This window comes from Eubalaena glacialis, chromosome 10 (assembly GCF_028564815.1).
Source record: "Eubalaena glacialis isolate mEubGla1 chromosome 10, mEubGla1.1.hap2.+ XY, whole genome shotgun sequence".
NCBI classification, from domain to species: domain Eukaryota; kingdom Metazoa; phylum Chordata; class Mammalia; order Artiodactyla; family Balaenidae; genus Eubalaena; species Eubalaena glacialis.
In genome coordinates this window covers 49,288,878-49,360,564 of record NC_083725.1, presented here as the reverse complement: position 1 = coordinate 49,360,564, position 71,687 = coordinate 49,288,878, and the positions used below count along the sequence as shown (strand labels likewise).

Genomic DNA, 71,687 nt, shown 5'->3' with positions numbered 1-71,687 from the left:
AGTTTTTGATGGGACACATAGAACTAGACCATCAGTCAATGCTGCTTCATTTTGAGGTTGAGTCCGAAGGGGAAAGCATATTTCTGGATCTTGAAAAATGCTCATGTGAAGTTAGGATTTCACATTATTAAACAATCTCCTGTTTATTCCTCCACTCTTGTTTCTTATTTAAAAAAGAATATGTAAAAGAGATTAAGGCAAGAACTATTTACATTTGAGATGGAGTTAACATTTTTTTAATCTTTACTTTTTATTTTGGTGATTAATTTTAAAAAATTTTATCAAGTTTATCTTTTCATGTTCAGGTTTCAAAGAAATAGTTTCACTCAAAATAGTTTCCTTTAGTGAGATGATAACAAACTGAGTTTACTAGTAGTGGAAAAGAACATTTTGGAGTCTATGATTGGTCTGCAGACAATGGAATTATATCAGAGCCGACTGAATAAAGTTATTCCCTCAATCATATCCATAATATAAATCTTCACTAATTTTTTTTAACTTTTTATTTTATTTTGGAATATAGTTGATTAACAATGTTGTGTTAATTTCAGGTGTACAGCGAAGTGATTCAGTTATACTTATACATGTATCCACTCTTTTTCAAATTCTTTTCTCATTCAGGTCATTACATAGTATTGAGCACAGTTCCCGGTGCTATATAGTAGGTCTTTGTTGGTTATCCATTTTAAATATAGCAGTGTGTACATGTCAAGCCCAAACTCCCTATCCCTCCTCTCCACCCTTCCCTCCCGGTAACCATAAGTTCGTTCTCTAACTCTGTTTCTATTTTGTAAATGAGTTCATTTGTGTCCTTTTTTTTAAAGTGGTATCATACAATATTTATCTTTGTCTGATTTACTTCACTCGGTATGACAATCTCTAGGTCCATCCATGTTGTTGCAAATAGCATTATTTCATTCTTTTTAATGGTTGAGTAATATTCCATTGTATATATGTACCACATCTTCTTTATCCTTTCTTCTGTCAATGGACAATATAGGTTGCTTCCATGTCTCAGCTACTGAAATCGCATTTCCTCTTGCGAGAAACTACTGAATCTAAGATTCGGTGCCTGAATGAACTGGAAAGCTGGGAGATATTTTTTAAAATTTTAGTTGCTTAGAGTTCAGGTGACAATTGTTGGTGGTGAGTGACATATATGAGAGGTTTTACCGTTGTAGTAGTTAATACTTATGTTTTATATGATAATGATTCATGTGTATCTCAGCAACTTCAGCTATATCCAGAACAGACCTTGGGATTTGGGAGTTTGAGGCTTATTAATTTAAAACCATAGCATCTGAGGAACATGCCATCTAGAACCTAAATTTTACAATAATGACATTTCATCCAGTCGTGAAAAAAAAATTATTTCACAAATATGTTGCTTACATGGAATCCAAAGACTCGCACAGAACAGGCCCCGTTAAGAAATGGGAAATCGGACATCTGATACCATTGTAATAGCCAGTCCGTCCAACAGGGGGCGAGGGGGAAGGAGGTGAGTTTACTAAATACAGGAAAAGAAAAGCCCTGGCGGTGAGCAAGCATCTCCAGTTTTAGGAAAAAGCTAAAAGTATCAGATTCAGGCATAGTTGGATTTGGAAAATTTGGAGCGAAAATATTCAAAGAAACGTTTATACTTACTACCAAATTATGGTGTTAAAAATCAATGGCTCCTTCACCAAGTAGGGAAGGGAGTGGGGGGATGAATTGGGAGATTGGGATTGACATATACACACTATTAAGTATAAAATAGATAACTACTGAGCCTGCGCGTCTGGAGCCTGTGCTCCGCAACAAGAGAGGCCGCGATAGTGAGAGGCCCGCGCACCGTGATGAAGAGTGGCCCCCACTTGCCACAACTAGAGAAAGCCCTCGCAAAAAAAAAAAAAAAAAAAAAAAAAAAGATAACTAATAAGAACCTGCTGTATAAAATAAATAAATAAAATAAAATTCAAAAAAAAAAATCAATGGTTCCCTATATGATAAAAACTCTGAAACCTGGGAACCATTCAGGACCTGCTGGAGCAGGAGTGCGGAGTGGTCATTGAAGGCGTCAACACCCCCTACCTGTACTTCGGCATGTGGAAGACCGCCTTCGCCTGGCACACGGAGGACACGGACCTTTACAGCATCAACTACCTGCACTTCGGGGAGCCCAAGACTTGGTACGCGGTGCCCCCGGAGCACGGCCGGCGCCTGGAACGCCTGGCCAGCCAGCTTTTCCCGGGCAGCGCGCGGGGCTGTGAGGCCTTCCTGCGGCACAAGGTGGCTCTCATCTCGCCCACGGTCCTCAAGGACAACGGCATCCCCTTCGGTCGGGTCACTCAGGAGGCTGGAGAGTTCATCGTGACGTTTCCCTATGGCTACCACTCTGGCTTCAACCATGGCTTCAACTGCGCGGAAGCCATCAATTTCGCCTCCCCGCGCTGGATCGATTGTGGCAAAGTGGCCTGGGAATAGGGCTCTGCATGACCTTTGGAAAAATCTGGGTCAGAATAAGGGAGATTTCAGGTGAGCACCCTTAGGAGATTAAAAATGGGTGGTTGGGTGGGGACTCTGAAGGGGATCTATAATTACCAGCTGGGAAGGGAGTTGGAGGTTAGCATAGTAACATTAAGGCCAGAGCTTTGTAAGTTACTGAAATTGTGTGTGTGTGCATGTGTGTGTGTGTAGCCTTCTGTTTTCCTGAAGCAATATGGAATGAAGACTTTGTTTTCTTGGAGCAGCAAGGAAGTAGGGAGGTGGGGAGACTTTATCTTCCTTTCCAGCCAGGCTTGGAGATGGAAGAATAAGATGAATGTGGCCATGAAGAGGTGAGGAAGATGGGCCGTGTCTCTGGGATGCACTGCAGAGAAGAAAGGAGACTTGGGGAGGTCTGCATTGTCACTAGACTGTGAGGCCACCTTCCCTGGCCCCTCTCCAGGGCTGCAGAAGCTTTCCTTCCTCATCATGGCAGAGAGGGTGACTCCCAGGAGAACCTGACTCTGTCCATTATGAAATTTTGTCCTTGGTATGGGAAATTCCAGAAAGGCTATTACTCTGGATAGTAATAATGATTCTCTAGTCAGTACTCCTTCCCTGTCACCTTCCCTGCAGCCTCTTATTTTCTTTTAATGGTGAAGTAAATAAGTGTTATGCTGTTGATGTGGTTTTGTGTTTTCCCTCCATCCACAAACTCAGTCCATCCATGGACCCACTCTGTATGCATATGTGCAAAGTTGAATCTGAAGCATGTTGTCTTTCGTAAAGCAAACTTTTCCGTAGTCACTGCTTGGACCTTTCCAGCAGTTACTTAGAGGGGAGAACTGGACTTAGAGTCAGCAGAAATGGCATTTAAACCTGCGCTTTGCTACTTTCTAGTCGTGGGACCTTCAGCAAAAAAATCATTGATTTTCTCTGAGCCAGAATTACAGTGCGAGAGTTTTGTGAAGATACTGGGGATGTAAATGTGACAGGCATGTAGGAGGTGCTCAGTTAATTTGATGTGCATTCATACACTCTGCTGTCCTCTAGGGCCAGCCCAAGGCCAAGGACATCCGCTCATATTCTTTCTCTGATGCTCAGTTCTACTGTTGTTTTCCTCACCACCCCCTCAGGCTTACACGTTACTTTTATTTTACTTAATAGACTTAATTTTTTCAGAGTAGTTCACAACAAAATTAAGTGGAAAATACAGAGGATTCCCACATACTCCTTCCCAGGCTCCTCCACCAGCATCCACACCAGAAAGGAACATTTGTTACAATCGATGAACCTGCACTGACACCTCATTATCACCCAGAGTCCGTAGTTGAATTTATGGTTCACTCTTGGTGTTGTACAGTCTATGGATTTCACCAATGTATAATGACGTGTATCTACACTTATAATACCGTACAGAATAGTTTCATTGCCTAAAATTCCTCTGTGCTCTGCCTATTCATATCCCCCTCCCTGCCCCCCTTCCCCCGACAACCACTGATCATTTTACTGCTTCCATAGTTTTGTCTTTTCCAAATGACTTCTTTCACGTAGTAATATGCCTTTAAGTTTCCTCCACTTTAGTGGCTTTATAGCTCATTTCCTTCTATTGCTGAATAATATTCCATTGTATGATGTACCACCCTTTATTTATCCACTCACGTGCTGAAGGACATCTTGGCTGCTTCCAAGTTTTTCTGCAATTATGAATAAAACTACTATAAACATTTGTGTGCAGGTTTTGGTGTGGATGTAAGTTTTCAGCTCATCTGAGTAAATACCAAAGAGTGCAATTGCTGGATTGTATGGTGAGACTATATTTAGTTTTGTAAGAAACTGCCAATTATTTTTACCGGTAGAAAACTGATTTTTTTTTTTTTCTCATGATCTAACGCATGTTTGCCCAAAAGGTCACACATACCCATTTGCAAATTCCACTCCTTGTCATATTTGTCGTTGTTGCAGTGTTACAAAGGCAAGGTAAAGATTTCACAATCAGTCAAGAGCCAGAGGACCCAGCCTTTATTCAGACTCCTACACCAACTTGTTTAGTAGTCTTTCAACAAATCAGGTTTCGATGGCTCTCCACTTGCCAGTTTAGGCAAAATGAGCTCTTAGCCACATTGCACCTCTGTGAGAGTTTACACATAACAAGTTCAGATCCGGGCAAACATAATTTGTGCTAAATAAATATTACCTATTATCATTATTACTTAGGAGCCCAAAGTTGTAAGATGGACATTAGAACCTGTACTTAAACGTAACTTGTAGAGGTTGGAGTTCAGTTCTTGGGACTCCTCTAAGCTTTATAAAAAGCATCAGTTATGGATTTGTCTGACTACCTGGCCACAATGAATTATTCATAGAGATTAACCATTACACCAATTCAGTTTCTGTGTGTGTAAGGATTCCTTTCCAGATATATAGAAATAACTTCACCATGATATTTATGTCATTAGATTGCGACCATATATGGGTTTTGAAGTTGCTTTTCCCCCCAATGTTTGTGTTACCTTTCATCACTTTACATAGGAAACCACAAACAGTTGCTAGGAATTGGCTACCGAGATAAGTGGAATGGACGCTGATCTGAGTTGAACAGATCCTGGTGAGGAACAGCCCTTGCCCATCCCGCTCTGCTCACCAGCCTCTCAAACTGAAATGCCTCACAAGCTCCTTGTCATTGACCTGCAGTGATTACAGGGTAATAGTGAGACCCTTCTCACTGTTCCTCAGCAAGTGGTGGGTGCTAGGGGGATAAGCAATTTCAGGGAGGACAGAGGAAGGGCAGAACTGAGCCCTGTTGGGCATGGGTAACATGTTGGAGGTGCCACTCTATGAAAATGCAACATTTGTGTGGCCGGGTTTCTGGATTTTTCTAGGATCCTGGCATCCAGTATCCTCGTGCCCTAAATGTTCAGGTCCCTCTACCTAAAAAAGAGCTACATCCAGGCCTGTAGACCTCAGAGAGCATCTTTTCTTTGTCCCATCTCTCAGAGAGCCTCTTCTCAAAAGATTCACATGGTGTCTATATATTTCAGGGCCCGTTCACTCACTCACTTATTCATTCATTCAGCACATGTTTGCTAAGCACTTACTGTGTACCAGCCACTGTTTTTGGAATTGGGGACAAAACAGTGAAAAAGGCAAAGTTTCAGTTCTCCTGGAGCTTATATTCTCATTATAAAAAGAGACATAACAAGTCAAGCAGTCATAAGGGCTAGGAGAAAAAATAAAGTAGAGTAAGGGGTTAGAGAGTGACAGGACTGCTATGTCGGAGAGGGTGGCCTCTTGGGAGTGTGGTCTTCGAGTGCGCCCTGTGGACAAGGGAGTGAGAGCATCATTCTAGGCAGAGGGACAACACATGCAAATACCTGCGATGGGGGCGCCCTTAAGGTGCTCACAGATTAGCAAAGTGGCTGGAGAGCAGGAGAGAGGCGGCGGGAGCTGAGGCGGGGGGAAGGCACTAAATGTCATAACTCAGTTAATGCAAACTCCTCCCACTGAGTGATTGGGGCCATTGGTGTTTTAGGTGAGCTGGGGATGGAGGAATTTGGGGGCCACAGAGTCTTTGAAAGCACTGATAATTCACAGCCATCCCTGGAAATGGCTCTATCTTTCCTCCCAGAGGCAAATCCTGAGAGCAGAAGGTCTGTAGGTTCTGGTTTCCTGCTGTATCAGCTGACATGTCACGTTTCTGACTCATATTGAATTAGGTGGGATTTGAACAGACCCAGCAGATCACTGGCATTCACTAAGTTGACAACAGCCATTCCAGCTACTTATGAGCAACTCCAAATCAATGCAGTCAATATTTTGGAATTGTGCTGAGGCCCATATTCAAACAATGTGGAGGGCAGTGAAGGAAGCTCTTCAGGAGACTTCAGGAGAAATTCTCTGGAAAAACAGCTACCAGGTGAGAGATCAGGTGTGAGAGTTGAACGGGCTATAGATTTAGAATTTGTGGCTATGCATGGGAAATCCTGGCTTCAGATAAGGATAATTTTTAGGCAAGAGCTAGGATTAAGAATTTGCAAAGAAAGAGCTCAGGATCCATTCCCTGGGAATGTCAAGGGTCTATTGCATAAGTTTCTTTTTCCTGAGAAACTCCTTAGTAACCAGGTGACCTAAACTCACCTCCTTGTGGTATATCACCTTGACTGTACTTACACACGACCCTCTAGGACCCTGAGTACTTAATTAACCTATGGTTTAGCTCATGGATTGAACCAGATTAATACAGTTGATAATTATCTTTCTTGGCTTTCTCTGTTTAGTGAGGACTCAATGAATATTGTTGATTGAGTGAATGACTTGAAACCACTAATAGAAATGAAAAAAAGAGCTAGTATCATAAGAAACACCTAAAATAAATAAACAATTCCTATTATAGCATAATTGCTTTCATGTTTATTGTCTTTTAAAATAAGATATCCAGTTCTAAGCTGGGGGTTGAAATAACTTACAGAGCCAGAGAATAATCTCTATTTCTCTTATTCCAATATGAGACCTTCATTCATTGACTCAACAAATATTGTTAAGCCCCCTCACCGTGCCAGTCTAGTACTACATGCTAAGGGAACATAATATGAAGTTTATGATCTGCTTGGAGACAGACAGGCAATTAGGCAGTTTCACCATGCCACAGCTTCTTCCCAGCTACCATAATCATAGCCAGGCTCTCCCCCAGACTGCTGGTTTTAGAGCCTCTGAAGAAAGGTATCTTTTACTGGGAACAGTCAGTCTCAAGTTCAGGGCCAAAACCTCTTGGGGCTCTCAGATGTGTTTCAGTCTGTTCTTCGGCTCATGGCAGCTCTCTTGTTCACTTTTCTCAATCGTACTTCACAAACGGGCACAGGTAACCTTATTGGGAGAATGATGGCTGCTCCAGGCATTCCTTTCTTACCACTGCTGCAGGGGGACGGAACTGGCTTTGAATGCCCCCACTGGCTGCTTCACTCTGGGAAGTGAGTGTGGCTTACTGTCAAATCCCTCCCTTCCTCCACCCATGACATTGACATTCCTTGGCTCCTTTAGGGAGCCGGGGCATTTCAATTCCATTTCCTGCGTTCCATTCCGTTTTCCCACTATCTGCCCCCTTGCTATGGACCGAATGTGTCCTCCTAAAATTCATATGTTGACACCTTATTCTCCAATTAGGGATTTGCAGGTGGGGCCATTGGGAAGTCTTTAGATCATGAGGGTGGAGCCCTCATGAATGAGATTAATGCCCTTCTAAAAAGAGAGATGATTATTCTCTTCACCATGTGAGGATGCAGCAAGAAGGTGGCTGTCTGTAAACCAGGAAGAGAACCCTCACCAAGAACCTGACCATGCTGGCACCCTAGTCTTGGACTTCCTGCCTCCAGAACTGTGAAAAAAAAATGTTGTTCAATCCCCTCAGTTTATGGTACCTTGTGATAGCAGCCCAAATGGATAAAGACACCCCCGTAACTGCTTGTCTACAGTTCACACTGGCTACTCTAGGAGAAAGGTAAACACAAGTAGGCTAGAGACAGGAAACGTGGTTACCATAGTATGAGTGTCTACAATGTTCCAAGAACCCTGACTCCCAATTTGTATACATCGTTCGCTTTTCTTTCCAAGAGCTCAGTCTGTAGAGTCGGGCAGATGGAGATTGGAAGCCCAGCTCTGCCTTTTGCTAGGGTGACGGGCAAGTGACTCAGCACTCCGAGGCCCCTGATCCTGAGAGAGCCAGCGGGGCCCAGCACACACCCTGCGTCCAAACACCAGGGCTGCGCTCATAAAACCGGGTGACCTCGGCGGGCTGCTTCTGGACATGATAATAACAGGACTCACCACAATCGGATGGTTGTGAAGCTCAACTGACTTAATATAAGTAAGAGACTTAGAGTAGTAACCAGCTTGAGGTAAAAACAAGCTATTATTTCACATCTAGTTGAAGATTTTTTTTAAAAAGTGTGATTTCAGCACAGTGTTCGACGAGAAGCACACAACAAAGTATAGCTATTATTGAAGTTATTATTATTACTTATTTTGCATTACTTTAATAATATTATTCATTACTATTATTACTTTCAGACATAGAGGTGACAGACTTGGGGTTGTCCCTGCTAAAGCAGTTGAAAGGAGAATGACAAAAGAAAAGGCTACAGCTTCTTCTTCTTCTGTTTTTTAAATTTTTATTTTATATTGGAGTATAAGTGATTAACAATGTTGTGTTAGTTTCAGGTGTACAGCAAAGTGATTCAGTTATACATATACCTGTATCTATTCTTTTTCAAATTCTTTTCCCATTTAGGTTGTTAGGTAATATTGAGCAGAGTTCCCTGTGCTATGCAGTAGGTCCTTCTTGGTTATCCATTTTAAATATAGCAGTGTGTACCTGTTAGTCCCAAACTCCCTAACTATCCCTTCCCACCTTCCCGCCGGTAACCGTAAGTTTGTTCTCTAAGTCTGTGAGTCTGTTTCTGTTTTGTAAATATGTTCATATGCATCATTTTTTTTTTAGATTCCACATATAAGCGATATCATACAATACTTGTCTTTGTCTGACTTACTTCACTCAGTATGATAATCTCTAGGTCCATCCATGTTGCTGCAAATGACATTATTTCATTCTTTTTAATGGCTGAGTAATATTCCACTGTATATATGTACCACATCTTCTTTAGGCATTCCCCTGTCCATGGACATTTAGGTTGCTTCCATGTCTTGGCTATTGTAAACAATGTTGCAATGAACATTGGGGTGCATGTATCCTTTCAGACCATGTTTTTCTCCAGTTATATGCCCAGGACTGTGATTGTGGGATCATATGGTAACTCTATTTTTAGTTTTTTAAGGAACCTCCATACTGTTCTCCACAGTGGCTATACCAATTTACTTGCCCACCAACAGCGTAGGAGAATTCCCTTTTCTCCACACCCTCTCCAGCATTTATTAATTGTGGATTTTTTGATGATAGCCTTTCTGACTGGTGTGATGTAATATCTCACTGCAGTTTTGATTTGCATTTCTCTAATAATTAGCGATGTTGAACATCTTTTCCTGTGCCTCTTGGAAAAGGCTGTAGCTTCTTATCACTCAAAGCGTGGCCAGGATCCACAGCACGGACATCGCCTTTGACTTTGGTGAAGTTCAGGAGCTCAGACTTCGGCCCCAGACCTACCACTCAGAATCTGCATTTTAAACTAGATCCCAGGTGAGTCAGGGGCATGTTCAAGGTGGAGAGGCACCGCTCCAGTGCGCTGGTCCTCAACCCACTGGAATCACATTTGAAACACACTGATGTCTAGACCCTCCCCCCATCCTCCCACCACCCCAAAATTCTGGCTCCATTGGCTGCATTACGAATGTTAAAACTGCTGTGCAGTCATGGTTGACACCCACCCATCTAACTTTTGGTCCATGGGGAGTTAGGCTGCAGGGATGGATGGGAGTTTAGTTTAGATTCTTCAGCAAGTGCCAGTAAGAGGGTTTGTTTTTCTTCGCATCAGGCCCAGTGGAATGATGGAGGGACATGGAGAGAACACATTCTTCTCTCCCGCCCCCGCCATTCCCCGTCTTCATTCCAACTATGGACACGTGACAAGGCTCTGTGCAGGCTTCTTGGCCAATGTTTCTGTTTCTCTGGTTGCGGGTCACAGTGTCCAGGCTAGGCTGGCTGGCAGTCTCTCTGTCAGTCCCGTGTACCTGGGGCTTGGCTTTTTGGCGGTGGGAGTTTGTATTTCCTTGAAATGGGGTTCATCTCCTTCCTTCATCCACTCCTGCCCACTGCTCACAGCACCCAGAGCCTGCTGACCTTTCCTGTGAGACCCTTGACCCCTGGTAGAAAATTCCCTTTCCCACCCGGCTCAGGCCGGTTATCTAAGTGACTGTTGCTGTGAGGAGGACGGCTCATGCCCCATCGTAAGGCCAAGGACTCTCCTGAGGGCCAGTCTTCTATTGTTTTGTGGGAATGAGGGTCATGGGGTTGTCATTTTCTGAATTTTTCAGAGAAGCTAACAACTTGGGGTTTTATGGAAAAAAAAATGTAAATGTTGACAGCTAGTTAACAAAAAACTTCCAAGTCCTGATAGGCAAATAAAACATTTCCAGAGCTCTGACTTGCCCCCTGTTCTAAACAGCCCATTTGGATTGCAAAGATTCCACAAGCCATGGAGGCTAATCCAAATGATCTCGCTGGACCTTTGGAGCTGCTAGAAAAGGGGAGACACCCGGAGCCCCCTAAGCCACGTGGCCAAGGGTTTTTAATCCAATGACTTGTTAGTTTGGTAGCCCCTCTGCTGAAGGTACACCTTCCATAGGCCTAAGCATGGCTGTTTCTGACACTCACCACCTAAGACCTCTGTATGTCCTCCTAGGGGGACAGGGGACCTCTCTGCCTGACCTGGGGCCAGATATGGTAGGAGTTGTGCAGGGCAGTCGTATTTCCCTAGGACAGCAGAACGGAAGGAAAGAAAGGGCGGTTTACACTCTCCAATCTTCTCCCTCCCCTCTTTTCTGCCCTCCCTGAATGACAGACAGCCCCAGCGTTTGACAGAGCCCCTTGTTTAACGCTGCCACGTCTCTGCTAGTGACCGAATGTTTCTCCCTCAATATCGTCTTTATACAAGATGACGTGACTTGTGTTTGTTGCTAATATTAGATCTGTAACAGATGCCCTCATTGTTGGGCCCTGGGTCCATGTGGAGCAGATTAATAAAAAGACAAAGGCCTCAAATACTCAGTGACTTTAAGAGCAGAATTTGCTTCAAGGGACAGGGGCCTTACACTGTGTTGGGCAAGGTGAGGGGACAGGCCTGTGAGAGACCAGGAATTGAGACCACAGTCTAAATGCCATTGGAATTGTAGGCAGAGCTCTTGGGGTAAACGGGCAGGGAGCATAAAGCATCAAGAAGAGGCATCTTCATGTGGAGACAAACAGTAATGTGGTTAAAATGACAGGTCATCTAGTCACCACTGATGGACAAAATTAGGAGACAGGGGAACCGGGTAGCAAGTCTAGGAAGACAGTAGATAGTTCAGTGAACATGGCCAATGTCGTGGTTCTTTTGGCTCCTTTCCATTTTTCTCAATAAAGCCTTTTTAGACAGATCAGAAGAGGGTGGTCACCTACCATGTACCTCCTGGGTCTTAGCATGGACCACTGGGACTTTCTTTGCCCCTCCCTCATCTTCTTTTTGCACGATAATTTGTGTTTGTGTTTTATCTTTAATTTATTTTATTGAAGTATAGTGGATTTATCAATACAATGTTGCGTTAATTTCTGCTGTACAGAAAGGTGATTCAGTTATATATATATATATATATACATTCTTTTTCATGTTCTTTTCCATTATGGTTTATCCCAGGATATTGAATATAGATCCCTGTGCTATACAGTAGGACCCTGTTGTTGATCCATTCTATACATAATAGTTAGCATCTGCTAATCCCAAACTCCCAATCCATCCCTCCCTCACCCTGTGTTGTGTTTTTCAATATCTGCTGAACGTGTTTTGTTTTTTTCCAAATTTTTATTTAGTTGCCTGAACCTTGGGGAAGTTCCTGTTGCACAGCGAGGTGGAGATCGCGTCTGACTGTCTCGCCTGCTACGTGGACCCACACACAGCAGGCTTTGTCCTAATGAGCATTTTCTGCCCACAGTGATCCCAGCGCTAGTGCCTCGGAAGGCTACCTGAGACTTGGTCAAGGCCAGTGGATCAAGGGTTTTTTTGGTCTCTGGAGGGTTGAGCTGCAAAGGTTCTGTGCTATCTTGATTTGGAATTGGATTGTCCAGGTGAATCCTGCAGCTAACCTGTTTATAATCTGTTTAATCTTTCTGAAAAGAAAACCAGAGCCCTAAAAATACCTGTCTTGTACATTCCAGATTTTTGTAATTGCATTTTTTCCCCCTAAAGGAAAGACTGGCCACCTACCTACAGTGAAACTATATGGAAGAAACAAACTAACATTTGTTCAGTTTTGCTATAGGTTAAGTGCTTCACATTGTTTAGTTCATTTCATTCTCATGTCAAAAATGTGAGGTATGTATTATTATTCCCATTTTACAAATGAGGGATTTAAGGCTCAGAGAGCTCAAAAAGCTGATAAATGGCAGTGCTTAGATTTAAATCAAAGTCTCCTGATACCCAGACCTCAGCTTTTTCCATTTATCTGCACTTCTGGAGTTCTTTTGCAATTGCCAGATGCTGTTCTATTCAGACTAAGACAGACACATATAGACAGAGATAGGACTGAAGGTTTTCCTTAATATATTTTGCAGTGATAAAAGTAAACAGCAATTATTTTAAATTCATAAGTAGTTATAATGGAATAGATACTTAGGCAAATAGATTTCTGAAATAAATGTTTAAAGTTCCGTGTTGAAAATCAAGATGACCTGGTAGAAAGCTGAGATTGTGAGTTCCAGGACAGCTGAGACCATGTTTCATACACTCTGTGTCTCCAGCAATTAGCACTGAGCCTAGCCCACAGTGGGGAGGAAGGCACTCAGTGTTTGCTGAATGAATAAATAAGTGTCTCCTCTATCCACATCAATATTTGGAAAAGAAGAGACCATCTACTTAAGTTAAATGGTCCTCCTTCACCCACTGAACAGACTGTTGTCTTCAACATTACTGCCATAGACTGAATGTTTGTCTCCCTCCAAAGTTCATGCGTTGAAACTTAAGTGATGGTATTTGGAAGTGGAGCTTTTGGGAGGTGATTAGGTCATGAGAGTAGAGCCCTCATGAAAGGGATTAGTGCCTCTAGAAAGACACCACAGAGAGGGCCTCCAGAAGAGTGAGAAATAAATGCTTGTTTCTAAGCCATTATGATATTTTGTTATATCATCCTGAAAGGACTATGAAAATACTAAATAATATTAACAGGGGTTAGGCAAGAGAGCCAAGCCAAGCGGTTTATCCATATCTGGAGAAGGTGGATTTTGGTCATCTTGCTTCATCAGAACCTCCATTTCCTGTTTGTATTATAAAATGACTTAGTGCCTTGGTGATCTATCAACAGCTAGTGAAAATGAAATACTCCTGTGAGTTTTTTAAAAAGGTATATTTACGAAAGCTACAGTGGTTTCCAAACTTCAACTGAATTTAATACTATTTGCTTTGAAAAAGAATTTCATTTTTTCTCTTGTAAGATAGTTTTTCTGTATAAAATTTTAAATACACAAAAATAAAACAAAATAATTTTACTTAACTATCGTGCAAAGGCAATTAGTGAGCTTTTCTCAGTCTTTTATTATCCTTTGCGTATGTTCACACACTGTGATCATACCATGCGTAAGTTTTTTATTCTACTTTTCTAATTACTCTTTCTACTATAAACATATTGATAGAACTTCATTTTCCCTTTTTTCTGGAAAGTAAAAAATAATTTCATAATACAAAGGCAATATATGTTTGTTTTAGTTAAATAAAACAATACAGATGAAAGATACACAGATTATTCAAAATGAAGAAAATTTAAAATGTGGAAGTTTAAAACAGAATGTTCCGCTTTCTCCCATTGACAGTCGAATACATTTTAAAAGGGAACACACAATCAGCAAGAAACAAAAGGCCAGGGAAGCTCCTTTTGATGCCCTGTCTAAATATATAACATTCACTCATGTCTGCGTTTCTGCCATCTGAATAAACTCCTTTTGGGGCCCAGAGTTGAGCTGAATTAAAGTTGGTAGGGGAGCCTTAGGAGTTGCTTATAGAACCAGTCTCCAAGGTTCACTAGAGCATCACTGGAAATTTGCTGGTATTTAGAAAATGTGTTTATTGCATCTTCTCTTAGGGATAGCGGGGTCTGTAATTGGAAAACAAGACTCTCATTAGTCACTCGGGGAATGGTAGTCCAATGATCACTATCCTCCTAAGAACAGCAGTTGGTTAACTTAGGGCTTTGGATTTGTTCCCTGGTGTGTGCAGCTTTGGGGTGAGAGCTGGATTTCTGAGCCTCACTGTCAGAGATCCTACTTCTCTGCTGTGTCTCAGAGTACCAGTCGCTCTAATAAATGATTAGGAAAAGAATGTTGATCTAAAGAGGCATCAAATTTTTACCTGTCCAAGGTATCCACATCTCAGTGGGTCTCAGTTATATCACCTGAGATCTTGGCTAAGATAAAGGGATGGGTACCAGATGCTTCCACCAACTCCAGGCCAAGTATGAAGAGCAGCTTCTCACTTTCCTGGGAAATGGGTCAGTCATGTTATCATTTGCCATTGCGATATTGGACATTTGTTTAAAAATGAGCTATATAAGTTGGCTCTGATGAAGTTAGAAGAGCTATATATATTTTATATCTATATCATCTATTAAATATTCATTTAGTACTGTTTATGTGCTATGTATTTTTCTAAGCACTTTGTATCCTGAATTTCATCACATCTAAGATGCCACTGATTATAAGCTACACCATTATTTTTCATGCCACTGAGGCAACTAAACTATGCTATGCTATTGACTGTAAATTGCACCTCAATTTCAGACATGTTAAAATGTGAAAAATGCATGTCTCAGAATCAATGAAACATGGTATATTAATGCACGTTGTCATAATTAAAACAACTCTAGGAGGTAGGTTCTATCATTATCCTCATTTTGTAGATGAGAAAAGTGAGGCATAGAGAGGTTCCACAATGTGCCCAGGATCACACTGCATTTGCACCCAGACAGTCGAACTCCAGGGCCCGGCTCATAACCACTACACTCTTCTCCCTGCAGATAAGGAAAGCCGAAAAAAAGTTTCAGAAAAGTTATTTTAAATATTTCTCTGCATGAGGAGACTCAATGTTATTCCTGTCTGCAGTTGTCCCCTAACATCTGGACCAATATCGCAAAGCTGAACAATCCGGAACTGCTCAGGAGTTCTATGGACCACAGGTCTTTTTTAGTGCAAGCTCATGGGGTGAGAGTGTGCACATGGACACATGGCTTCTTCTATGAGGACTGAGGTTGTCTAGTGTTACTTCTAGACATCATCCAAGGTTTAGCTCTGCTAGAAAGAAGAGAGTTCTGTCCACAGTTTCAGGACAGCGTGATTCAGCCTCCTGTTGGCTTGGGTGTCAACCACCACTTTTGACTCTGAGGCCCTCTGCTTCTCACTTGAGGGTTGAGCCTGGTATGCTTTCCTAGGTTTAGTCATGATTAGGAAAATAAATCAGGCATCCTCACCCAAATAGGAGCTACTCCTCAGCCTCCTTGCCTCTCCTCATAATCCAAATGGGGTTAATTTCCTCCTTACCTGTCAATTTCATACAAGTGTTTGACAATCAACAGAGAGGAGTGACAAAGAAGTAGCTTCAGGGACCTAGAAATTTAACCATTATTCCAGTTTACAAGCCACAGTTTCAACATATCTCATCATTAAGTATGATTTTACACCATTGCTACTGTCTTTCCAGAGCTACTTCTCCCCAGATTAGCTTCAGCGACCCTTCTCTGCCCTCATAGCACATAGCTCTCTTAAAGAGCACTTCTCACACTGTATCAGAACCCCTTGTCTGTCTGTCTGTCTGTCTTCCCTACCTACTTCAAGCTCTGTGGTACAAAGTTCTGTATCTGTCTTGCCCTGGGCTAGAGGTGACACAGCATGAAGTCTACGTTACAGAACTCACTCGTGGCGTGAAAGTCCCCCAGCGTTGACCTTCCCTGTCTAAGGCAGAGCATCAGTTAAGTTCTGCTTTCTTTTCTGGTTACCCATGGAGCCCTGCGAGGTGCTGGCATGAGAGCAGAGACCAAGTCTAACCTCGTTCCTCCCTGAATACTCGGCATCTAGCCAGTGCTCATGGTAGATGTTTTAAAAACATTTTGAAAATGAATGAATGAACTAGAGCCATGAGACTCCAAATGAAATTTCATGGAAGGGTATTTTTCCCTTTCTTTTATTCATTTATTTACTCACTGTATTGAATACTTACTGTATAGCAGGCACGATGTTTATGTCTGAGGGGGAAGGTACCAATTAGATACAGGGGAAATACTGGGATTAATAGGCACAATCAGGGAATTCCCTGGTGGTCCAGTGATTAGAACTCCGTGCTTCCACTGTATGGGAACTGGGTTCGATCCCTGCTCAGGGAACTAAGATCCCACAAGCTGCAAAAGAAAAAGGCACGATCAGAAAGGGCCCTTAACCTCACGTAGGGCAGGAGCAGGGCAAGGGGTGAGTGAGGACATGCTTGTTAGGAGGATGGATGACTTGAGGAACTAATGTTTAGCTGGATGTGTTTTAAAAAAAAAAAAAAAAGCTCAATGAAAGAGATGAAGGGATGGGAATACATGGTGAGAATTCCAGGCCAAGGGAAGTATTTTATGACGCAAAGTCTCAGGGACACGAGAGAGCGCTGTCTGTGGTAGAAACTGCAAGAAGTTGAATAGCACTGCTCAGAGCATAGACAGCCGGGTGGCACAGGCCAGAGGTGAGGCCCAACAGGGAGGGATCAGATCTCAGTGGTTTTGGGGGTCGGGTAGGGAGCAGGGTTTCATCCTAAGGCAAATGGAGAGCGATTGACGGGCTGTAAGAGTAGGATGATGTCATTAGATTTATTTTAGGAAGTCACTCCAGCTGCAGAATGGATTGGCGGGGATGAAGGGATGAAATACTGGGTATGAGAGATGAGGTGGTGAGGACTGCAGGGCTGGAGAAGGGTCTAGTTTGACCCATGTCTTCAAACAGCTTGGAACACAATCAACCAAACCACTGAAATCCAAGTAGAATGTCATTTTATTCCACATCAGCCATTATTCTTCTCCTTCAGGTCTTTGCTGACAGCTACCGACAGATGTTGGATTGGCATGGGTGTGAGTGCAGAGGCCTAAGAGGACCTGGTTTGAAACCTCGTCCCCAGGAGAAGAGCATCAGTGGCAAAGAAAAGGGACCAGAGGTGATCAAATGGAGACAGTGAATTTTCACTCATAAAGATGCTGTGAAAGACAGGCTTCCCCTAGAATGAGCTGTCAGTAAAAACTTTAATTAGATCAAGGTACTCCCATGAGATACTGTGTTCTAGAATCTTGGGGTGAGGACCTTTGTAATTTGCAAAAGTAAACTCAATATCATCATATAACTTCTCTTTGGAAAGCAGGCAAACAAAAAGAAGCTCTCTTGTTTGTACTATAAACTAAAAGGAACTAAAGTAGACAAAATCACCCTGGCTGTGGGATGTGCAAATGTTCTGTGTTATGTGCGTGTTGGTCACTGACAGGGGTCTGGGGAAAAACTAGAATTTCCCCAAGGGGGTGGGGGAGTAGTGGCAGAGATAGTTATGCTTATCAAAGGGGGGGGGGGGCAGGGATCAAGAAAGGTTGAAAAACAGTGAATTAAAATCATATATATGCTTTAGTCATAAAAACTGAGAATTTATTTTTATATTCTGCATTTTTTCATACACAACATAATTATCAAATTTGACATCTATTACTCCAGACTCTGTGGTAGCCAACGGGACCCGGAGACTAAGAAGGGACCACCCTGTTCCGCGAAGTACATGATCTAGTAGAGAAGACAGACAGAGGAGTGATTAATACCCTTACATGACAAGCAGCATAATAGAGCATGTATAAAGAACATGAGAAAGAGAGGGATTGATTTCTAGTTGTTTAATTATGTTTAGAGTTGACAACATGAATCGACATGTATAATCCTAGATAGTAATATAAATATTAAAAAATCCCATGAAAACCATAATCCTCACAGCCTGCCATGGAGGACATGGCAGAGGTGTACAAGGGTAAGGATGACCTGGCTGAGGGACAAGTACCATGTGACCAGGGTCATCAACTCCAGATCAAAGGGGACTCCAAGTCTAGTTGTTACTGTGACATCACACTGTATGTGTCATTTTTTTTTTTTTAATTAAGAAATAAATTTAGGTTTCATTTCAGGGGCCAAACATAGTCAAACTTTTCAGGTATTGAAGCCTCCAAGGCATTGGTTCTTAAGCTCTAAAATGTGCTTTTCTGACAATTTCTCTCCTATTTTCTAGGCTCACCTCATGGATTTGCTGTGACTTAGAGGAAAGGCCAGGCTTAGGAAGCAGACGGGCCTGGCTCAAACCTGGCTCAGGACTCACTGATTATGCCATCCTGGACAAGCATCTGAACGGTCTGGTCCAGTTCCCCACGTGGCACACTGAGGAAATAAGATTAAATAATAAGATGTGAGTGAAGGCACCCTAGTATGCACTCTGCTTCTGTCTCAACCACCACCCCACACCAAGCTACCATCTCTTATCTGAATCTTTATACATGTTTTTCTTCATTCATTCTGGGCCACTCCAGTCTGCCCATTTCTGCCCAGAAAGCAGATGTGATTGTGTCTCGGCCATTGAAAGATCAAAAGCCTCAACATGATTTATAGAATATTTCTTTCCAAACTGCAGGACATGAGCCATTAGTGGGTCATAGAAACAACTTTGTGGGTTACCAGCAGCATGTTTTTTAAAGGGGAACAAAATAGAACACAACAGAAATACTAGATTGCAATGTCAATTTGAAGCATAAGGATTATTACATGAAGCTTGCTTTCTCAGTATGGGTCCCAGTTTTAGTATTTTCTGAGAGATGAAATAAGTGCACCTGTGAAACAAAAATAAGACAATGGTGGGGGGCAGAGAAGGAAGCTATATACACTTGAAAAAGCTAAGGGGACAGAAATGAGCTGTTAAAAATTAAAAGTTTGATAGGAGAAATGAAAAAGACAATAGAAGTAGGTTTACAAGATAAAGATGAGAAAAAATTTCAGAAGGTAAAGCATAGTCATAAAGGGATAGAAAATTGGAAGATGAAAAGACACAAAAATTGGAGGTCCAGTCCATGACGTCTGATATCCAAATACAGGAGTTAATGTACAGAGGGAAATACTAGAGGAAGCTGTCAAAGAAGTAACTAAAAAGTTTTCATAAAACTAAAGAACCAGAATTTTGAGACGGAAAACATTTAAGAGCACTGGGACAAAGAAAAGCTCCTCTAAACTAACAGAGAGGAACACAGAACACTAGGCCTAGGAATCACACTTACGTCTCCCGTATTCCTCGCACCATACTCACAAAACAATAAAACAAGTTAATAAAGCAAACCCACAACCCCAGTTAGAATTAAAGGTATAATTAAAACCAAAATTAAAAGTACAATTAACATATAAAGAGGAAAGACCCCATAAGATAATATTTATCTGTCTCTGGATGGGCAAATAACTTTCTAACTTTCTAAACATAAAGGCCATGAAAGGCATTACAAAGGAAAAGACCGACTCAACATTTTAATATATTAAACTGAAATATATGTGAAAACCATTTAAAATTAAAATTAAATATAAATTAAAGAAATGGCAAACTGGGAAAAATCTATGAACAGATTAAACAAAGGGTTTAATATGGAAAATATTCACATGAGCAAGTAAAATGTTAATATATTGTGTAAAATATGCAGAAGAGTCACATAATATATAAAATGTTCATGTAAGTAGATGAGAAAAAACACTAGAACCATTTTAGAGAAAAATGGGCAAAGGATATGAAGCAATACAAATGGCTAGCATTCATTGAAGAAAAACAAGTCAATCTTAGTTGTAATCTAAGAAGTATAAATGAAAACTTGAGCTACACTTTTTCACCAAAATTTTTCACAATAATTTTCTTACCAAATTATTAAAGATTTTTTTTCAGAGTAAAGTTAATGGTGAGGATGTAAAGTGATATGTTTCTGGAAAGTTTTGGCAATACATGTTAAGGATTTTAAAGGTTGAAATCTTGCAATGCAGTAATTCCATTTCTAGTTATCTAATCCAAGGAATTTCATTATTTAACTAATCTTTTACCAAATATACTGATCTAGGTACTGAAATATAGGATATTTATAAGGGATTAGTAATACTTGTGGAAAAGTAAAAAACAAAATAACTGTCCAATAATAGGGGGAAAGTTGAGTCACATATCTCCATCCAATAGAATTTATTTAGCCATCAAATACGACGGTTATAATTATTTTCAATAAACGGTAAGTAGACTTTCTAACGTGAGAAGAAATTTATTAAACACAGCATTTAGATATTGGCTGTCAGCAGAAACAATGGGTAACGTCTGAGGCATTCTGTCGACAATCCTCATTTGAAATAATAGCTTTGAAATATGCACAGAACGTGAAAGACAAGAAGGCTTTCCTGCTGTCCTGAAATCGTTGAGCAATCTGTACAATAAGCAATCTGGACAATGGCCACAGTGAGAGGATTTATTAAACTTACTTCACGTCTTACCTTCCCCAGTTTAAAACACACACACACACACACACACACACACAAACACACACACACACACACACACCAGGAAAGCTTAGAGGAATTATTTTTGAAAGACTCCTAATTTCCAGAAATCCATCAAGTCTAATCATTCTGATAAATATACTTTTCTTCAATTGTCAGAATTGTCAAGTTTCCTTAGAGGAAGAATTTCTGTGTTACTGGGGATACCAAGAATAAGGGTAAAATGGAAGAGTAACTGAAATGAAAGGGTACTTATTCTCAACTAGTACCTGTGGCTCCAATTGAAAGAAACATGGAGGCCGTTTCACAGTAAAAGCAACCATCTGAGACTCGTAGAGAAGACATTTGTCTGGAGCACTGAAGGATCACCGTAATTGTACCCAGCAAATTCTGAGAAGTTTTGATTTGAGCACAGAGTTACACTTAGAAAATCAGAGTGTTTCCTTTGGATGCTCAATATCTGAAGACTAATGTGTATCTAGATTATTTATTTTATATAGATGGTAGCCTGGCCTCATACCTCCTAGGATCCTTAGAAATGTAAAAAGGAAATAATTTCGTTTATAAAACAAATACAGGGGACTTCCCTGGCAGTCCAGTGGTTAGGACTCTGTGCTTCCACTGCAGTGGGATGGGTTTGATCCCTGGTCAGGGAACGAAGATCCCACATGCCACATGGCCAAGCCAACAAAAACAAAAACAAAAACGAATACTCAACTCAAGGCTTGTTTTAGTTGTCTATTAAGAATTCAATAAAAAATGAGGGCCTGTGTGATATTCATAATCAGCATTTTAGGGTTTATTAGGGGAAAGACCCTTAGCATGGTATTTAAATTTTTGACATTACTTTTCCTTGTAAATTGTTTCACTCTTCTCTTTTCATTTCTTTAGAGGAAGGTTTCATATAGAATGAAAAATTTGATTATATATTTATATAGTTTTAAATAAAATCATTGTAGAAGAATTTTTAAGATTAAAAATTACAGTGAGATGGGGAGATTATCACATGATACAGGTGACGGGTACTTGTAGATCCTCAGGGTCTAGCTTGAGTGGTAACAGCTATAAGGAGGAGAGGAAGGAAAGCTGGATACGTGGGTCCTTATCTAAGGAAGGAGAGCACAGGAAGCCTCCCTGGGGTACACAGATGTCCCTGGGGCCTCACTGTAGACTGTCGTGGGATCCCCTGACATCACCGACTATATGTCTAGGGAGAGGGAGATGTAATAGCCAACGGTAACTAGGATACTGTATTCCCATCCTTAGAAAAAAAGATTTCTAAAGGAGGAAGTTAATTTCAGGAGAGAGATGATCAATTTGTACTAAACAAGTTGGTTTTCAGGGGCTCAGTGGCCAGTCAAGAAGGAAAAGCAAATCAGAAGCGCAGGAGAAAGTCAGTGTTGTTAGAGAAAGCTATGGCAATAAATTATATCTTTAAAGAGAGAGGGTGTGATACTAAAGAAAGCCATGAACAGAAAAAGGAGATTGAAAGGGAGAAATAAAAAAAGTTAAAAGAGAGATGAGAATTGAGCTCTGAAATAAGACTGCATTTGTATAGTGGAAAAAGAAGTGGAACCAAGGAGAAAGAAAAGAACCGGAGAAGACTATCAGTACCCTAGAGGTCAGAGACATTTTAGGAGGAAGGAGGTGTTCCATGAATCAATGATGTAGAGAGATAAAGTGTAACCCATGGAGGCGCACTTGGGAGACAATGTGATGATTGACAGAGATCAATTTCAGTGGAGAAGTGGGGTCAGAATCAGAAGACGAGAGAGATGAGGAAATGTTTTTGTAAAGGTAGATAATTTTTGTTTATGTTTTGACATGTTCGGTATTGAAAGGAAGGTAAGAGAAAGGATGTAGCTTAAATCAGGAAACACACTGATGACTGATGATTTAAGTCTTTACAGAGGTGATAGTGATCATTTAATTGACCATAGTTTTGGAATGCATGGGAGGTGTCAATTTAAGGAGTTTAAATGGCAAGATTAGCTGTGGAGAGGGGGAGTATCTTCTCTTCCCCTGAGATAGGAGAGTAGGGAGAAAGATGTGGTGTAACCAAGAGGAGTGAGACTGGAGTGTGCGCCAAATGATTTTAGTTACTTATTATTTTAATAAAAATTTTTGGAGTGTGCACCATATAGAGTACCAAGATCCCTTGGAAAATTTGATGATGAACAAGACCTAGACAATGCTCTCAAAGTAGTTTTATATGGAAGATAAGACAAGCACAAAAATAACTCTAGAGATTGAGAACACAAGCTATTAAGTTAAATATAAATTTTTCTACACCTCAGTTTCTTCCTCCATAAAATGGGAATACTGAGAGTAACAGCTATGTTTCAAGCATCCCATTCTCTTGCTAGCTTACATTTCCTAGTGTTCTAATAGAAGTATTTCACCGAATGGAGACATTCAGCCCATGAATCAAGCACTGTTTCATTCTCCATCATTGCCCTCATGTTCTCATTTCCTTTTTTACCCAGGATAAATTTACTGGTCCATCATTTTAATCACTCTCTTATCCCTCCATCCAATCCATCAAGACACTTGTTCCTCTCTCCTTGAGATACACATGGCTGGAAAACCCTAACCCTGATGATACCTTACTATTTGCTTTCTTCCCATCTTTTGGGTCCCCTTGTCGATGGAGGAAAATTCCACAGAGTCATACAATATGAGTTCAGGGAACACATCAAGACCAAGGCACACATAGGCTCTGCATTTCTTCAGCGTCTACATGGAGAGGCATCCCATGTTGAGGAGGGTTTTGTTCTAGTGGAGGCCCCTTCCCCATTGCTCTTCCTTCATATAGGGCTTTGAAGACAGCAACCTTACTAGGAAAGGGAGCTTCAGACTGCTTGGGGAATTAAGCGGCCTAGATATCATGCCAGCCATTTACAGGAGCTGCCTGGGAAAGCCAGTAGCCCTGTACGTTAGGAGGCACCTGGGGACCTTGGGTCCTTTTGGATGCTATAGCCCTCCAGTCATGGAAGGAGTCTAGGCTAGCCCGTTGTTCAGGCATCTTAGGACGAACATCTAGGGTCATTTTTGAACAATGCTTCTCCTTCATAACAATCTATCCCAAGACCCTTGAGTGCTCATCAGGTGTTTCTGGAATAGGAAGAGAGAGATTATTTGACTTCCACCCAATCTTTAGAGGCTAAGTTAACTGCATTTGTCACATTCCCTCAAGGATGAGCTAGATTGTCAACCACTTCCCCTCCCCACCATTTATTACCAAGAAATTTTATAGAGACCTCGAGATTGTTTCTTTGATCCTTTGACATTAAAGTTGGAAAAGGAGAAGAGTGTATTGATCCTCCATTACCTACCTTCTGCACATTCCATGGTGCATGAGGCTCCAGGGCAGAGGTACAAAGAGCTACTACCACTCACTCAAAGGGCCCCTGTCATCAGTATTCGGGTCTGCAGCAAACATTCCTTTGATGCACTCTTACAAAAGCTACCGGCAGGGGTCACAGAGAGCAAGCCCTTCCTTGGCTATTTTTTTGTCCCTGATCCCAGATCCAAAGGAGAAATGTTTTATGTTGAAGCCAAATTGTGCTGACCTCTTTGGGGAGAGGGGTGGTAGAGGATTGGGCCCCGGCCCCAGCTTCCTCTTGTCTTGAATGGAAGCCAGATAAGATATAGGGACCTCGGGCACCTCTTGCAGACCATAGGAGATGTGGGGAGTTTCTATTACTTGGAACAATGGCAGGCAAGCTTATCTTTCGTAGTCTTATTGGGGAGACTACAGGGTGAGGAAGATTAAATGCCTTTGTTCTCTAAAGGCATTTGAGCTCTTCCTCACTGATTTCTTTAGCATGGTTTTCTTCTCCTCTCCCTGGTTCTTGTGCTGACCCAATACTAGTGGTGTTTAATACCCTGACAACTGTGCTAGCTCCTCCCATTCTGGCAGCTTTCCCATGGAAATCCCTCTGGACCTAAAAGGACCCTGAAATTTGTATAACCTTTAGATCCCATTTATTTTCTTGTAAGAAATCTTAAAGGAAAAATTTCAGGCAAAATACCTGTGTTTTGTGGGCTGATAACTTTAAAAAGGAGGCCTTTTAGTAGACAGTTGGAAGAGCCAGTTGGATTCCATTGTGATGCAATCAGGAATGTTGGAGTTACCATGGGGCTGATGTGAGTATATCTGGAAGAGATACATGGGTACTGATCATCAATTCAAGTTTCATTTGGAAATTTTTCTTGAGAGAGTACCTGTTTTCTTGGAAGGAAAATCGTCTCTACTTTTATCCAAAGCAAGACAATCAGAGGAGCGTTCACTGAAAAGGTGATGTTTGGGCTGAGGCTTGAGAGTTGCCTGGGTGCAAAGACCATCAGACAAGAGTATACCGGCCTTTTTTGAGACACAGCCAGGAATGTGTTTTTAATGAGAGAGCAAGGAGCAGGGTAGAAAGGGGTGAGGTCAAGAGGTGATGGTGGGCCAGATCACTTAGGGACTTTTTGGACATTCGGAGGATTCTAAGTGGGGTGGAATAGGAGTGCCTGAAGTTTGAGGACAGGGGAAAGTGAGAGAGAATATTTGAACGGTGGAAATTAGGGGAGCTTAAGAGGATTAGGAAACAGTATTAAAGGAGCACTTGAAATTGGGTTAATGAGATACTTTGGTTTGGTTTTTTTTTTTTATTTGTACACATATATTTTCTGTCCTAAATTATAACTATTACATATGCTCCCTACAGTTCAAGTTGAACGTGGAGTGTACATGGTGAGATTTATTTTTGACACTGTTTTCAATATGTTTTTCTTTTTTTCACACACACATACTGTATTTTATTTTTATAAGGGATAAATAAACTGACACCAAGCATTGTAAATGGATGACCACAACAAAAGCAACAATGATTGCAATTACCAAACACGAAACTCACTCATACTATGTCATAATATTGATATTCAGTCCAGTAATCCTCCACTGTAACAGCTCCTTTACTTTGCAGTGAAAATTGATTTGTATATTTTTTGCCTCTGAGTCCTTGTGAGATTTCTTTTTTTTTATTCAAACAGAAAGTCACAAAAATTATAATCATCCTCATAAGTTGACTCAGTCCCATGTAATTAATTTTTTTCCATCTTGATCTTTTGTTAGCACCCTTTATGGATTCATCAGTTTTCCATTAGTGTTCTGAACATGCTTATTCATTCAGTTCAGCAGTATAGTCAGTTACCAGAAACCTGTACTTGTCAGAGTCTTTTCCATGAATTCCTTGAAGATGAAACCCTTTTATAGGAACATTTTTGCAAAAGCATCAGAGTACACCCAGATTTGTCTGTAAATGACAAAAGACTTGAAAATGACCACGGTTAAAGATTTGATGAAAGTTCATAATAATGCAATTGACAAGGAAATTTTGTTATTTCTGAGATAGACATTTTAAAGTAATAACTAGAATTATGACTTATAACATTATGCCAGAACATATGATTTTTAGAAATTTTATGTAATGTCTGAAACATTTATATTAACACATTTCCATACAAATAACCCAAAGAAAGTTTAGTATTAGTTGTTTTTTGTTTGTTTGTTTTTTTATACTGCAGGTTCTTATTAGTCATCAATTTTATACACATCAGTGTACACATGTCAATCCCAATCGCCCAATTCAGCACACCACCACCCACACCCCACCGCGGTTTTCCCCCCTTGGTGTCCATACTTTTGTTCTCTACATCTGTGTCTCAACTTCTGCCCTGCAAACCGGTTCATCTGTACCATTTCTCTAGGTTCCACATACATGCGTTAATATACGATATTTGTTTTTCTCTTTCTGACTTACTTCACTCTGTATGACAGTCTCTAGATCCATCCACGTCTCAACAAATGACTCAATTTCATTCCTTTTTATGGCTGAGTAATATTCCATTGTATATATGTACCACTTCTTCTTTATCCATTCATCTGTCGATGGGCATTTAGATTGCTTCCATGACCTGGCTATTGTAAAGAGTGCTGCAATGAACATTGGGGTGCATGTGCCTTTTTGAATTATGGTTTTCTCTGGGTATATGTCCAGTAGTGGGATTGCTGGATCATATGGTAATTCTATTTTTAGTTTTTTAAGGAACCTCCATACTGTTCTCCACAGTGGCTGTATGTATTTACATTCCCACCAACAGTGCAAGAGGGTTCCCTTTTCTCCACACCCTCTCCAGCATTTGTTGTTTGTAGATTTTCTCATGATGCCCATTCTAACTGGTGTGAGGTGATACCTCATTGTAGTTTTGATTTGTATTTCTCTAATAATTAGTGATGTTGAGCAGCTTTTCATGTTGATGCATCTCTTTTTCCTAACTTTAATGAGAATGTTACTTTTGTTTCACTGCTAAGAATGATCCTTGCTAGTTTGTACCTTGAAATTCTTTATCTTACCAAACAAGTTTCTCTTGATGCTTTGCAAGTAAGAATTTTAAAATCATGAATGGATTTTGCATTTCATCAAATGCTTTTTTGTACCTATAAGATGATGATATTTTTCATTTACTTTGTTAATATTCTGAATTATATCATTAAATTTTCCAATGTTGAATCATCCTTGCATTCTATTTGGTCATGATGTATTATTCTTTTATTATATTGCCGTATTTCGTTGGATAACATACCATTTTATGCTTTCCTCTATGCTTATAAACAAAGATGGCCTGTAGCTTTATTTTTTATTGTCCTTTTTACGTTTGGCTATCAGAGATCAGAATAGCCTCATCTGAGTAGCTTTCCAACTTTTTCTATACTCTGAAGCAATTTGCACAATAAGAGTTAACTGTTTCTTGAAACTTTTCTAGATTCACATACAAAATGATGTGTCTCCTGGACTTTCAGGGGTCATACTTTGAACCAGCTTCTTATACTGGGGTATTATTCAAGCTTTCTGGTGTTTCTTGGATCCATTTTGGATATGTTTCCTCTACAGAAATTTATTCTTTTCTCTTATCTTTTGAAAATTTTGCTGTCAAGTTTCTCCTAAGATTCTCTTTTGAGATTTTAAAAACTCCTTTGTGCACTATTTCATTCCTAGTGGTTTATTTTCCCCTTCTTTCTTATGCTCAGTTATGCCCATGCTTTATTGCTATCATTAATTTCTTCCAAGAATATTTTTGGTCATCAGTGTTCTGTCTTTTATGTGTTTTCTTTCATTAATTTTGTCTTTATTCTTGGTTATTTTTTTACTCCTACCCCTTCTTTCTCTTCTTCTATTTTGTAGCTTTTTCAATTGAATGTTTAGTTCATATATTTTTAATCACCCTTCCTTTTCCTTTTGGTACGATGAAAGATATCTGTCTCCTTTAATGCTTTTCTCCCTAAACTATATTTTTAAATTTATCTAAATAATTTAAATACATTTAAACAAATTTATTTCACAGAAATTTGTGAAAATCATCACAACTTGATGAATTATGTCAGTGAGCCATTCTGAGGGCTGTGTAACCAGCACCTGGGTGCAGAATAGAATATTCACATTATTCTAGACACTTCCTCACACCCCCACTCACAACCTCTCTCTTTCACAAAGGTAACCACTACTCTGATTTCTAACATAGATTACGTTGCCTCCTTTTTATCTTTATAAAAATGGAAGCAGAGAATAGGTATTCTTTTGAGTCTGGATAATTTTGCTCAGTATTATGTTTATAGAATTATTCTTATATTTTCATGTAGTTCTTGTTTATCTTCATTGCTGTATTGTATTCCATTGTATAAATATACTACAATGTGCTTATCCATTCTAATGTTGACTGGCATTTGAGTTGTTTCCAGTGTTTGGCTACTGGAATCATGTTGTTCTGAACATTCTTGGACTTGACTTTCATTGCACAGACATACATATATCCTAGGCATGAATCATAGCACATGGGTAAGTTCAATTTTAGTGGATACTGTCCAAATAGTTTTTCGAAGTGAATGTAATGATTTCCATTCTCCTTACTAGAGTACAAGAATTTGCATTGTTCACAACAACACCATTTCTTGTATTGTCAATCTTATGAAATTTTAGCCTTTATTTGAATATGCAATTATAGTCCATGGTGGTGTTTTCTTTGTAGTTCCCTAGTAACTATTTCCAAACATTACTTTTCAACCTTTCTCTATTCTTTTTTTTTTTAGGTTTTGTTTTCAATACTGCCCTGAAGACACTACATTTGGGATACCCACCCAGGGCTGGGTGATTCACTAGATCTCAAGAGGACAGAGCCAAGTGTCAACCAAGGACATTACAGACTTGCAGGCTCAGCCAGCACCAGTCCTGAGCAAGGCTTTTGCCCAGCGTGGAGTCCCCTGGAGAATCAGCAAGCCTAAGAAATATTATCAACTCATTGCATTAAAGTCTACTGGGGATTCCTGCTGATATACTCCAACCCATTTTTGAAAAAGTAGTGTTTTCCAGCATCCTCACCTATCCAGAACATAAATCAAAACTTGGGAGTTTCCTGCTTATTAATGAAAGCTATGGAGTCTAAGTCCAACTGGGCCCAGAACCCAAGTTGTAGAATAATGGTATTTCATCCAACCAAAGAAGAGTTTAATGATTTCGATAAATACATTGCTTATATGGAGTCCCAAGGTGCGCACCGAGCAGGCCTGGCGAAGATCATTCCACCCAAGGACTGGAAAGCCAGACAGACCTACGATGATATCAATGACATCTTAATAGCCGTTCCCCTCCAGCAGGTGACTTCTGGGCAGGCAGGTGTGTTTACTCAATACCACAAAAAGAAGAAAGCCATGACCGTGGGTGAGTACCACCACTTAGCAAATAGTGAAAAATATCGGACTCCACCACACTTTGATTTTAAGGACCTGGAGCGAAAATATTGGAAAACACGCCTCTATGATTCACCAGTATATGGTGCGGACGTCAGTGGCTCCTTATTCGATGAAAACACGAAGCAGTGGAACCTTGGACACCTGGGAACCATTCAGGACCTGCTGGAGCAGGAGTGCGGAGTGGTCATCGAAGGCGTCAACACCCCCTACCTGTACTTCGGCATGTGGAAGACCGCCTTTGCCTGGCACACGGAGGACATGGACCTTTACAGCATCAACTACCTGCACTTCGGGGAGCCCAAGACTTGGTACGCGGTGCCCCCGGAGCACGGCCGGCGCCTGGAACGCCTGGCCAGCCAGCTTTTCCCGGGCAGCGCGCGGGGCTGTGAGGCCTTCCTGCGGCACAAGGTGGCTCTCATCTCGCCCACGGTCCTCAAGGACAACGGCATCCCCTTCGATCGGGTCACTCAGGAGGCTGGAGAGTTCATCGTGACGTTTCCCTATGGCTACCACTCTGGCTTCAACCATGGCTTCAACTGCGCGGAAGCCATCAATTTCGCCTCCCCGCGCTGGATCGATTATGGCAAAGTGGCCTCGCAGTGCAGCTGCGGGGAGGCCCGGGTCGCCTTCTCCATGGACGCCTTCGTGCGCATCCTGCAACCGGAGCGCTACGAGCTGTGGAAACGCGGGCAGGACCGGACCGTGGTGGACCACACGCAGCCCACGGCGCCGGACAGCCAGGTCCTGAACGCCTGGAGGGAGGTCCGCGCGTCCCGGGGAGCCGCTCTCGCCACGAGGCACCACCTGCCCCGCCGCGCTCTGCGTCCCCGTGGGCCTGTAGCCGCGGGCGGTGGGACCCGCCACCGAGTCCCTGTGCGTGCTGTGTCCCGGCGCCCCTCGCCGGCCCGGGGTTCTTGCTCTGCCGCCCAGTTCGGGGCTGCGGCCACCAGCACCTCCGGGGAGCCCGGCCCGACCCAGCCGCCGACCCCAGGTCCATCCGCCCCGGATCGCCACCCAGCTGGAAGATGTGGCCCTCGTCGTCGTCCTTGGGAACAGGGCACTCAGGAGCCAGCTGCTCCCCCCAGGGCTAAGAGGAGGCTTTCGTTAGACACAGCTCAGGACCCAGAGGCTCAGCCCCTGCCTGTGGATGCACCCTCGCCGGACAACGCCGACCCGCTCAGCCCTGGGCTCCAGCATCCCGCCACGGCTTCTGGCGGTGGTTGTGGCCCTGTCCCCTAAGCCCAGGGGATGCCTTTCTACCCCACTGCTCTTGCATGGGGATCCTGTGAGACTGGTCGCATTTACATTTCAGAGCTTTGGGTATTTGCAGGTCACTAGTCTTGCATGAGAGTGCCTCCTGTGCTGCCGCTGGACATGCTGGGTCCGTGGTGTTTACCAAATTCTCCAAAGTTTGTTCTTCCTTCCAGACCCTGGAATCTTTGGACACTGCTAACTCCTGTGTCACAAACTGAGGTTTCATGCACTGGACACTCTAGTGACTCTGGGAACTAGCTCCTGCTGAGGTCGCCAGAGCCCAATCTACCTCACACTCCCATCCTGTGGGCCAGCTCTGGATGCTGCTGAACTTCTAAAGAATCCTGGGCTTTGATTACCCTCCAGTCTCTCTCCTTTTCCTCCTCCCCCTTCCCTTCCCACTTTTCTTGCCAAACTAGGCCCTTTTGACCAATTAGGTCAGTAGAGACTAAGATAATAACTGATAATCTTTCTGAGTCTTTGATGTATTGATAATGTGTTCTCTGCCAGTATGGTAACTAGAATGTTAAAATCTGAGTTTATTAAATATATTAAAGGTAACCAGAATGTTAAAATCTGACTTTATTTTTTGTGTTGTTCAGTCAGTCAACTGAGAGGTGGTCGTTGTTTCTGCACTTTTCTTAATAATTATATCAAAACATTTCAAGCAAAACTTATTTTTATGAGCTTATTGCCTTGTGTGATGTTGGTGAGTGAGTTTGGGGTTGATTGTTGGGTTCCAGCTGGCTGGCTGGGTTGGGGGATTTGGTTTGCAGCCCTATCTGAAGGATGACTTGGTGGAAATCACCTGGCACTTGGCTGATCCAAGCTGCTAGGAGAGATGAGCAAACATAGGACAATAAGTGCCAGCATGTGAAAATCTTCTCTCCAAGTCTCCACAGCCTTCTCAGTGTTGTATGTATATTTCACATGGTTAAGTCATTGACACATCCCAATAAACAAATCCACAAATAAAGGAACAAGACAATTTCAAGTGGGCATATGTTCTGTGAAGAGATTAAAGGGGATGGGATGATAGTGCAGAATGGGTAGTGTGGTTCTGGTGGTCAGGGAATACTTCATAGAGCAGGAGACCTTTCTGAGTCCCAAATGACAGAAAGGAAGGTCCAGAGCTGATTTCCACTTGGATGAATCAGCAAGTGTAACAGCCCTAACATAGAGCTTGGTGTTTTTGTGTGGATAGAGAGGAAGCTCATTTGTGTCTGGGGCATAGAGAAGGGAGAGGCAGGGTCCAGGGTATGTAGGACCTTGTACCTCATGTTAAATATTTGAGTTTTTTTCAACTTGAAATGAGAAGGCATTGGAAGTTTAAAACAGCACTTGACATGATATACTTTACATATTTAACTAATCACCTTAATTGTTCTGTGGACCCCTTCGGGGCAGGAGAAGTAGTTAGAACATCTAAGTAATACAGGTGAGAATTGATGGTTACTGACTTAGGCCACAGTGTTGAAGATGCACAGAAGTGGCCAAACTCAGAATCAATTTTGGAAATTGAAAATGATAGTTTGGATGCAGAAGGAACATGTGACTCCAAGTCTAGCTGTTACTGTGACATCACACTGTATGTGTCTTGTTTTTTTTTTTTTTAATTAAGAAATAAATTTAGGTTTCATTTCAGGGGCCAAACATAGTCAAACTTTTCAGGTATTGAAGCCTCCAAGGCATTGGTTCTTAAGCTCAAAATGTGCTCTTCTGACAATTTCTTTCCTATTTTATAGGCTCACCTCATGGATTTGCTATGACTTAGAGGAAAGGCCAGGCTTAGGAAGCAGACGGGCCTAGCTCAAATCTGGCTCAGGACTCACTGATTATGCCATCTTGGACAAGCATCTGAACGCTCTGGTCCAGTTCCCCACGTGGCACACTGAGGAAATAAGATTAAATAATAAGATGTGAGTGAAGGCACCTTAGTAGGCACTCTGCTTCTGTCTCAACCACCACCCCAGTCCAAGCTACCATCTCTCATCTGGATCTTTATACATGTTTTTCTTCATTCATTCTGGGCCACTCCAATCTGCCCATTTCTGCCCAGAAAGCAAATGTGATTGTGTCTCTGCCATTGAAAGATCAAAATCCTCATCATGATTTATATAATATATCTTTCCAAACTGCAGGACATGAGCCATTAGTGGGTCATAGAAACAACTTTGTGGGTTACCAGCTGCATGTTTTTTAAAGGGGAACAAAATAGAACACAACAGAAATACTAGATTGCAATGTCAATTTTAAGCATAAGGATTATTACATGAAGCTTGTTTTTTCAATAGGGTCCGGGTCCTGCTGAAAAATGTTTGATGGCCTCTAGCCTATGATCCCCGGAATTCTGTGTCTCCCGCCTCCTTCAGCCCTATTTCTCATAATCTTCTCCCAGGTCTCTGTTCTCTACCCACACCCACCTTCCTTAAATTCCCCCAACATATCACGTTCCCTTCTGCAGGGAGACCCCTTAGCACATGCTGCTTTCCTCTTTGCCTAGTTCATGTCAACCTCTTGGTCTCAGTCCAGACAACACTCTTCAGGCAAACAGGCACTGAATCCCCGGAGGGACAGGTTCTCACAGCTCCACGTTCAGTGTGTGTCATTGCTCCTTTAATAGCCTGCTTCTTTGATTAACGACAAGCTTTCCCACTAGGTTTCGTGTGCAGGACCGCAGGGACCCTATTCTTGTTTACCACTGTACCTAGTCGCCGAACCCATGTTGGCACATAGGCACTCAAGAAAGAAATAATGAATCAACCAACCTACCAACCAGTGATGTTGGCCGGTCTCGTTTCTTTCTTGGTTTTGGTTTTGATTCTAAGCCTCGCAGTACCAAGTAAACCACAAGAGCTGTCCTATTTCCCTAGGTTAGGAATTTCCTAGAAGAGGATTTTTAACTTGGGTCTCCTGGCTTCTGATCTGCTGAAACTTCATCAAAGTTGTGTCCGTGTATTGGCGGATGAGCATTTCGTTGGGACGGGGAAGACTGATTTCCGTCGGATGTCACTGGGGGTCCCTGTCCATCAGACCCAAAGAGCCACAGTTCTGAGGGCATCTCACGCCGCCTCTTTGCATCCTTGAGGATCCCTGGGGCGCGCTGGCTCAGGAGGCTTCTAGGCTCCCAACCCCGGGAACGGTTCTTTCTCGTTTCCTCCGATTAAGCCGACCCGGTTCATACCTTTTAGTCTTGGGAGCGCGCGTCCCCGAGCCTGCGACCGCAGACTGCAGAAACCAGGTGGTTCAAGTCCGGACGCATCCCCGCGCCCGGCCCCGGGCCTGCGCAGCCATCTTCAGGGAGGAGGGTGCGAGGGAGGCGCGGCCTCGGGACGCGGACCCGCCCCCGTCGCCGGGGCCGCCCAGCCCGGCCCGCAGAGCGCTAGCTCAGCCGCGCCGCCCCCGGCTTCCGACTCCGCCGCGGCTCCGCTCGGCGGCCTCGCGCTCTCCCGGCCCGGCCCGCAGACGCGCCATGGGCCCCGCTCGCTGCTTGGCGCTGGGCGGCCTCCTCGCTCTGGCCGGGCTGTTGGAGGGCCGGCTCGTGCGCGAGCAGGAGGCCGGCTTCGGCGAATGCGACCGATTCTTCTACGCTGGGACCCCGCCCGCGGGGCTGGCGGCCGCTGCCCACGTGAAGATCTGTCAGCGCTCCGAGGGCGCCGAGCGCTTCGCCACCCTGTACAGCACCCGGGACCGTATCCCCGTGTACTCGGCGTTCCGCGCCGCGCGCCCCGCGCCCCTGGGCGCCGCCGAGCAGCGCTGGCTGGTGGAGCCGCAGGTAAGCGAGGCGCTTCCCAAGCCCGGCCTTTGGGCTGGCCTCCCAGGGCGCTTTGCAGCCACCGTGAGCGGTAGGGCGGGGAAGGGCAGCCCCAGCCTTCGGTGCCAGGGTCGGGAAACCCGGGTTTCCACCCGCCCCACCGCGTCCCCGGAGTTACAGACCGCCTCGTCCCCTGTCAAAGCCACGGCCAGAGCTGGGAGATCTGCGAGCCTTCGCTTAAGCCTCAGGGCTCCGAGGCCCCCAGTGGGAGGTGGTTCTCTCTGCACTTCGGAGTAGACATCTGCAGTGTCTCATCCACTTCCTGAATAATGAGGACTGTGAGACGGAGACCCAAGGGACCACTCAGATCTTCGGGACGCCTAGGCTGGGAGCTCACAGGTCGTTGCCACAATTCTGTGGGATGGGTGGGTGAGTGGGCATTTTCATGCCCATTTTACAGAAGAGGACATGAAGGCTCAGCGGGGCGATGAGACTGGCATAAAGATGGGGCAGGTCTTTTGGCTAGAAGTTCACTGCCCTTCCTACTAGGGAAAAGCTTTTCTTCTGCAGAGGCCACCTCAGCCTGAAAAGCCTTCCCTTCTGCACAGGACATTGAGTAAATTCGATCTGAAGTTAATGTTGGGTTAGGACAATGAAATAAAGGTAAGGATTTTTAGAAATGCGATGGGATAGTTACAAATAGTAGGGACATTGACTACCTCCTACTAATGGGAAGAACAAACCTGTTTCTCCTGGCTCTTCATATCTATATTATTAGACCACTTGGAAATCGTGTCATCTCTCAGGGTTTTCTGTTCTGTCTGGTGAGAGTGACCAAACACTCCAGGAGGCTCCCAGAGGTCCTGCTGTACCTGCCTTCACACACCCTGCCCTAGGTCTGCTCAGCCAGCCTCCCGTGGAGAACACCTTGCCAGGCTCCCCTTTCCCAGCAACCAAGGACACCCGATCTGGGGGAGGAGCTGAACACTCAGCCCACCCATTCTTTTTTTTTTTTTTTTTTAGAACTGGTTGACCTTGATCTTTTTTGTTTTACTTTTTTTAATTGAAGTAAAGTTGACTTACATCAGCCTGCCCATTCTTGATGGCCACAGCTGCCTAGGCATTGTGAGCAGGGGACTGGCTTTCAGCTGTTTTATTCAGAGCCCCGGGTTGTAATTTCTGTAATATCATTCAGTTATTTCTGGCTCTAAGACCTTGACCAGATCTCAGGCCATCTGCACCTCTGTCTCTTTACCTTCCCCACAGCCTGTTATGTCAGGACCTATGAGATCAGGCATGTGAAAAAGCCTTTGTAAAGTATACACACTTAATGCATATATTAACCTAAAGTTAGTTTGCCCCCATCTGCACCCCTAGAGCTCTCTGCGTTTCCCCCAGTTCCCCAGTATGCATGTGATTGCAGACCTGTGAGGAAAATAGATGACCTGGTCCTTTCTCACCGAGGATCTCATGGATGGCTTGGGGAGACAGAACATACATGTGAGGAAGACGTGGGATGCATGCTGAACAAATTTCAGTTAAATCCAGAACTACCACATTTAGTAGTCACCCACTGTGTGCCAGGCACTTGGAGTGCCAGGGGAACAGAGTGTAGCTCTGGGACTCAAAGGCTTCCTGGTCTGCTGGGTGAAGAGGTGGCAACACCTCTGATTAGAGCCACGCTGCGTGGGTTTAAGCCTCAGTTCTTCCACTGACTTGCTGTAACCTTGGGCTGGTTGTCTTAGAGGTAATAACAGGGTGATTTTGAGGATTGAATGAATTACTCCATATAAGGTTCTCGTGCCTGGCATATCGGTCCTAGCTGTTATTATGACATAAGCAAAACATCCTCAGTTTAAAAAGGTAGAAGAAGTCTTATTAGATTTCATCCATCTTGGAGGTGACGGGGTAAGCCTTTGGGTCAGGGTGACATTTGTGCTTTGCGTGGAAGGATGAGGCGGAGTTCAGAAGGGAGACAAAGACGAAGACATTCCCAGCAGAGGGGACATGCTGTGTGAGAAACGGCATGGCCGCGTCAGGGATTAGTGTGTGGGGCGTGGTTGGAGCAGCTAAACCAGTACAAGTGAGTAGATGACTCAGTGAGTAGATGACTCAAGTGCTCAGAATAAAGAGGAGTGATGGAAGGGAGGGGTCGGGTATGGAGGAGTGATCAAGGAAGGTTTGGGGCAGGGGGGTGGAGCAGAGCCATTTATGCAGTTATTGAAGGAGCCCAAAGGAGCATGACTCATTCAGCAGAGAGGAAACGGACAGAACCTTCACATAGGCAGTGGAGACCGTGGGCCCTGGTAATGAGGGATAGGACTGGAGAGGTAAAATAGGATGGGGAAGGAGGAAGGAGCTGGTGGGGTGGGAGGGAATAATTCCAAATGGCAGCTTGAGAGGTGAGAGGTGCAGTGGTTCAGAAAAGCACAGGAGGCCAGAGTTCCCGACTGGGGAGGTGGGAAGGGTCCAGTGGCTGAGCACAGCTGGAAGGATGCTTTTCTCTGCAAGACAGCCTTGTGCTGCCCATCCCTTCCCACCCCAGTGTCCAGTCAAGTTAGCCAGGAGCCAGGGGCTATTAGGAAGGAGGCAAGGAAGGAGAGAGGGGGGAGAAGCCGCCAGATTGCCATGCTGGCAGGCTCTGGAGCACACTGCAGCAAACCTGCCCCCCTGAGGCCTGCCTCCCAGCCAGTGTGCCCACTGCAGAAAGATGCTCTGGGCTCACCGTGGACTTCTGGCTGCTTCCAAGCACTCTGTAATGCTGAGTCACCTTGTGCCCACATCACCTCTTTAGGAGGTTAGTGTTACCAAGAGCCCCAGCAGATAGAGGAGGAAGAGGCAGGGGACCAAAGGAGCTGGGTGCTTGCCTTTGGTAGTTAATCAGGTAGGGCTGTTCTGACCCTGAGGCTCCTGAAGCTCAATTCAGCAGCTCGCAAGGCTGTCCTGCAGTTTCCCTTTGGGGAAAAAAAAAACAACAACCGAAAACCTCCTAAATCGAAGATGATAGAAACTTAGTCACTCGTGCTTAAAACCTTTAGGGTGTTTTAAGCACTCTTGTGCTTAAAAACACAGGGACCCAGAATTCTACCCTACAGAATGCAGTTTACAAGGGCCCCGTGCCCTGGCTCCTGTCTGTAGCTCCAGCCTGTCTCGTACCCCTCCCCACCCTCATGTACTGTTCTAGCATTATCTAGCTGCCTGGAGTGCCTCTCATAAACCATTCTGTTGGTCACATTTGTCCCTTTGCTCATGCTGATTCCTTTTGCCCCAAATGCCCTTTCTACACTGCCCCCCTCTTGCCCCTCACTGCCTCCCTACTCCATCCTTTAAGACTGCCGAGGTGTCACCTCCTCCAGAAAGAACAGCCCACCTGAGTGAGGTCCACTTCCTGAGTTAGGTCCACCCCACAATGCTCCCTGTAATTTCTCTATTTTTGTACTTACCACATTGTTTTATAACTACCTGCTTGTGGGTCCGTCTCTCCAGCGGAGAGACTGAGGGCTTGCATTTCTAGTGCCTAGGACATAGAAAGCACTCAGTAAGTGTTGAATAAAATCATTTGATGTTTGGAGGTTCAATCAGGCAGCAGTGGGTGAGATATTCTGCTTGAGCTTTCTTGGTGGAGAGCTGCCTGCTTTAGAAGCTTGCCTCCCAGCTAGCCAGCAGCCACTATTCCAAACGTATTCCATATGCAGAGCTGGAACCTTCCTCTAAATCCACCCCACCTGTTCTAGCTCCGGCCTTTGGAACCACCCCAGATGATTTCGATCTCTTTAGCATCAGATGACAGGATCCCGCATCTGAGGGGCCTTCTGAAGGACATAATGAAAACTTTAAAAGGAAGCAGAGGGACTTCCCTGGCAGTCCAGTGCTTAAGACTTTGCCTTCCAGTGCGGGGGGTGCAGGTTCGATCCCTGGTCGGGGAGCTAAGATCCCACATGCCTCCTGACCAAAAAACCAAAACATAAAACAGAAGCAATATTGTAACAAATTCAATCAAGACTTTAAAAATGGTCCACATCAAAAAAAATTTTAAAAACAAGGAAACAGAGAAGACAGAGGGGATGTTGTGGGTTTTATGTGGAATGTGGTCACCTTTACATTGAGAATGGGGAGAAGGCAAGAAAGAGATGAGACAGTGTGTCCCTATTAGCAGGACAGAGATGGTCCGGAGGGTTTGCAGTCAAAATTGTGAACTGGGTTCTGGTTTAGTACAGGGAGCCTCAAACCTTTTAGTTGCTCAGCTCATTTCCGTTTAATGGAAGAATTTTTAGATAAGGTACTAGTGATGCCTTTGCAAAGGATGTTGTCTCTTCACGCTAGAAGCCAATGTGTAAGACCCTGTCATTTAAAAAAAACAATTTTTTTTTTTTGGCCATGCCACGCGGCATGTGGGCTCTTAGTATCCCAACCAGGGATCAAACCCGTGCCCCCTGCAGTGGGAGTGCAGAGTCTTAACCACTGGACCGCCAGGGAAGTCCTCAAGACCCTGTCATTTTGTAAACGTGAATATTGGAAGGAACTGGTTTTATATTCTGCTTATACTTCTTTAATCTTACAAAAATACTGTGAGGTAGATCTTATTCTCTTCATTGTAGAAATGAGGAAACTGGCTCAGAGAGGTTAATTGTTGTGCCCAAGGCCACACAGCTTGGATTTGAACTCATGACTAGTTGCTCCTAGTCCGGAGCAATTTTGATGAACCATGGAGATCTTTGACTTCCCATGGATCCACTGCATTAATGGTCATAGGACTTCAATTCTCATCTTTTATATGGAAATCTTAATTTCTACTCCATTTCTCTTTCCCAACAGTCGTAGGACAAGTCAGAGCACATATTTGGCCACGTGAATGTTGCTCAGGTGTCAGTGGCTCCGGAGTGAAGCAGATATTCCTGTTAATGGCAAGAGTATTTTCCTAAAGGGCCCAATGAAGTCATATTTCAAATCTTAGTAAATGTACGTGAACAGTTGTCACAGCTAGAACCTCGATTAAGTCCTTAATTTTTAATTTCCATCAGTGGCTTCTTGCTTGCACTTCCTGAAACTGTTAGACACACTGTTTCATTTATTCTAACATCAGCCCTCTTTTAATTGTGTCAGAGAACAGATATAAAGAAGATATCATACACATCTCTGGGTGAGGGACACAGCAAACAAGACAATTCTGATTCTTCCTTCCTCGTTAAGAAACGTGACTTCAGATCCCTGCTCTGCCATTTACAATCTGTGTGATCAAATTCTTCCAGTCCTATTTTTCTGATCTGTTCATTAAAGATAATAACAGTGTTGACTTCACAAAGTGGTCGTGACACATAAACGAGATAACACATATAAGCATGCAGCATAGAACCTGTAATATGGTGAGGTCTTAATAAATAGTCATGTGTACACTATTAAGGTCTTACTCTAATAGATGTTAGACACACACACACACGCGAATGGAATGTTGGATTAGACAGGTAACTCCTGCAATTCCACAAATCTTGCCTAAAACATAAAACATCCCTCTGTGTATCTTCTCAAATGCTCGGTATATGTCCCACATTCACATAATAGGTGCTCAGAAGGTACATGGTGAGAGATTGAATGAATGGACGATGGAATGGATGGGTGGATGGGTAGATGGATTTAGGTGATTGGAAAAACAAAAACAAAACAGGTGCCAGAGACCTCCACCCTCCTGGTCCTGAGCAACCAAGAGGTGTGTTGTCATAAAATAAACAGTGAGCAATTGCATTCCAGCCTACTCTGCGAAGCCCGAGGAGGGCCAGGAAGTGCCGGACTCACAGGGATGGTTCCAAAGTCAATGGCTCACAATTTCTTCCTTACTGAGTGCGGATAGTAAAAACAGCAGTCATACGTGCTACCCTTCACTCCATTTTTCTCCTTTTCTGGCTTTTTCTTCATCTTTGAATTTAGTGTTTCCATCTGATTCGTGGTCATTCTCAGGAGCAAGTTAGGGTACTTGCCCTGTATCGGCAGAACATTTTAGTGATGTTTTGTCCTGGAACAGTCTAGTGGTGATGGAGCTGTGCACCATTCTTTCAGTCCAGACTTAAATTTGGACAGTCCAGGAAAGGAACTGTCATTTACTGATCCCTTACTATGTGCAAGGATCTTCACAAATTAACTCATTCACAGAACAACTCTAGGTCCTATGACCCATGGTTTATAGTTTAGGAAACTGAGGTTCAACGTCGTTAAATAACTTATCCAAGGTCACACAGCTGCTACATGGCAAAGTCTGGATTGGAGCTTATGGCTGTCCCACTCCAGAGCTCTTAGCTCTCTTTCTGCTCTACCATGCTGCTTTCCACTGACAATGTCAGTATTTTCTCTCTGGATTCCAAATTGACTGATTTGTTATCTTATTTTTATTTTACTGAACTAATCCAGTTCTTTGGATGATGTCTGGCTTGGCTTCTAACACACCATTCTGGAAATCTCAGTTATAGCTCATGGTGATTGAATGGAGCTTTGCTTGAGGAACAAAGATTTTATTCGTTGGGTTTTAGTTCCTCTTCCTTTTAAACTGTCAGCTCTACAAGTGGAAATATGGGAAAATAAGTCCTCCCGTTTGCCACTAGCTTTCACTGCCAGTGATCTGATCTTGCTCCTAGAATTCCTGTTAGTTCAAAAATGTTTTTCCTTCATGTTGTGTATCTTGTCTCCTGAGTGGTCACGTACCCTTTTGGTTAGTAGAACTTGACATCTATGGCAGCAATAATTCGTTGCCTGCTGACATATCTATTTGGCCACTGAAAGGAAGGAGAAATAAAAAAGAAACCAACTCGTAGGGTGAACCCAAAATAGAAGCACCATTTAGTATTCCAGTCATGCTTTTATTTACCCAGTGCCTGACAGACGTGTGGCTCGTTCAAAGGAGGTCAAATGAGGGCATTTAATATTTATTTATTTATTTTTTAAACTCATTTGCGGGTTTTTTTTTAAAATTAATTAATTAATTAATTAATTAACTTTTGACTGTGTTGGGTCTTCGTTTCTGTGCGAGGGCTTTCTCTAGTTACGGCAAGCGGGAGCCACTCTTGCATCGCGGTGCGCGGGCCTCTCACTATCGCAGCCTCTCTTGTTGCGGAGCACAGGCTCCAGACGCGCAGGCTCAGTAGTTGTGGCTCACGGGCCTAGTTGCTCCGCGGCATGTGGGATCTTCCCAGACCAGGGCTCGAACCCGTGTCCCCTGCATTGGCAGGCAGATTCTCAACCACTGCGCCACCAGGGAAGCCCCGGGCATTTAATATTTTTAATCAAAACTGAAAATATGAGTACTTCTCCTTTTGCAGAGTAAATAGTTGGATGAAATAGGATTTGAAAACATAAATTAGATTACATGTTCCAGTTGACTTGCACCTTCATTTTAGGGGTGGTTGAATTGCCCAGGATGCATGATTGAACAGGGACCATGTAAGGAAATGGCCACGGTTTATGTGTCTGAAAGACTGGGCATCCATCATAGTCTCAGGACACACAGAAGCACAGGGAAAGGAAAGCTGGGTTTATGAACCATAAAAAGGTCTTTTGTCATTCTGGGATATTTCTATTGTATCTGGAAGCATGGAACCCATGATAACATTGGACACCTTCACAGCCAAGTGGACCGTTTGGGATGATTGATGGTCTTGCTTCTGCACCTCAGTCGACAGACTTCACCCCTCTAATCCCTACCATCTGCACCCTGAGGTCCAAGCTGCGACCATCTTCATCCAGGCCTCTGCAAAACAGCTTCCTGACTGGCGAACCCATCCCACCTGGGTCTCCTTTAGCCTTTCTCCACCTGGAAGCCAGAGAAATTCAAAACATTCATCTCATTGTATCTCCAGTGGCCTCACTGGAAACCCTTCAGGGCTCCCCATTTCTCTTCAGATAAAGACAAGTCCTTATCAGGGTCTCCAGAGTCCTGCGTGGTTGGTCTCCAGTTCCCCTCCCGGCCTTATCTGGCGTCACACATTGCCAGGCCTTAACCTCCGGCCACTTTGGCTTCTTTCTATTTTGTTTTTGTTTTTGTTGTTTTTTTATTTCTATGTTCTCCCATCATAGGACCTTTGTACCCGCTGGGCTTTTTTGTCTTCCGTGATATTCCCACCTAGGTCAACTGCCCATAATACTCTCTAGTGGCACCAAACACACCTTTCTTTGCTAGTGTGGTACAATTATACATTTGTTTGTGTGACTAATTGAGTGACCCCGATTAGACTGTAAGTTCCATGAGGGCAGGGCTCAGGCCTATCATACTCACCATCGAATCCTCATTGCTTAACACACTGGCCAGCAACCTTTTCTGTAAAGGGCCAAATAGTAAATAGTTTAGACTTTTGGGCCATATGGTCTCTTTTGCAACTATTCAACTTAGCTGTTCTAGCACAAAAGCAGCCACAGACAATGCATAAATGAGTAGGTGTGGCTATGTTCCAAGAAAACTTTATTTATGAAACAGGTGGTGGGTCGGATTTGGTGCACAGGCTGTAGTTTGCCAACTCCTGGTCTAGCATGATGCCAGCACTGAGTAAGTGCTTAATAAATGTTGTTGAATTGTGAGCATCCAGCAGATATGGGTTGAACACCAGCAGTGAAATTTGAAAGCTGTGCAGTCTTATTCCTGTTATGGCATGGCAGCCTTAGATCTAGACCTACAGACAATTTCCATGAACCTTTTTAATGGGGTGCTGGTGGCGGTTCTTTATCATATTTAGGGTTTTTTTAGGATTATAAAAGTAATATGTGCTTATGGTAAAAAGATTCTTCTCAGCATTTTGGAAGTATATAAAGAAAAAGATCCACTTTTCACAGATAGCCAGTCTTCACAGTTTGTGTGTATGGGTGTATGTGTGTGCATAACATTCCAGAAATTTCCATTACATATAGAGAGACATGTGCACTCTCACATCCTTTATTCTAGTCAAGGCTTAGCACCCTTTTGGACTCTGTGAAGCCACATCTAATGAGCCTCTCAAACAGTCAGCACACTTTTTGATGAGCAAATCTGCACAGAAACATAAACAATTTGTCTCATTAAGCATTTTCGCTGGAAATAGAAGGCCTGGGGACTTGAAATGCAAAGTCTATTTCATCACCTTTTTCTTTCAAGTCTGTATCATGTATAACTGACTGATGGCCTGAAATAATCCTGCTTTCTTCCCCCTCCCCTCATTCCTGAGCACAGGAAGTGTTACCCTTCTCCTCTTATAGAAGAGACAGGGGCCCGGGGAGTCACTGGTCTGCCCCAAGTCACAAGGCCAGTAAGTGACAGAGCTGACAGATCTCCTCATTTCCAATCTGGTGTTCTGTTTGGTCACTAAACCCTGCTGCTAAGTAGTCTCACCTTTAGAGGAACTTGAAAAGCTCACAAAACCCAAGAGAAGAGGTCAAAGAAATGGAAATGATTTTGCCTGGGGGCAGATTTACTAGCCTCAGAGGATATATGTGACACAACATTGAGAAGCAGATGCTGTGTCTTTTGTGCTAAAGACAAGAGGTCTTAAGCTTCAACAGCTTGAGGAGGGCTGAGGTTGGATGCAAATAAATCATTTCCTGACATGAGAGCTATGATGCTGTGGAAAAGGGTCCAAGGGCTATCAAGTCCCCTTCTCTAATGATCTTTAAGATGAAGGGTACATTTTGCCCCTTGGCTTTGGAGAAGGGCCATCTCGTAAAGTTAGTTACAATCTTGTGTGGAGATTGACGATGCGCCTTCCCCAGTTTTCAGATGAGGGTGAAGCATAGTTGAGTTGATAGTGGTACCTCCTAGGCTGCCGTTCTGCGCCCAGGGAGCTCTTTGACCAGGCTTGTCACTGCTCTTGCTTTTCTGCTTCCATATTGGATGCCCTTCTGCTCCTGGGGCCTCCTGTTCCAGGCCAGTCAGAGCCTAGGCGTTTCCTCTCACTCATTTACGTAATACATGTGGTCACAGCCAATCAGCAACAAGAGTTTATCATCAATTTGTTCTCTTCTCTGTCAACGAATTGGGGTTTAAGAGGTAGGCGTGTAATTAGAGGGATCTTCAGTGGCAGAAACAAGCTCACCCTGTTTATTATCTGTTCACCCCTTTATTCATTCCTGGGCAGCAGGGGGAGAATGTTAGCATTGCAAAGGCTGAGTCCCCAGACCTCGGCTGCTGGTTGATCCTTTTATCAGTGTTGTTATTGTCGTCAGCATCACAGCCATTTATTGAGTTCTTGGGTCTAAGCCCAGAAATAGGAGCCCAGGATGTGCCCTGCCCTCAGGTGTCTTGTTAACTTAGTCGGGAAGGCAGATCAGGCATAAGAAGTGGTTTACTTAACTCTTAACTCTCTACCAGACTCTTAGGCCTGAAGGGGCAAGGATTGGGCATACGGAGTTGTTAAGAAGATTGGTTTTGTAGTGAGACAAAACTGGGCTGAGTCCCAGCTCTGTCAGTTACCAGCTGGTTGACCTTGGAAATGTTACTGAATCTCATGGAGCCCCAGTCCTTATCTGTGGCCCGGAGCTCATAAATCATCCCTACCCTATGGACGAGTTAGGGAGGCTCAGTATGACCGCGTTGTGTCTACACTCTCAATACGTGTATGTTAAGCATGTGGAATGAATAAGTAACCTTTGCTTCCCAGCCCGTGCCTGCCTTGGAGACAACCAGGATGAGGGTTACCGTGCCCTTAGGTCTGACCCAGTGTTATTGCTGAAATGCCCTTACTTCCCCGTACTCCTGCTTCATTGCCGCCTTGCCTGTGACGGGTCTCCACTTTCTCTGAGTTCAGCTACTCCTGCACTATCCTCTGTGTTCCTTTGCCCATTGATACTCTCCTCTGTTGAAGAATTTAGTAGAAGTGCCTTCTCTCAGTCCCCGGGTGCCCCTCTGATCTGTTCGAGATCTTCTGCAACCAAGGCACACGTGTCTCTTCCTTTGTGCCCGAGATTTAATCCAGGTGTCTAGACGGTTCGGTTCCTGGCCTGCAAAGTCCCTGCCCTGATTCACTTGGGTTCTCATAAGAGTAAGACTCCTGAGGTTTCAGGCTTTTTGATACATGAATCATAAGCTTACCCAGGCTTATTTGGGTGAAGGGCAGGACCATTGTACGAGATCACTGGTAAATTCACAGGCACAGGAACAGGCCTTAACGGATCCAGAACAGGGAAGCTTCTAGAAATCAAACAGTCCCACAGAGTCTTCAGGATCTTTCTCCCACCTTCCTCTGTCTTTTCTCTCTTAACCAGTTCTTCTGCCTTCCCATGGGTCAGGCTGGCTGCCTGTCCTAACGTCCATCTAGCAACCTTCACACCCTGACTGTTGTCAGGCTTTGAGCTTCTTGGATCGAGAACCCAAGAGAGCCATCTGGTAGGCTGCTGTCCCTACCAGGCTGGCTGTCCCTTGGTTATGCCTGGCAAGGAGGTGGGTAGGAGAGGGTCATGTGCTAAGAAATACCACTCTTTTAGAGATAGTGTCAGAAGTACTTGGTTAATTTAGAAGTAAGGGTTGAATGTGGTGCATTGGCTGACAGGGTTGGCATACCTGGTGGTTGGCTGGGAGAGCCCAGAGTGGGCAGCCAGATTAGACTACTCAAGGGACCCTCACTACTCAACAGAACCCATTCTGCGTACCAACCATGTGTGTAATTCATGCTACAAAAGGCCCCGAGGTGGGTGTGATCTCCTAGGACCGTGTGAGCTGGGGTCTTGGGAAGGATCTTACTGAGGCTATATCAGCCAGGGTCTGGGAAGGAAACAGGTGGACCTCTCAAAGTAGTTTAACTGACAGAATTGAATGAAGAAACTATTTGCAGAGAATTATGGGAGTCATCAAGATATGGTAAAGTACCCAGGGCCTAGCCATCGCAGGAAGCTGTCACCATCCCAGGCCTGTGGGGTCAGCGGGGAGCCTGGGGAGAGCTGTGACTGCAGAGGAACTCAGCCAGAGCCAGGACCACGCAACCAGGTGGGGAGGGAGCAAGGGAATACATCCTCTCTCTTCCCCCCTCCCACTGGCTGCCCCAGTCTGAAGCCAGAGGGCAAGAGAGCTCAGATGATGTGGTCCCTAGAAATCAGCCTCCTGGGACACAGAGCAGAGCACAGGAGAGAGTGGAGAGTGGATCTGGGGGGCCAAAGGAGACCACCCAACACAGGAGCGGTGAGGTTGGAGCTGGGCCCGGGCACCCAGCTAGGATATAAGTAGCGGAGGGGAATGGTGAAGGCCCCCCTCCACCAATGTTGACATGGGCAGCAGTACAGAGGGAAGCAGGGCAGCATTTACATCACAACCATGTAACTGACTCGGTTGGGGGACAGGGATTGTCCTTTTCTGGTTGAATGTAAGGGCAGACTTGAGAGAGGAGGTTGGAGAAATTGGGGGTGGGGGAGTCATGACTGTGCTAGTTTGTCATTTAACCCGGAAGTATAAGATGCTACTGAAGATGTTAGAAAGAGTAGTGAGATATGACCCCAAAAGTATAAATAAGCAAAAAGAGACTTCTCACTTCACATATGAATAAGGCAGGAAATTCATGTTTATCCATTTTGGGGATCAGAATATTAGCTGCTCTGATGGGTGGAGGATCCGAATGGCCCTATAGTACTTTATTCTCTTTCTTGGCATTATCATCCCAGCTCTTGTGGTTTGTGGATAATACCTCTTGGAAAGTATTAATAGCGTGTGAATAAATTAAGCCCAGCTGGGCCACTACCAGAAATGATGTAGTAAGCAATTGTGTTTCACTGCTGTCCATGGACCCCCTGCATCAGCATCACTTGGGGTGGTGGTTAAAAATGCACTTTTGGGGCTTCCCTGGTGGCTCAGTGGTTAAGAATCCACGTGCCAATGCAGGGGACACGGGTTCGAGCCTTGGTCCGGGAAGATCCCACATGCCGCGGAGCAACTAAGCCCGCGAGCCACAACTACTGAGCCTGTGTGCCACAACTACTGAAGCCTGCGTGCCTAGAGCCCGTGCTCCACAACAAGAGAAGCCACCGCAGTGAGAAGCCCGTGCACCGCAACGAAGAGTAGCCCCCGCTCACCGCAACCAGAGAAAAGCCCGTGCGCACCAACGAAGACCCAACACAGCCAAAAATAAAATAAATAAAAATTTTAAAAAATAAAATGCACTTTTGAGCCCCACCCCAGGCCTGCAGAATACACCTCTGGTGTGAAGCACACAAATCTACGTTTTTAAATTATTTATTTTTTGGCTGCGCTGCGCAGCATGAGGGATCTTAGTTCTCCGACCAGGGACCAAGTTGCTTCTAATACAGACTGAATTTGGAGAACTATAGATTTAAGGAAATATCACTAATTTCTTGTAATAGCTGTCCAGACAGGGGCTTAATTCCACCAGAGACAAAGGAGAATCTGATACGGATCCAGCCCAGGGGTTCTCCATTTAGAATCACCTGGAAAACTTTAAAAAAAAAATCCCGTGCTGATCTCCAAGCACTAACCCCCCCACTCAAGCTTTTTAAAGCTTCCAGGTGATTCTAAGAACCTCTGATCTCTGAACACAGAAGGTGGAAAAAATTAGAAATGGAGATGTCTCAATTTAACTGACTTGTTTGAATTCTGTAACACATTGTCAAATGCTAAGAATAATTGCTCTGGAAAAGAAAACAAGAGCACAGAATGGAAAACTGGCTTCAGTGAGTAAAGAGGAAGATGACCTAGGGGTGTTGTAACTTGAGAAGGTACCGGAGGTCTGGAGAGGTCTTAAAGGCGCCGGCGCACTTTCTCAGGCTCCCGGGAGGGAGGAGCAACCGGAGGAGTTCCACGGGAATTTGTTTGCTCTCGAGGCCACCCCCTGGCCTCTTCTCAGGCCTCCCTTGCCCGTACCCAATGCCAGTTTAGGATTGGGGCATTGTTTTGGAACCTCCCCCCTTTCATTTTTATTTTTTCAAATTCTGAAGACAAAGGAAGGTCTGAAATGGAAGTGGAGCATCCTTTCATTCCCTGCTCTGTTCCACCACCTTCCGACTTAGGAGGAGAGAACTCTTAGGCCGTTTGTCTCCCTTCTGCACGGTTCACCCCACACTGTCTGTGCCGCGCGCCTACGATGTGCACAGCACAAGGACAGCTGGAGATGCTTGCTCCCCCCCAAAGGCAGGGAGGTGTGTGGGCAGCGTGGGGAGCCCAGAGGAAGGGTGATTCAGGGGGAGGAAGGCTGTTCAGGAAATGGAAAGCCCTGCATTTCTCATTCCTTAAAAAAAAAAAAAAAAAAAAAAGGAAAAAGCATCCTTCTAATTCTTCTAAAGCTGTTTCTGTTCCCAAGAGGATAAAGAATATTTTAGATGCCAAGCAGGGAGGATTTTTTTTTTTTTTTTTTTTTTTTTCTTAAATGGGTGGGTCAGAACTCTGTTTATGCCTCTCCTGAGAGCTGAAAGGCCTGGTGGTTTATTCCTCCCCAGACGTCCTTCCGTGGCTCTTGTGGCCCCTCTGGCCTCCTGCTTCTTTTCTGAAAGGCAGCTCTTTCCCAAGCTGGGTATTTTTCCTGGTGGGTCCTCAGGTCTAGTTCATTCTGACTTGTGGGAGTGTGCAGAGGGCCTGTGTGCAGCGTCCAGCTCCAGCTCTGATAAGATTATCTGATGTTCCGATTTCAGCTGCAGTTTTAGTTCCTTGTAAGGGGGGGCCCTCTGACCCACCTGGTGATGGGCAACAGGGTGACAGCAACTCTTTAATGTCTGTGTGTGTGTGTGTGTGTGTGTGTGTGTGTGTATCATAGTTCACACAGCAGAAACAAAATTGGAACACCCACTGTTCAACTTGTCTAATGATTTAACTCTTGTTGAAAAATAAAACAAACCCCAAAGGAAATAGCCTCTCTATCCCCACAGAGTTAGATAGGAGCTCACTAGGTCTCCCCCATCACAGGATCTTGTCTGAATCATTCCCAGCATGTGCTTATCTAGCTTCAGCCTAAGCTTCTGCTGAGGAAGGAAACTCCACCCTTCCCAGGGCGAATCAGTGCAAAGTTTCACCACCATTTTGACCATCCTTCTTGAGGACCAGCTTTCCCAGGGGGAAAGCCTGGAGCAGAACTAGAGGACAGTCCGTTTTCTCTGGAGCCCCTCTTTTCTTGTCTGCAAATTGGAGGAAATCCTATGTGCACGTGCAGGTTATTGTGGAGCTCAAGGGAGATCATTCTTTCAATGTGTCGAAATTAGCTCACTGGTGTAAAGGGCAGACCCTTCCCTTGTCTTTGGAGATCAGCCTGCCCAGCAGGATGGTTCCCTCACGTTCCCCACTCCTCAGCACTGTCCACACTCCTGGCAGCCACTCAGCGGCAGCAGGGCCACCCCTGACCCCTCCGCCTGCCAGCTGCTGGCACAACGCACCCAGTCCTCTCCCCGTCCCCACGTGCCCCGAGCCAACCTTGCTCCTCACTGCACTTGCTTAGTCCCCTCACATCAGCAGGGCCGTTAGCTTCACCTGCAAGCCTTGGCCCCGTCCCATCCGGACACTGACAAGTGCCGAAGCTTCATGTTTGTGTCCTGCAGAGCACTGCCCCTGTCCCCAGCAGCTCCTCCTTCCCCCCCTGCGCCCCAACCAGTGACCAATTCCCCCATGGCAAATCTGTACCGGGTGACATTGGTCCCCCTTGGCCCCGTCCCATCCGGACACTGACAAGTGCCGAAGCTTCGTGTTTGTGTCCTGCAGAGCACTGCCCCTGTCCCCAGCATCTCCTCCTTCCCCCCCTGCGCCCCAACCAGTGACCAATTCCCCCATGGCAAATCTGTACCGGGTGACATTGGTCCGCCTTGGCCCCGTCCCATCCGGACACTGACAAGTGCTGAAGCTTCGTGTTTGTGTCCTGCAGACCACTGCCCCTGTCCACAGCATCTCCTCCTTCCCCCCCGCCCCAACCAGTGACAAATTCCCCCATGGCAAATCTGTACCAGGTGACATTGGTCCCTGAGGTGTGCGTGGATTTCACAGCCCAGGAACCCTCAGGGACTTCTGAGGCTTCTGTTCACTGGCCCCCCGCCCCTCCAGCCCGTCACCTTGTCATCGTCCCCGTGAGATGCTCTCAAGCCCCAAGATGCTCCCTTGTACGGAGACCTAGGTAACCCCACCCTCCCAATGCCCCCTCTTCCTTGGATGCAGGTGGGGGGCTGGAGGACAATCTTTGCTTAAACCTGTAAGCCCTGCTTCTGCAGCTAAGGCTGTGTTCCTCTCCTGCCTTTACGTAAAAACTTCTCAGACGGAGGTCTGTCTGCAGCCTCCTCTTGCCCATGTCCACTCACTTCCACCACCTGTCTTCCTTCCTGAGCCCCCTGTGGAAATCGCCCTTTGAAGCCTCACTAAGGACTCTTTAATCATCAAAGCCCTCAGGCTTTGTCTCCATCCTTCCCTTTCCTCTCCGAGCAGGTGCCACACACTGTGATCCTCCTCTAGGAGAAGCTTTGTCCTCCCTTGACTTTGATGTGACACTAGAAGATTAATTCTCCTAGGCTCCATCAGTTGCCCAGTTGCCCCTTCATCCCCTCCCTCCCCTCTCCCCCATCCTCAAGCGTGGCTTCCCTGTGGCTTTTGGCCTCCCTTCCTCACCTAGAGGCATGGGCTGCTGCTGGTGCAGGGCTAGGAGCTTTTGATTCTGTGATGCTGGGCATAGGCTTGGCTGTGCCACTTATGAATTGGGTGAGCTTGTAGCTGTCACTTACCTGAGTTTTAATCTTCCCGTGTGTAAAATGGAGATGATGATAATACTTACCTGGTAGGGTTGTATGAAGAGCCAATGGGATGCAACAGTGCAGTGTTTGCTAAATGATAGTCATTTGCAGACCTGCTTCACAAGAGTCCACCTATACGACTATTTACTTGAAATTTGGTCTTTGCATTGACTTTAAATCAACTCATTGGAAAATAAATTTAGTCTTATCCTAAATAATCATATCCATGAAATCATGTGTAGGAAATGCTGGTTATATCTTCCCAGAACACGTTAAACATAAATGCATAACTATTAAAATATCAATAGAAGCATCCACTGGTTCACTTCTCATTGTCCATAGGCACCACGGGGTTACATAAACTGCAGTGCAAGTCTTTTTTTTTTTTTTTTTTAAGATTTATTTATTTTTATCTATTTATTTATTTTGGCTGTGCCAGGTCTTAGTTGTGGCATGCGGGATCTTTGTTGAGGCACACGGGATTTTTTTTTTTTTTTGGCCGCATTGGGTCTTCGTTGCTATGTGCGGGCTTTCTCTAGTTGCGGTGAGCGGGGGCTACTCTTCGTTGCGGTGCTCGGGCTCTAGGTGCGCGGGCTTCAGTAGTTGTGGCACGCTGGCTCAGTAGTTGTGGCTCTTGGGCTTGGTTGCTCCGCGGCACGTGGGATCTTCCCGGACCAGGGTTCGAACCCGTGTCCCCTGCATGGGCAGGCGGATTCTTAACCACTGTGCCACCAGGGAAGTCCCACATGGGATCTTTTAGTTGCAGCATGCAGATTTCTTAGTTGTGGCATGTGGACTCTTAGTTGTGTCATGCGGGATCTAGTTCCCCGACCAGGGATCGAACCCAGGCCCCTTGCATTGGGAACGTGGAGTCTTACCCACTGGACCACCAGGGAAGTCCCCTGCAGTGCAAATCTTATGTGAGTCACACCACAGTGCCCAGACCCCAGAAAGTGTGTGCACCAGGTTGAGCCTTTGTTACTCCTCTGTGGCCAACCTCGCCTTTGTGCCCAAGCTCCAGTTCTGTATCTCCAGCTGCTATCAAATATTTCTGCCTGTCAATGTAGTCTCCTCTAAAGATCAGCCTGTCCAGTTTCCCTCCACTGCCCCTCATTTCCGGGTGACCTCGGCTCCAGCCTTGGACAACATCTTTTACCTTCCAGGGACCCTCCTGCATCAGCCTTCACATCCCGACGCTCCTTCCTTCCAGAATCTCGCACATGTCCTTCCCTATCCATTCCCTCAGCTGCCTTGTGGTCCAGGCTTTCCTGGCCAGTGCCGGCAGGTGTATATCTCCCTGGAATTACACATCCCTAATGACGCTCCAGCCTCAGAAGCCATCAGGGAATGTACCCTGTGTACAGGCCAAGTTTAGACTTGGAAGCATAGCATTGAAAACACCCAGAAAGCAGAATGGAGCAGTAGTGCGTTAAGGTTGCTGAAGTCACACCACGTGGGTTTGCGACCTCACCTTCCCTCACGGACAGTGTGACATCCGCACGCTACTCAATGACTGAGCCTCAGTTACATCTTCTACAAAGGAGGTAATAGGGATCCTGTTAGGATTAAAAAAGATACGTTCTGTAAAACACTTACCATGGTACCTGCTACATAGAGAGCGCTCGATGAGTCACAGTTATAATTATTCTATGATCAGTTATCTGTATGTCAGATCATTTATAGTCTGGCCCCCTGCTATCCCTTCCAATTAAACCTTTCACTTTTCCTTACTCAGAGTCGCATTTTCACAGGCTGCTTGTCTCTGCCCTCAAGCCTTTGTGTAGACGTCTCGTTAAGCCTTACTGACCTTTCTATTTTTCTAAGTTTATCAGAATCTTGCACATCCTTCTAACCCTGCCTCAGCTTTTGTTTTCTCCAAAAAGTAAGATATCTTCTCTGACCTCATTTATTGTGCCCTTCCTTCCTCTGGATACGATTGCTCTTTTTCTTCATCACATTTATTTGGCACTTAACTTTATCTGCATTGCACTGTTGTTTTTTCTTGGTTTCCTATTTAACTTTGTATGTATCCGTATCTTGTTTCCCTAAGTTGCTCGTGAGTTTCTTGATGTAGAGGCCTATTTTGAGGCATATGAAACAGTGATTAAGAGCTGCAGCTGTGGGGATGGACTTCCTGAGTTCATGCCATGACATCACCACTCACTAACTGTGTGACCTTGAGTAAGCTACTTAATCTTCACGTGCCTCAGTTTCTCCACCTGTCAAAATGTGATAATAAAAGTACCTAGTTTTCATGAGTTTAGATGAGTGAATACTTAGTGCAGCCACTTACTGATTTAGTACAAGTGAAATTCTTAGAATAGGGCCTGGCACGTAGAACTTGATAAGTGTTGGTGGTGTTATTATTACCAGTCCTACTGCTTTCTCCTACAGTAGTGATCAAACATAAATATGCTTAATACATATTGTTGAATGGGTGCCTATTTTCCCTCCAGCTCTCCTCAATTTTCTATTAGTCTACTTTTCTTACATGCATATTAGCAGGAAAATTGAAAGTCTCCTTTCATTTAATTCCAAAGCAAAAAAAGAAATCCTATGGGTTTAAATAGCTTTGGCTGTCTGGTCAAAGGAAACAGACCAACTCGTTGAGAAAGAGAAACAGTTTTTTTTTTTTTTGGTACTAAATTTGAAGAGGAATTTTTTTATAAGATTATTTATGGGGCAGGATGCTGGTGGTTGGGGAACACTCATTCTTCTAAAACCTACCTAGCATGTTGTGATTAGGAAAAAAAAAATTTCCATTAAACCCAGGAACTGTATCAAATTATATCAGCAGCCCAGGAGGACTAGGTCAACAGGGAGGTAGATTACACAGAGAGCTTTGTGCCTGTCCCTTCATCCAGCGATTCTGCTGGGAAACCAAAGAGAAAGATTAGTGGTGCTTGCAAAAGGGCAAGTGCAACCCAGAAATTGTAATCTGAAATTACATCTTACATCATAGTTGTATTTTTGTCTTTAGGGAGCAGTGTTGTTGGTAATTTACTGTAATTACTATAACCAGATCATTAAACTATGTCTACAGAGAGCATGGAAGAAAACACCTGCCCTTTATGTGACAGTGTCTCAAAGAATATATTAGACTTTTAAATCAAATATTCTTATTATTTTTAGTACAGTGTTCCATACACGAATCAGGTATATTAGTTACAGACACACTTTGCCATTCCTTCAGAAAGTGAGAGCCTACCAAGACATAATGGTTGTTTTGTAGAGTTAGGAAACATGATGATGAGGGGGAGCTGTTATACCAATTTTATTTAGATTTTCAGATGACTCTTTAACAAATGACATTAGAACATTAGTCATCTTGAGATCAAAAGAAAGTTTTGTCATGAGTTAAAAAACTGGTTTTAAGACAGGAAGTAGAAATCATCATGGGCATTTGTCTCAGTGGAGATCAGTTAGCAAGCTATTATAAGGGCCTGGGATTTAATATGTTTTATAAATTATATGGTAAAGTGATTTCATAATGGAATATCCATTTTTTTAATGACTCTAAGTTGCAAATACAAAATCGAAGGAAATAAATTTCAGTAAGACAGAAATGCCTACATGAACAGACAAGAGAATTATAGGTGATAGATAATGCAAAGGAATTGGTAAAAATAAACAAACAAAAACCAGACAGAATTAGACTGTTTGTAAGCTGGCTGATGTGATTTGGCAAAGATCTGGGAGTCCCTATATCCTATTCTTAGTGAGAGAGTTCAGCCTGTAAAGTTCTTGACACATCAGTAATGGTGTTGGAAGATACTGTTCTACTTACATCAAACAGGTATCCAGTAGGTGGTCTAAATAGAAAAAGAGGAGATTTAAGCAAAGTAAGTAAATTTGGGGATGATAAATCCATAATAAGTTATAAAAGGAAACAAGGCGTACTTTAGGAGAAACTTTATAAACCTTAGACGGGGAAAAACAAAGTTTCTGGGCAGATGTGGAATGCCTCTCCTTCCACTACAAACACATAGAAATGTTGTATTAAAAAATATTATATATATGTATTTAAATTAAATTCATATTTCAGCAAAAAAGTAAGAAGAATTTTCAGGTGCCAGAAATATATAAGAAATCAATAGCCAAAGCTCTGTGAGGGAAGCCACAGGGATGGTAGGGGCTAGGGCTCTAACCTGCCTGGGGACAGGAATCAAGATTACATAACCTATTCATGACATGGGTCTGGAACTAGGCTCACCAGGTTAAGCTGGGAGCTGGCAAACTGTTGCAGCACTGGTGAACCAGGCAGGAAAACTACCTGCAAGTTGTTATAGGAAGTAGCTGCCCACATCATGTCATTAGTGGAAATAGTCACCCTCCAGAAATAAGCTTAAAGCCATCATCTTTCTTTTGTATGGGTCCAAATGTGCACTGCTTTCTCCATGTGGAAACCCTGAACTGAGAAAATAACTCAGAAACTAGTCCAGAATCATTGAACTCTTTAGGGCTCTGGCAGAGGCAACTGTGAAAGCAATCCTATTAGATTTGTTTTTGTTTTCATTGTTGCCTTTTTTTTTTCAACAAAACATCATGGACCTCTTATGAAGACAAGCTTATGAGCAAAAACTGCAAAGCACTTAAGTATACACACCACCTTGAAGTCAACCAATAGGAGCAACAAAATAAACTGAAAAACCAAATAAAATAGACAGATCTTAAAGGGACTTTAAGAATGTCTAAACTATTGAAAGATAAAAAAAGAATTCCTCAAGAGAGGAAAAAAAAATAAAAAAGGAGACTATGAAATAGAACCAAATAGAAATGCTAGAAAAGAAAAAAAGATTCATTGAAATGGAAAACAAAAAGAAAAAAGAAAAACACCTCAACAAAGTAGGAAGTAAACTAAACATAGCTAAAGAGAGATTTAGTGAATTGGAAGATAGATCTCGGGACTCACCTGGAATGCAATATAGAAAGTTAATAGGGTATAAAGTATGAAAAAGAACATAAGTCACAAGAAGAATAGAAGGAGAGGCTTTGGTGTAATTGGATCCTCAAAGGAGAGAATAGAGGGTTCATTGAAGATCAGTATGTGGTCTCATAAAACAGTCTTTGGTATTTTTGTCAGAGATTTAAGACTGTATTAGATAAGCCTTGGGAAATTTCTCTATGATTTATTTTATGTTTTAATTTTGACTGGTAGCATCCATACTAATTTATATACATTATATACATTAGTGTATTGAACTATGGCCAGACAAGACAAGCCTAGAATGCCTGACACAGTCTTCCTCCATGAAGTTTTGCTGTGTTTACTGTTCTCTGTTACAGCTGCTGATGTAGAGAAAAAAAGCGAGTAGCCAAGTGAGGTTTTAATAGGAACAGTGCTTCTGGGGGAACCAGCCAGCTGACCAGTTTCTAAGGGTAGTAGTACTCTGGAAACTACTCTGGCCAGTTGCCTGCTGCCTGTGCTGCCACATTTCTGAGACTGTGAAGCTAGAGGCTCAGCTTCCATGTGCTCTGGGCAAAGGCAGAAAGGAAGCATGAGGGCCAGCCTGTACATGTACCCTTTTACCTTCTCCTTTCCACTCTGTCTCCATTCTGGGGACTGCTACCCCAGGGGTTCAGACATCAGCTTCTCTCCCTGCAACCTTAAGGAACTTCATTTATTCTGTGACACAGAGAGAAAAGGAGACTTCAGAGTTTTTTTTTACTCTCTGGTGGAGAAAACTGGTACAGCAGTGTCCTTTAAGATGGGGGAAAATATGGCTTAGTAATAAAGAACATGTGCCTTAAGAATAAAAAGACTGACCTCAGTTCAGATCCTGTCCTGCTAATTATTGGACATCTTTGGCAAAGTTACTTCATCTTTCCGTGTTTTAGTTTCCCCGTTTGTAAAATCAGATAAAAAATACCTTCTGTAGAATGTTATATTGAAAGCATTTACTTGGCAGTTAAAAAAAAAAATTAGTTCTTGACCTCCTGTTATATCACTATGTAGGTACAGAATTCAGGCATTCTGTCTTGATTTCAAACACTACAGTCTACCTTGTCATCAAACCATAGGGCCAAATTTGGGGTTCATAAGAATACAGTGACCATGGATATGGGGTTCTGAAGAAAGCAAGGGGAAGGGGAGGGAAGATGTGCTCTCTTCTGCCTGCACATCCAGAGCATATTGTTTAGTTTCTGCTTTGCCTAGGGAGGCCCAGGGCAGGGAGGTGCACAGGGCCCATTGTGGAATTGGGCCCTGGCCTTCCTAACCACTTCAGTTCATACTGGCCCATTTCCCATATACCTGTGAACTGTGGGCAGAAAAGGCTTAACCACGGCAGCCCCTTGAACTCAAGTGGCATGAGAAGATACAGAAGCAACCAGCTCAGTCTCCTCTGACCTTGGCAGCTGGGAGACCATGCTCTGAAGTTTGGGAGTAAATCAACCCACAGTCCTGGTTTCTGCCTAAGAGCAGGATATTGTGTTGTCTCTTACACACACACACACACACACACACACACACACACACACGAGTCTCTCTCTCTTTCTTTTTGTCTTCCCCCTGTCTTTTTTCCCTCCCCTTTTCTCTTCCTGCCTGGCTCTCTTTTGTTCCTTCCCCTTGCTCATCCAAGAATCGCTCTTTTCTCGTGTTCCAGCCTGCCTTCTGTCCTTGTAGGCATTATTTAATCCCTGGGTGGCTCTCGGGCAGAAGACGAACCACTGTGTTGACCTGTGCTCTGTCACACAGCTACCAATTAAAAAACCAGCTCCAGACTTCCGCTGGATGGGATGAGGCAGCTACACCAGGCTAAATGCAGACACATTTCCCTAGTAACCATGGAGAAACATGCATCCTAAAATTCCTGACCTTCCACCCAAGACTCCACAATCTTGGCTCTGCCATATCTTGATCTCATGATTCAGGAATGAAGTTGATATTTCCATGGGGTGTATCTTTCAGCTATAGAAGAGCAGCGGCAGCAGCTCTACAAAATGAATGTGCTTCTTATTTCTGTCCTGTGAGGATGTGGTAGGAGTGGAGACCATCCAGGAGCATTTCTAATTCTAAGACTGGGGGAAGGGACAGAACAACCTTGAAGGGTGAGGCTATGGCTTACTTCATCATTAGACTTCAGTGAATATTCCTGCTTTCATACCAACTTGCTCATCTGTTGCCCTGCTAACCCTACACATACATGCATGAGCATGCCCACATTTGCCATTGCAGAGCTGGAGAAATGCAGAGTTGGTTGCCCTCTTGACAGGAGGTGCAACAATTACATGACCTTGACTCCCTTGGGTTTAGAGACAGGTTTAGCGAGTCTAAACCTAGGGAATCAATTAGTAAGAATTTACTTATTGTAATTAGTTTCTTTTTTGTTTTTTCCTTTTTAAAATAACATATAAATAATTTGTGGGTTGATGTGGGTAGGAGAGGTACAGGGAGAGAAACAAGAAAATAGAGGGAAAAAAAAGTATCACTTGCACCCTCGGGAGTCAAACAACCATTGTGGACATTTTCATGTGTTTCCTTCCAAAGTTTTTTCATGCCTATTTTTAGAATTTAAAAAATTGTTATCATTTAATTTTATAATCTGCCTTTTCCTTTCAACATTATAGCACATATTTCCCTATTATTACAAGTCCTTTTTAATGGCTTTGAGATATTTCTTTAATGGATATAACACCATTTATTTAACTGTTCCCAGTTTTTGAAAATGTAGGTTGATTCAACTTCCTGCTATTATAAATACTGCAGTGATGACCATCTCAGATTAACAAGAGTGCCTTGAGATTCTAGTATGTGTCAGTCCTTGACTGGGTCCTATATACAGGGTCCCTGGTGTCAAGGAATTTACAGTCTAGTCTGGGAGCAAAAAATAGAGTTCTGGGTTAATCCTGAGCTCCTTCCTTTCATCTTTTCAGATTGGCAAAGTGAAAGTATGTATTATACTGCTGAATTTAAAAAGAAAAGAAAAAAACCAGAACCAAGAGGGATGTATATATTGATCATTATTGATATATAACACATAGCTAGATTGGCCTGGACAGAAAATGCGTTGTTAATGATAGCAAATATTATGAGGAGATGAAATTCGAAGAGAAGTTGGTCAAATTTTAGCTTGGCCTGGGAAGAATCTAATAACTGACAATAATCTATACATTTTCCCCTGTTTGGTTTATTTATTTATTTTTAAAATTTATTTATTTTTAAAATTTATTTATTTTTAAATCTATTTATTTTTGACTGCGTTGGGTCTTCGTTGCTGTGCACGGGCTTCCTCTAGTTGCGGCGAGCGGGGGCTACTGTTCATTGTGGTGCGGGGGCTACTCTTCATTGCGGTGCGTGGGCTTCTCATTGCGGTGGCTTCTCTTGTTGCGGAGCACAGGCTCTAGGTGTGCAGGCTCAGTAGCTGTGGCTCGCGGGCTCTAGAGCGCAGGCTCAGTAGTTGTGGCGCACGAGCTTAGTTGCTCCGCGGCATGTGGGATCTTCCCGGACCAAGGCTCGAACCCGTGTCCCCTGCATTGGCAGGCAGATTCTTAACCACTGCGCCACCAGGGAAGCCCACGCCCCCCCCCCCCCCCGCATTTGATTTAAATGCTCTGATTAGAGTTGAATGTTTTTCGTATATCCCAAAGTATGTAAATTTCATTTAAGAATATGTTCTTTAAATTGCAGCTAACATTGGTGGCTGATTATCTGAATTAGTTATGATTTTTATGAGCCTGCTGAGATTTACTTTTCCGCTTGTTTTCATTTTTAAAATCGATTTGAATCTCATGGAAAAATATTCCCAAAAAGGGCTATGAAATTTATAAAACCACAGCAGACTGAAACCAATGTCCTGATGGTATATTTGTGAGTGTGTGATAGGGTATTACTGCAGGGCAGGAGTGGAGTGTACACAGAGAGTGAAATAGGAAACAGCCTATTTGAAAGATGCTTTCAGACACCAGGACTGTGGGATTAGAATGAAGTGTGTGTACACTTCCAAACCTAAGCCTTGGAAGTGTTGGTGTAATAAGGACTTTGCTCGAGTCTTGGCAGAATGATCCAAGGACATCCTGTCTGCTGTGAACAGGGACGCATCTCAACCTTGCTTTCTTCTTTCAGATTGATGACGCCAACAGCAGCCTTGAGGAGGTGATGGATGAGGCTGATGCCATCAGCTCTGTGAACAATCTGGGAAGCAAGCAAGCCTTGCATGCAGATTACCTGGGTTCTGATTACCAGACAGGACAGCTGTACCCGTTCTCCCTCAGCAGTGACCCCGACACGGCCACGTTCACTCTCACAAATGCAGCTCCAATGACCCCATCCTTCCAGAAACGGTGGTACGTGAATCTCAACAGCCTAATGGACCGGGCCCTGACCCCACAGTGTGGCGATGGGGAAGAGCTCTACATCATCACAGGTGCTGTGCCCTCAGACCTCAAGGTCAAAGACAAAGTGACCATCCCGGAGTTTGTTTGGCTGGCAGCCTGTTGTGCTGTCCCTGGAGGAGGTTGGGCCATGGGCTTTGTCAAGCACACCCGGGACCGAGAGGTCATAGAAGATGTGATGGTGAAAGAACTTGAGAAACTGCTTCCATTCAAGCCTCAGCTGTTCCAGAACAACTGTGGGGAAAGTGAACAAGACACAGAGAAGATGAAAAAAATCCTGGAAATGGTCAACCAAGTCCAGGATGAGGAGCGGAGGGTAGACTCTGAAGGGGACTCTGGGACCCTCTCCAGCACAAGGAGTACCAGGTCCACTCTGGTGCCTCCAGAGGCATCTGGGGAAAGGAGTAGCCTTTTGGGAAAACTCTTGGGCTTCACTGCTACCCCATTCATCAAGCTTTGCCAATTAATTTATTTCCTTGCAGTCAGAATCCTGAAGTACCTTGTGTATTTCCTGTGGTACGTCACCAAACAGGTGACTCATGGTCTAGAAAGTTGTCTTTACCGCCTGGGGTCAGCCACCATCTCCTACTTCTTGGCCATTGGGGAGGAGTTGGCCAGCATTCCCTGGAAGGTACTCAAAGTCACGGTCAGGATCACCAGGGCCATTCTCCGGATCCTTTGTTGCCTGCTGAAGGTTGTTTGCCGTATCGTGGGCATCCCTGTCCGAGTCCTTGTGGATGTGGCCACTTTTCCTGTGTACACCATAGGCGCAGTTCCAATTGTGTGCAGGGACATTGCAATGGGCCTTGGTGGCATCATCTCTCTGTTCTTTGACACTGCTTTTGGCACCATGGGTGGCCTATTTAAGGTCATTTTTACTGTCGGCAAGCAGATTGGCTACAAGATTACTTTTGACAATCCTGGGGAGTTATAGAAAAAAAACTGAGTGCCCAGTCACAGTGAATTTGATTTTTTTTTTTTTTTAAATAGAGAAAGGTGGAATATTTTGCCTATATAATGGGTTTCTGTTCACTGTCAATTATCGTAATATTTTAGCCTTTGGTGGGGGGTGTCTGCCTGTTTTTGCAAAGGAAGATGATACAATTTTGACTTCACCCAAGAGAAGTGTTCAAGGTGAGATTATGTGTAGGTCGCCTGCTGTGATGTGGGTGAACTTCCAAGCCATCACCTTCAGTTATTCACTCTGATACAGGTGACCATGTGAGAGACTCAGGTGTTCATTTGTGATAATTAAAAATTACAGGAAAGGAGGACAACTTTAAACCAAAGGCTTTCCAAGAAAAGTAGAAAGGAGTCTTGTTCCTCCTATTACTCTCTGAGACTTAAGGCAAAACTGGTATAAATATTCCTGGCCAATTTGTTATCATTTTGCTTCTTTTTCTCCCCAACTCAGCTGACTTGGTGAGGTAAAGACATGCTTCCCTGTTGAAATCACGTTCTTAGGACATAGAATGTGCTATATCCCTTAGCTTTCCATGGCTCCCAAGGACCTGTAAGGTTGTTTTGTTTTTTTTCTTCAAAGTTGAATTTTGCTGCATTTTTTCTTTTAGGTAATGATAAGCATTTTATGGCAAACGTGGCATAACAAATTCTGAATGCAAGGACTAAGATTGTGTTTGCCCCTTGAATGCTATAGTACAGTCCTCCCAGGTAAAAAAAAGGGAGTGCACAGGTCAGACCCCTGCTCTGAGTAGGTGCTGTAGGTCCGAGGATGTCCTTAGCCAAGCTTGGATTAACTTGACATATATTAAATCTCTGGCTGAGAAGACAGAGCTCAAAGACCTACATGTTAAGCTAATATGAAAATTCATATTCTGCAACATACTAGATCATTCTTTCTTATACTTCAAACAAGTACCCAATACCAAAAGTAGAAAGTAGCAAAACACTCTGACTTCTGTCCTTAAATGATTGCTTTGGTATAAAGGCATAAAAAAGAGCCCCAAAATAAAAACTCTTCTGGCCATCTTGGAAAAAAAAAATCCATATACATATATATAAGTTTACATATGGATAACCTTGATTCAGAATCATTATCTCAGGAAATTATTTTTTAGTGTGTTTGAGGCTAGAAAACATAACTCTCCCATTAATTCAAGTTCTATGTGAGAGCTAATCCCCAATTTTTTGATCAAGCACTTGTCATTTTAAATCTTGCACTGAAAATGATTAACAGGAGGAAGCTGAAGCTCTTAGACTTTGCTCTGCCTTCCACAGCTGAGATGGAATCACCTGGATTTTTCTGAGTTTTCTAAAGAATTGTTGTGGGGTATAATAGAAAATGACCAAGGGTAAACTACTGATTCAGATGCCACCATGCATCTGAAAGTTTGATGCAGAAACTTGGGGTCCAGAAAGGCAACAAGGAGAGAAGGGTGGGTCAACCATTTGCGTCAAGTTGGTGGACAAGAAATGTGAGTGTAATGAGAGTTACATTTTGTAGAAAAATAATTGAATTGGACCCAGAGTGGAAGAGCAGCCAGCAAGCTGCCATCCTGATCAATTTGGGATGAAAGGTAGGGTAGTATGACACCACACTGCGAACGTGTCATAGGGAGCTATGCACCAGATTACCTAAGACTCTTAAGCAGTATTTTACCAACACTTCTGTTGGTGAGCATAAAAATCCGTAGTCGGGCTTTCCTTCGTTTTAGCAGCATGAAAGTACATGGAGGAGCAAGGGTTTGCCTTGGTACTGATGGGTCAAAAACCCTGCTGGATGAAAGAAAGGGAATTTCAGAAGGGACCAGCGAGATGGTCTGACCAAAGCCTCATTTGATGAGGAAGCTGAGGCCTGATGCTAGCTGATGGCATATCAGGAGCCAAGGTCTTCTGCATATGTCCCGTCACACCTGGGATGTCAGATCTGTGGTCCAGCTGCCTCCCTGGACCAGGGCAGAGTTTTCTCCCTCATCCATCAAGCAGACTAGGCTCTGAAGAATCAAATGGGTTTGGCCTATATGATGAAACAGCTAGCCATCCATGCATAAGATCATGCTTACTGCCTCCCATGGACTCGATATCCCCTCAGAGTACTTATTTGCATACTGAAAGACCCAAAGAGGGCATCCATGGTAGCCTGAGTCCCTTGGCACCATGGAAGGAGCAAGGTATTTGAACTGCTGCCTGAGAACCATTTGAAAATGTCTTCCTTTTCAGTTCCAGTTGTTTAGCGTCTTATTTATTTATTATGGTGTGGCCTTTTTTGAAATCTGGAAAGGAAAAAATATCCCTAAGTTTAGGTGGCTGAGACCCTTTGCTCTGGACCACTGGTATTGGCTGTGCCTCTGGTTCACTGGCTCCAGCAGGTGGCTGGACTGCTGGCCTGTTCCCAATGATCTACTTTGGGCTTTTGGGTGGGAGTTTGGGTTGATGAGCCCCATCTCTGGCTTGAAGATTTTTCTGTGGCTCCATTATAGTCTCAGGCCTTTGGGGATGTCAGCCAACTCTTCATCACTATGGAGCTGATTTTCTAGTCTGGATCAGACATGTCTTTGGACACTTTTCTTTTCCATTGTGCCTTTTGAGTGTTTGCTTCTCAGCATCAGCACTTGCCCCTAAATGCAGACGACGGTGTCAGGAGAAGGAACTAGAGTGAAACACTGGTCATTCATTCAGTCATTCATCCATCAAACGTGTATTTGACCAGCAAAGTTGCAGAGGTCGACGATACATGGACCCCATGTTTGAGGAGTTCAAACATCTAGTGGTGAGGACATGGTGCAGTTAGTTGATCCATGTACCACATCATGGTAAGCCTGCAATGGTACTAGCAGCATGAGCCCTGGAGCACAGCAGGAAAAACCACGAAACCATGGACACTGGGGAATCCTTTACAGAGGGTGTGACAAAAGTCAATTTGACATTTTAAAGCTATGTACAATGCTGCGCACCTTGCAATGCTCAATAAAGTAATTGTTGACAATGCATCAACCATTCTGGAAAATATCTAAAGGGGGAGAATCCTGATGGTTGTAATGAGGTTTGGGGGGTTATCTGTGATTTAAATTTTTTTCCCATTTTCTTCTTGATCGACATTAACTCAAGCTGTTTCCACTCCCATCTGGATTCTTTTTTTTTTTTTTTTAAATTTTGAATCACATGTGAGAAAACAGAGAAGGTTAGATCAGTGAAACAGGCCCTGGAACTTCTTTTGCATGTTGTTTCTCGGAAAAGCTATTTGGGACATGAAATATTTGAAGCACCCGGGGCTGACTGCTTCACTGACTCTAAATCACATAGCAAGTTATAGAAACACTCTGATTTGTTTATTCATTAGGAAACCCCCCCAGTGTGAGAAATGACAAGCAGTCTCTGGAGGGAGGTGGTCCTCTCTGTGGCCTTTATTAGGGCACCCAACCCTGGGGTGGAGGTGGCAGGAATTCTTGGCTGCCTTCCCAGTGTGGGCAGGGTCTTATGTGTGATTCTGTGTCTTGTTCAGCATTTCTCCTAAACTCATCACACAGTATGAGCTTTTCAAAATGTTACACTATGAGCCATATAGTGTGGACTCCTTGACCTTTATAAATGGGTTCTCAGACAGAATTCTCATTGTCTCTTTCTGTTGTTATTTACTCCCAGATTATGGCTTGATTTCTAATAATTACACTCCAAACCTATTGCTTTTAAGCTTAAATTTCAACAAAGAAAGCACTCATGACCACTTGTCCTCATTGATTGTGTGCAGTGAGTAGGAGTTCACAGAGAGATGCTCTCAGGAGGAGATCAAGGTCACTCCTGGAGACTGTGTTGCCTAATGGTTAAGAGCGCAGGCTCTGGAGCCCAAATGACTTAGGCTTGAATCCTGGCTTCACTGCTTAACAACCATGTGATATTGGGCAAGTTACCACCCAAAGCTTTAGCTTCCTCGTCTATGCAATGGGGCTAATTATTAGTACCTACCTCAGAGAGTTGTTATGAAAATTCAATGAGTTAATGAAGATAAAACACTTATCCCCATGCCTGTCACATGGTGAGTGCCCAGTAAATGTTAATAGTTGTCGATATAGCTATTGGTCATAATATCCATACATCTTGGATGAAATGATGAAGTTGCCTTAGACCTCAGAATGTTTCTAGATCAGAGCTGGAAGGGTTAAAGTACAGTCTGGGAGTTGAGGTTATGAATGAAAATGAAGGAATCCAGAGCCTCATCAGTGGTGTCAAGATACTGAAGAGACAGGCGACGGCTGGACCTAGAGTCTAGAGAAAGGAGATTCTGAGAGCAGGAACTCTGCATGTTTTTTAGCACCTATTCAGGAAGGGAGGCATGAGCGTTTCTGGTAGCATTTCCCCTCCAGACCCTTCCTTGCTAAGTCCATAGTTTTATAACAGACTCAGCTTCCCAACAACCCTATTACTTGGAAGAGAGTTAACTAGACAGAGAGCATGTACACATTAGCGGCTGAAAAGGATGATGACCCTCCCTGTAAATAGTCAATACTATTTATTCTTCAGCCTCTTATGAGTTAAGACATTATGAATTAGTGCCCGAAGACTAACTGATCCTGGAGTATTGATTAGATAGAATTTCTGGGCCCTCATAGTTAATCCTTAGACCTTGCACTAGAATGACCACCCTCCTTCCTCCACCAACTCGCTCTCACCAGGTACAGCCTCCAAGAGGCCCTGCCTGTCAGCCTCAGTGCCATCCTTGGGTGATTTCATCCCATCCAAAGCAGATGCTGACAACACATTTGTACTTTGGCGGCTTGAGTAGGATATAAAACTGCATGCTCGGGCTTCCCTGGTGGCGCAGCGGTTGAGAATCTGCCTGCCAATGCAAGGGACACGGGTTCAAACCCTGGTCTGGGAAGATCCCACATGCCGCAGAGCAACTAGGCCCGTGAGCCGCAACTACTGAGCCTGCGCGTCTGGAGCCTGTGCTCCGCAACAAGAGAGGCCGCGATAGTGAGAGGCCCGCGCACCGCGATGAAGAGTGGCCCCCGCTCGCCACAACTAGAGAAAGCCCTCGCACAGGAACGAAGACCCAACACAGCCAAAAATAAATTAATTAATTAATTAATTTAAAAAAAAAAAACTGCATGCTCTCTCTGAAGATGGCATACCTTTCAAAAATGAGATTATTTTTATAAAGAAGAATCCATACTAATCAAATGAACCAAAAGATAATTTTGGTAAATAATTAAGAAATTATAAGAGGTCTACTTATTCTCTGTGTCCTAACTTGGCCCACTTAATGGATCACTCTGGTTCAAACATTAAAATTAGAAGGGTCATGTTGGCAGATGCCCAGAGCTTGTGGACTTAGCTCCTGAACCACCCTTTTCACTGGCAAGTTCCACCCCTCTTCTTGACCACTTTGCCAGATATCTTTTCATCCCTCTGCCTCCTGCTGTAACTGATGCACGTATTAGGTACCTTCCGAGTTTCTAAGATTTGACCCTTCAGGACCAGTCTTGCTTCATTTTATCTTGATCTAGTTACATCCCCAGAGAGATCACTTTTCCAACCAGAGCGCCTTCCGATGGACAGTTCCTCAGGCAGCCCTAGCCAGGAGGGGTCCTGCCTCATGGGCACTTACACAACCTGAAGGCTCCTGGGCAGTGGGAGAGGTTCATGAGGGTAACAAAAGGGCTTTGGCTCATGCAACAACCCAGAGCTAAACTTATATGAGTCTAACTGGCCTGACACCCTTCTCCAGGGAAGACCTGTGAACCTGAGCCAGAGGGCTGGTGTACACTTGTTTACTCTGTAAGCAAGAGGAGAAGAATGTGTGATGTATAGTGGAACCTTGTACGGGATAAATAATAGCTTTGAGAAATAAGAAAAAGTGTAGAAAAAGTATAGAAAAATGTAATTCATGCTTAATGAAAAGGGCTTTGAGAGTAAAATAATTTGGTGGCGGTTGGGATAAGGTGATACCTAGAGATGTTTCAAACCAGCTCTCATTAAGATTCTCATATATGTCTATAAGTCCTTCCTAAATACAAGTATATGTTTGGACACTCCTTGCCCATCTAAACAAGTTTATTGGTTTTCTTTTCATCTGAAGGTGGCAGACTCACCTACATAGAACCCTAGAGTTTGCAGAAGTACTTTCATCTGCAGGGATTCGTCTGATCTTCCCAAACATTGCATACACTGGAGTATTGACAGGTGTACCCACAGTCGTCTAGACTTTGACAGCAGGAGTCTAGAGTCCCTTAGGGAGTATTTCTTTCTCTTTTGGATAGGAAAGGGCACACTTGCTAAGATGGAACAATATTCAGTTAAAAAAAAAAAAGTTTTTTAGGTTTATTTATTTATTTACTTTTTACTTTATGGGTGCAGAGAGAAGTTCCATCCAGTACCGTACGTATCAGTGCTACTCTGATTTGGAACGTCACTATCTAGAACCATCCTGAAGACTCCGTGTTATAGGAGAGGCCATGTCCTTAAAAGAGCTTCCAGGATTTCAGGCATCTTTGGAAGAAAAAAAAGGAGCTCAAGATCAAATTTGCCCTGAATTCTGCACTTCAGTGCTTCTACAAAGAGTTACGGTATAGGGCTTGGGGTTGGTTTTGTTTGTTGTTTGTTTGTAAGCCTGCACTCTGGATTCTGTAGACCCGGGTTCAACTTTTAGTTCTCCTATGACACTTTTGGGAAAGTCTCCAAACTTCTGTGAAATTTAATGGCTTATCTGTAAAATGTGGTTAATAATAATATCAACCTCAAAAGGTTTATGTAAGAACAAAATGAGGGGAATTCCCTGGTGGTCCAGGGGTTAGGACTCGGCGCTTTCACTGCCGAGGGCCGGGATTTAAGCCCTGGTCCGGGAACTAAGATCTTTGCAAGCCGCGAGGCGAGGCCAAAAAAAAAAAAAAAAAAAATCAAAAGAATCAAATGGGATAATATGCTTTGTAAACTATAAAGTATCACAGAAATATAAAGATTTATTATTATAGAAGGCTCCAGGTTTGGTTCTTTTTTCTGAAAAATCAGTGCATAGTTCTTTTTTAAAAAAGGTGAGTAGACACAAATGAAAATTAAAGCAGTTATCCAGAAAGTGGACATGGCTTAGCCAAAAATTGGGTTTGACGGTAAGCGTTGTACACTATGCCCTGAAAAGGCTCTGAACTTCAGGTCCTCAGAATTCTGCCTCTTGTCTATCCTTAAGTTCTATGTTCTTCTTATTTTTTTTTAAATTTACTTATGTTATTTATTTATTTTTGGCTGCATTGGGTCTTCGTTGCTGCACACGGGCTTTCTCTAGTTGCCGTGAGCAGGGGCTACTCTTCATTGCGGTGCGCGGGCTTCTCAGTGCGGTGGCTTCTCTTGTGGCAGAGCATGTGCAAGCTTCAGTAGTTGTGGCACGTGGCTCAGTAGTTGTGGCTCTCAGGCTCTAGAGCACAGGCTAAGTAGTTGTGGCACAGGGGCTTAGTTGCTCCGCGGCATGTGGGATCTTCCTGGACCAGGGCTTGAACCCGTGTCCCCTGCACTGGCAGGCGGATTCTTAACCACTGCACCACCAGGGAAGCCCAAGTCCCATGTTCTTAAAGTCAGTGAAATCCGTCTCCAGTAGACTGCTCTGCACTCACCTCATGCCTGTTTGCTTTCCTCCCGTATGAATCAGCCGAGTCCCTGACATATTAGGCATTAAAAAGAAGACACCCTATGAGTAATAAATAATAAACGCTGAACAAGAAATGGGTGCCAGAGAGTGAAAAGTCTCAGGGGAGTCTCTGAGAACCGGCGGAAACACCCAGACCTCCCCTGGCAGCCTGCCAACGGGAGGCCAGCCCGGGCCTGCCACTGTCACTGTCCCCAAGAACACCAGACAGCAGCTCCTGGGATTATGATTCTGGAGGTTGTCTCAAGTCTCTGATTCCCCAAGCTATTTGTTAATGAGGCTATCCAGGTGTATCCTGTTCATGGCATTTAGAAGGAAACTTCCAGGGAAGTGAAAGTTCCAGGAGTGAGGAACCAGTAGGCTGGTCAAAGGGGAGGGGACCCAGGAGATCTGAGTTTACTTCCTGTGAGTCACGGCGCCTTTTCTGGATGCCATCACAGGACCGTCTTTAGGCTCTTGCCAAATTGCAAGTAATAAATCTTTGCTTTTCAACAAGTACTTTCATGTCAATGAGTCACAGAGATTAAGTTTTATCAATTTCTCTCTCCTATTTGAGGGTTCCCCAAAAGTCGGAGACATCTCCTGGGACATTATTGGGACGACAGCAGAACATCATCACCATCGTCATCATTATCACCATCATCATTATTATGATTGTCATCAGTTCTTCCCCGACTTGCAAAATTGATGAGTGGGGTTACCCTTAGGTGGCAGCCAACCTCAGAGCATTTAAGAAATGTCGTAACACTCAAGCTCCCAAATAACCGCCCTGCTTCCACCCCCAGCAGCCTGCAGTATTGCCAGAAATCTCCCCCCTTGGCTCCCTTCCCTTAGGCTGTCTCTTTCCTATGAAAATACGAAGAGCAGCCCATTGTGTTAATACTAGCAACTTAGAATAAATGATCCTATGAAATCCTTCCCACTAGCTGGATCAACTCCCACAGGCAGTAATTGTTTTGCCAGGTGAGAGGCGTGGTGGGAAGCACTGTGCTGAGAGGGTCAGGAAGTGCCTTAGACCAGCTTCCCACGGGGATGGAGCCTGGCCTAGGCGAGCCCTGTATTGTGAGGGCTAGGGACAAAGTGAGGTGTCCTCTAAGATCTTAGAAGTAATGACAACAAATTGCTCTCTACTTGTCAAATAGATCAGCCCATAATAGATCAAAGTAGAAATATACACCTGAAAGAAGGCTCATCACCTGTAGCGTGCTAGTTAATGGTGAACAACCAGCTTGCTGAGGGGAAAAAAAGACCCTGATTTGTAATGTTTGCCAATTTCTCTGGTATAAACACCCTCACCATGCCTGATTTCCAGCTGCCAATGTAACACCACTGAAAGCAGAGTGGGGAAGAACACAGTCTGCTCTCCGGAGCTGGCCACACACACCGCAACTCCAGAATCCAACTGAGGGCATTACGACATGTACAGAAAAAGTGTTTCCAGCACAAAAGGAGGTGTTCAGTCATCGTATGGCAGGGAAAGAAAATTCGCCGAGACAGACACTGACTATGCCCAGATGAGTACTCTCCAGGAGAGAACAAGGCTTGGCAATTTGAACTTTGGATATTTCCAAATCCAAAGACTACATCACCTGCCCTGCAAAATGAATGCATCATTATTTTGGGCTCAACGCCATTAAACTTCGACCTACCTAACACCTCTTTTTTCTATCCCATTCCCACCAAAGAAACTTTTGATTGTGACCTGGCTTCAGAGGATGGTTTACCTCCAAGGCGAGTGTACACCGAACACATAGACTTCAACCCCCCTCGACAATGCTTTATTTCAGCAAAGTTTTTACAAAGTGGCTTTGAATTATGTTTCGATTTCCTGTGTAGCTTAAGAACATAATGTATTAAGATGCTGACGGAAGTGTTCCAGTCTACAAATCAGTTCTATTTTTCAGTGTAAATTAATAAAATATCATAGTGGTGTCCCACTCAATCTCTCATGTGTCCTAGTGTAAATCCCTTTCTAAAAGCCCATCACTTCTGGAAGCTCATTAGAGCCCACATCTGAGTTTTCAAATATGAGAAAATACCTCAGGGTGCGGTGTCCAAACCAACACAGAGAATTCTACACAGCCCTGGTTAGCTTCCCCTGAAACGTCATGGCCACCTTTCCATCTCCTTCCTCAAGACTCACTTCTTAACACTGTATTCTCTCTCCATGAATCAGATATCATGAGGATGTATTGAAAATCAGTGAAAACTCATTTGCTGCCATCGTACTTCAGATGGCAAAATGCATTTGTCAGGATCCTTTCGTTGCATGCAACAGAAACCTCTTTGAAGCTAGCCCAGTCCCAAATTTACTGGATCATGTAACAGAAACTTGGAGAGGGTCTTTTGATATCAGGGACTCACATGATGACAGAATTCTATCACACTATGTTGTCCTTATTCTCCCCTAGAGTAGATGGTCTTTCTTTGTACAGCATGGAGCATGGTCACAGGCAGCTCTGGATATTCATCCTTATGGCCGCATATCTAGAGAGGGAAGGAAGCTTCTCTGTTAGCTCTGGCTTGGAAAATCCCCAGGGAGTTATTTTTTTTCTTTTTATTTTTTTTGCCCAGTTGGGTACATTCTTGGGCCAATCACTGTGGCCAGGAAGACATG

At 43.8% G+C, this 71,687-nt stretch overlaps 3 protein-coding genes across 6 annotated transcripts; all 3 read left to right on the top strand.

Moving 5' to 3' along the window:
- Positions 1-2,001: 2,001 nt before the first annotated feature.
- LOC133099841 (lysine-specific demethylase 4D-like) lies at positions 2,002-2,466 on the top strand (the record flags this gene model as incomplete). Its single annotated transcript, XM_061203701.1, has 1 exon — positions 2,002-2,466. A coding segment is annotated over one exon (465 nt), but the record flags the coding sequence as incomplete, so codon positions are not given.
- A 26,702-nt stretch (positions 2,467-29,168) lies between these two features.
- On the top strand, positions 29,169-30,734 carry LOC133099178 (lysine-specific demethylase 4D-like). Its single transcript, XM_061202682.1, has one exon. It carries the CDS (start codon positions 29,169-29,171, stop codon positions 30,732-30,734), a length of 1,566 nt encoding a protein of 521 aa, XP_061058665.1.
- A 3,420-nt stretch (positions 30,735-34,154) lies between these two features.
- ENDOD1 (endonuclease domain containing 1) lies at positions 34,155-70,991 on the top strand. Of its 4 annotated transcripts, none has more exons than XR_009702388.1 (4): positions 34,155-34,524; positions 60,209-61,611; positions 67,792-68,000; positions 69,627-70,991. XR_009702388.1 is itself a non-coding variant. In XM_061204037.1 (2 exons), exons 1-2 carry the CDS (start codon positions 34,222-34,224, stop codon positions 61,409-61,411), a joined length of 1,506 nt encoding a protein of 501 aa, XP_061060020.1. In that variant the 5' UTR covers positions 34,155-34,221; the 3' UTR covers positions 61,412-65,043. The 4 variants fall into 4 exon arrangements, 1 of the variants encoding a protein (XP_061060020.1); XR_009702390.1 differs by having other exon boundaries at positions 70,383-70,988; XR_009702389.1 differs by lacking the exon at positions 67,792-68,000 and having other exon boundaries at positions 69,627-70,990.
- Positions 70,992-71,687: the final 696 nt, after the last annotated feature.

Bases quoted from the DNA above. Each gene is read 5' to 3' on its own strand.
- ENDOD1 (XM_061204037.1), top strand. From the start codon at position 34,222: ATGGGCCCCGCTCGCTGCTTGGCGCTGGGCGGCCTCCTCGCTCTGGCC. The intron at 34,525-60,208 runs GTAAGCGAGGCG...TTCTTCTTTCAG, and splicing joins GCTGGCTGGTGGAGCCGCAG to ATTGATGACGCCAACAGCAG.
- LOC133099178 (XM_061202682.1), top strand. From the start codon at position 29,169: ATGAAAGCTATGGAGTCTAAGTCCAACTGGGCCCAGAACCCAAGTTGT.